This window comes from Pinus tabuliformis, chromosome 3_1, assembly GCF_031772625.1.
Source record: "Pinus tabuliformis cultivar Carrire ecotype Pingquan chromosome 3_1, CPIR1, whole genome shotgun sequence".
Lineage (NCBI taxonomy): Eukaryota > Viridiplantae > Streptophyta > Pinopsida > Pinales > Pinaceae > Pinus > Pinus tabuliformis.
This window is the reverse complement of record NC_142301.1, coordinates 160,112,543-160,184,631: the sequence shown is the minus strand read 5'-3', so window position 1 is coordinate 160,184,631 and position 72,089 is coordinate 160,112,543. Positions and strand designations below refer to the sequence as shown.

Below are 72,089 nucleotides of genomic sequence, written 5' to 3'. Positions count from 1 at the left end.
GGTGTTCTAGAAGAAGACAAATGCGGAAGGAAAGGTGGAGAAATACAAAACTCGGATGGTAGAAAAAGGTTATTCCCAGGTGCCATAAATTGATTTTGGTGATATTTTTTCTCCTGTTGCCAAGGTAGCTTCTATTAGATTACTTTTATCTGTTGCTACTGCTTTTGATTTTGAGGTAGAATAGATGGATATGAAGACAACATTTCTTCATGGGGATCTCGAAGAAGAGATCTACATGAAGCAACCTGAAGGATTTGTGGTGAAGGGTAATAAAGAACTAGGATGCAAGTTAAAAATCTCTATGTATGGGTTAAAACAGTCACCAAGGATGTGGTATCAGAAATTTTATACATTTATACGGGGACTTGGCTTCACTAGAAGCAAAGAAGATCACTATGTGTATTTTAAATTAATTGGTGACTGTGTTATTTATCTTGTTTTGTATGTGGATGATATGTTGCTGGTTGGAAATGACAAAGAAATTATCCAGGATTTTAAGACCCAATTGTCCTCCAAATTCAACATGAAAGATCTTGGTGCTGCAAACTATATTTTGGGCATGGAAATTAAAAGAGATTGGGCAAAGAGGAAGCTCTAGTTAAACTAGAGGAAGTATGTCGAGACAATACTACAGAGGTTTAATATGCAGGATAGTAAACCGGTGAAGGTTCCTATTCCTGTTGGTGTAAATTTATCTGCTGAACAATGTCCCAAGACACAAGAAGAGGAAGAGGAAATGTCTCGTGTTCCATATGCAAGTGTAGTCGGTAGCTTAATGTATGTGATGCTCTGTACTAGACCAGACATTGCACATGCAGTGGGAGTATTGAGCAAGTTTATGTCAAAACCAGGAAAAGAGCATTGGACAATAGTGAAGCGGGTTTTCAGGTATTTGCGTGGCACTAGTGATTATGGTTTGTGCTACCAAGGAAGACTAGGATTGGACAGAGTTTTGGATAGCCGTGGCTTTGTTGATGCAAACTGGGCTGGATATCTGGATCAGAGAATATCTACAAGTGGGTATGTGTTTAACCTATTTGGAGGTGCAGTCAATTGGATGAGTAAGAAATAATCTCTATTTGTATTATCAACTACAGAGATAGAATACATGGCAACCACTCATGCACACAAGGAAGAAGTTTGGTTGCAGAGATTGTGTTCAAGTATGGGGTTACTATAGGAAGCTATAAGGATAGACTATGGCAACCAAAGTGCAATTTTCTTGGAAAATAACCTTGCTAATCATTCAAATACAAAGCACATTGATGTTCAATATCAATTTGTGAGGGATAATATAGAAAACAAAAAGGTGTTGCTGGTAAAGGTGGACACTTTGAAGAATACTGCAGATGAATTGAAAATATTTGTGAGCTCTGAGAAGTTCTCTTGGTGTAGAGAAACAATAGGCATTTCAGGGCTAGACAAAATGACTAAGCTCTCCTGTGGTCCTCTGTGGAAAGAAAACAACAAGTGGGAGAATGTTGGGTTGTGTTATATTCTTTCCATGACTATCCCACATAGTTGACGGGGGGGCAATTAGTCCCCATCTATGGGGTCTGGGGCAGTGTCTCAGAGAATATTTTTTTGGACCGTATATTAGGTTGGGTGAACCTACCTATGATTTTGTGCATGGTTTTTGCACATGGTTTTGGACGCAATGGTTTTCGATCCATGGTATTGGATGCTTCGACATATATAAATATTTATTGTAACATTAAATGGAATATGATGAAAAATCAAGCTGGTAGTCTCGGTTTTGGGATCTAGGGGAAAATATCTGTGTATATTTGTTTTATTTGTTATGCTCTCGCATTGTTTATTTTCTGTGTTTTAGAATTTGTATGCAGGTAATTTCTCTACGAGGTTAAAACCTACACCATCAAAATGGTGGTAATCAAGTAGTTACTATGCTTAGTGCATGATGGGTGTTTGTGGCTGGAGGAGCCAATACCCATCACTGATCGACTAATCCATAGGATCACGCGGTAGCCATACAAAGGGGAAAATATAGCCATGGTGTTTGGTGGAAATACTGGCGAACATGTCCTCATGGAGGCTGTGAAGGAAAAGTTCAAGTTAGTGAAGAAGCTGCACGACTATGCCATCTCAAGCATTTGTGACTCGGTGACCAAAGTAGCCACACAACTCTTCACAGGGAAGGTTATGCGGAAGTGTCATGCAGACGAAGTGCTGGCACTAGTCATAGCTTTGGCATCCTGATGCGTAAAGGGAGTTTAGTTTAATTGGGCGCACAAACTCTGCAGTGAGTTCCTCGCAAACTACCGCGAGGCGCATGATTTCAGCAAGACATTTTACTATGCATGGCTCTTGTTGTCCATAGTTTTGGTAGCATGGGATCTACCCAAAGACAATTAGTTCCCTTCGGTCATGCTAGACCTACCAGAGGCTACAAAGTATGCTTCACTGTGGGCAACCAAGGATCCTCAACGGATAAAGAACAACAAAATCTTTTGGACCTTGATGGAGATGAACGTGCACATGGCCATCAACCACAAGCTGTGGTTGTCGCCTACCAACTTTGATAGATTACAGGAGTATGTAGAATTCAAGGTTGATTTCCACCACTTCTCAATAAGGGTGCAGAAGGACCTCGAGCGGAAGTGGCACAACCTGCTTACTACCTACCGAAGGAAGATTACAACTAGTAAAATCCCTGACGAAGTTATGAACTGATGTACTTGTGATTCCTTGCTGAAGGCGAATTACAAGTAGTAAAATCAATGCCCAACTTCTTAAATGGATCGACAGTGACAACATGAAAAAGTGGAGCTGGATTCATGCGCATTTTACGAGTATAAACTTTACAAGGATGGAAACGTTTGATCGCTTCAACACAACCTTTGAAAATTGGAGGCCAAAAATAGCCTGCTCGCAAATTTTTTTGGGTTGTTGAAAGCCTTAATAGATGACCACCACAAGCTCCACTGTGGCAATCATTAAGTATTGACTTGGCTTCTTCCAAAGTTAAGCAACGCATAAGGATTGATTCAACCCCTCTGCAATATAATGTGTCACCAATAATAACATAGTTTTTGGCAAGGTGATGTAACTTTCGACACTCATCTTTGGAGAAAGTAGGTGGAAACTTCGAAGTCCGGAGATATATAATGATATCTTCGTACCAGGGATCCTGTAAAGAAATGAAGAATAAACGTTCGTCGGGAAAATTTTCCTCATAAACAATAGTTTCCTCACAAGGCAGCTCTGAAATCAATTCCGCAAAAACTAATGACTTCTTAGATTTAGCTAAGAAGAATTCGAGATCGAACTCTTGCAAAATAACAATCCATAGATTATACTTGCCCCCAATCACTCACCTACTGAGGAAAAACTGAAAAGGATTAACAACCACTAAGACGAATGTTTTGTGAAGCAGAATGTAATGACGAAGCCGCTGAATAGCATGGACAGTCGCCAAGGCCAATTTCTCGATGGAAGAATAGGGTATCTCAGGTCCCACTAAGCCTCGACTCAAGTAGTAGATTACATGCTCACTGAGAGCATCATCCTCTTGAACCAGAACCATACTAATGGTTGATTCTGCCGCAACGAGATACAAAATGAAATCTCTGCCATAATCTAGTGGACTCAATAATGGAGCAGAGGTTAATGCTTTTTTCAAAGCATCAAAATATCATTGCGCGAAATCGTCCCATAAAAATGGAACTCCTTTCTTAAGAAAATGCATAAATCATTTGGTAATCTCGATGTAATTTCCTATAAATCTCCTCAAGAAATTTTCCTTTCCTTGGAGACTTTGAAGTTGACGAATGGAAGACAGGGTAGGCAATTGAATTATTACCTCAACCTTGAAAGGATCAACTCGAATCCCTTCAGTTGATACAATGAATCCTAACAGATGACCGGATGTGGCCACAAAAACACACTTATTCGGATTCAACGAGATTTTATAAAAATGACATCTCTCAAAGAGTAACAGAAGGTGCATGGGATGATCCATTCTCTTGCAAGAATGAGCAACTAAGTCATCCAAGTATGCTTCGATAACATGTTTGATGTCATGGAAAGCATAAGACATGGCCTGCTGAAAAGTAGCTCCAACATTTTTAAGGCTAAAAGGAATCTTCTTGTATGCAAACGTGCCCCAAGGAAAAGTAAAGGTTGTCTTGTGCTAATCCTCTAGATGGATAGTAATTTGATTGTAAACAGAGAATCTGTCCATGAACGAAAAAATTTCATTACCCGCACATTCATCAACAATTTGATCAATAAAAGAAGTGGGGTAATTTCCTTTTGTACAAGCTTTATTTAAATCCCTAAAGTAGATAAATACTCGGATCATTCCTTGCTTCTTATATATGGGCACTGGGTGGGAAATCCACTTAGTTAGAGGAACGAGGTATATGAAACCCGCCTTAAGTAGCTTTTCAACTTCAGCTTTAATAGCTGTCACTTTCTGAGGATTGACCGGTCAAAGTTTTTGACAAATAGGTTTGCTATTTTCGTATGTCTTGATCTCATGCTGGACTATAAATGGATCAATTCCAGGCATTTCCTCATAAGAGAAAGCAAAAACATCTCGAAATTCTTTGAAGAGATCAGTTTAGATTTGAATTTATTCAGCAGAATAGTTAGATCCGATGAATACATATTCGATTACATTAGGATTCCTAGAGAATTTCACAGGCACAGTTCGTGAGATAACCGACATGTTGCCTTCGGCATAAAATTGTGCTAGATCCAAAGGGTTTGAAACTGTATAAACATCACTAGTAGATAGATTGGACAAACTGGATTCAAGTTCACGTAATAGAGGAAGAAAATATGAACGATGATGTAAATCATCCCATGGTGTATCCACACCCATCATTGCTTCCAAAATTGCTTCTTTAGATGGTAAGATTGTATCCAAGCAATCTAGAGCTGACGTAGAATCAAGGGTCCAAGATGGAGCCACATATCTATCTAACTCCTCTAGTGAAAAAGGAGTGGGACGGTTGTCTACAGAGTTAATGATAGATTGATAAGCGAGTTCCACTACAGACATGGGAAATTCCATTCCACCTACCTACCCTCCATATAATGTGGTGGTAGATGAAGGTAAGGGCCAAGGGTCCGAAAAATAACGAGTTTGAAAGAACTCTTTCCGAGAAGGTCCCCTAAAGGATGAAATGGCATTAACTATAGCTGTAGGAGTAGGGAGGTCGAATATACCCATTAACGAAGAGTACATCCCAACTCCTAAATTCTTAATAGGTTGACAGGGATTGTCCACCAATGGAATGGTAGAATCTGAAGTTGCATGAGAGTCACATGGAGAATAATCTAACTGATCAACTCTAACAATCCTCCCCTCATGAGGAAAACAGAGGATGCGGAATAATGATGAAACTATGGCATCCATATTGTAAATCCAATTCCTACCTAAGAGGAGGTTATAATCCAGGTTCGCATCGATGATTTCTACCTCAATATTCACTACCTTTCCCCCAACATAGATAGGAAAGGCCAAGATAATCCCGTGTGGCCTATGAGAATGTCCATCAAATGCCGTCAAAAGAGTCGGTGAAGGAACAACTAAAGTTGATCCAATGGCCTTCCAGCATGACATAGACACCACGCATGTGGAAGCTCCCTCATCTATAACAGTCTGAAAAATATTGGTCTTTCAGTATGTGTACTTTATCTAGAAAGCCATATGGTGAGGAAGTCTCTTTTTGACATTCAACATATACAAAATGAGCACTAAAGAATTCCTTAGGTCTACTGCACCAATTTCCAAAAGCAAAGCACTTCTTTGAGCAGGGCATGACTGGAGTACCTCCAATGTTGACATAGCATAAGGACTTTGAGCTAGATCTTCAACAATCGAGTAGTTCTAGGCTACCCTAGCATTAGGGTCAATAGTCAAGTGCTTTGTGGAGCCTTTCAGTATCCGAGGTATAGACTCAACAGAGGGTCGCTCAATATGAAGTGGTTCTGTGGCTTCGAGAACAGATTTAACCTTAGATGTTTTTGATTCACCATAATCGAATGCTTGCATAGCGATGTCAATATGAGAGCTCATCATATAAATATTTGACGAATTTTCCCCTTCCTAGTTTCCCCTGGCAGAGGTACCAACATTAGAATTCGTGGCAGCAAGTAACTATTTCCCTTGGGGAAAAGGGTTAGTCAGAACAGCTTGGGAGCTAGAGGACCCTTGCTATACTAATAAGCGCTGAGCATCTTGCATCTTAGGGTAGAGGTGAGTCAGTTGATCTCCATTGCATAACTTCCATGGAAATTTTATCTTTTTCTTGGACTCTTTCCTACCCTCTCCGGCATCATTTCCAGGTTTGTTTGCATTACCTTTTCCTTCTTGGTTCTTCTTCTTACCTCGTCCCTTCCTCTCCCCATCAGATTGTTGATTTCTTTTGGGGTTAGTGGTCTGGATAGTGTTTATAGAGGTAGGTTGGGAGAGTGTAGGTACAAATGGTGTTGCCTGGGTAGAAGAAGCAGTTTGTAGAGACAACTGCTGTAATTGATTCAATAGGTTCATTGTGTTAACATCAATTAATCCAACTATACCATCGACATGGGGACCTGGTTTTGGTTTGGATAAATCAACCTTAGATCTAGGAGCATCAGGTAGAATTTTCTAAAGAACCCCATATTGAGAATATATTAGTTCCAATTGCTGGGCTCTAAAAATGGCTTGCTCTTCCGTATAAACACCGGAGAGAGACACATCCTTTGAGATCTTAGGTTGTAATGATTTGAGAAACCGTTCAAGAAGGAAATTTGGTGGGATTTTAGCTTTGATAAGACTTTTCCTCCTCCTCCATTCCTGGATGTGATCTGAAATGTGAGTTTCAGTGTCTTGCTAAAAGTTAGCCAAAAGTTTAGTTCCAGCTTCATATCGGATAGGAAACAGAAAATGGTTCAAAAAGACATTAGCCAAATCAAAAAAAGAAGTATAGGTGCCCCTAGAAACTCTATATACCATTTCGACCCATTTCTGGTTAGGGTGCGCTGAAATAACCTCAACCTGATCGAATCATCTCTCAGGGAGTTGGATGAGCACCATAAGTGAAATGTGGTTATGTGGTCTCCCGGATCTTCACCACTCTTCCCTTCGGATTTTGGGATATTCAAGGGAAGTTTAGTTGGGACCAGAGACCAAGCTGGATTGTACCGAATTGGATCATTTGTCAATTTAGTTAAGCCTGGCAAGTTCAGTGTGGCCAGAAAAGGGAGTCGTGGTAGACCTTGGGAATTCCATCCAGTACGGGCAGGGTTCCCAAAGGTCTGAAAAGAATGACATGGATTTTGAAAAACACCAGGTTTCCCGAAGTAACTCATAGAACCTACGAAAACAAAAGGTTCTCCTTGTGGTCCAGCAAAATTTGGAGTTTGACCAACTCCCACCAAAAATCCTCCATAGCTAGCGAACTTACCCCCTAACGAAGTGTTAAAAGGAGCTGGTAGCCCTTGATAAGGATTCCATGCATTAGCAAAGGGTAGAAAATTCTGAAATGAATTAACTGAAGAATATGCCACATTCCCTTGTTGGCCAGAATAAAATTAATTCCCAGCTCCTATCCCACTAATCGCAGGGTTTGTTCAACTCTGGAATGGGTTATTACCTTGACCTGTAAAGGAAAAAGGCATTGACCCTACTGTTGGACTGGAGTGTGGTATATGACCACATCTAAATGGGAAATCCTAAAAAGAAGTTGATCCAATCATCATGGATGTGGAAGTGGTCGATGGTATTTTCAAAGGAATTGAATGTTGGCATTATGATACAGGTGTTGTCCTTGATGGCAACTCACTCATATGAAAGATCACAGTACAAAAGGTTAACAACAAAGAATTATAGATCAAGCTACACAGAATGAAGAAAGAGAGGTATACGTAGGTTCACCTTGACCAAGCTGCATATACACATAGGTTCACTGACCATAAGTAGCGTATACGTACACATGCACTTTCACAAATGAAAAGCGCGTATACCTTGGAAAACTAAGTTTTTGGTCTGAGGTATTTGGTCCATGGTATTTTGATCCATGGTATTGGTCCAAGGTATTTGGTTTGAGGTATTGACCCTAGGTATTTCGTCCAAGGTATTGGTCCTAAGTGGTTTTGGTCCATGGAATTGAGAAAGGCCTAAAACTACAAAAGGAGGAGAAGATCATTAGGCCAGGTGTGCAAGTATTGAATATCTGTTGAAGTGTGAGATCTAGTATGCATGTTATTGACTTATGGTGCTGTGCTTGATCTAAACCAAGGATGGACCTTAGCGGTTGATGAAGGATAAGATCTAATAATGGATCAGGATTGTCACGCGGAATGAGTCGTTAGTGCGGACACAACCGACCTTCCTAGAAGCCTAAGACTTTCTAATGACAAACAAGACAAATAAGAGCAATCCTTCCCTAAATATGCTTTTACAATATGAGAAATCAAGTGTTTAGATCCTACCTGTAATCCAACGCTATTGTAGTAGTCCAGCTTCGTTGATCCGTATGAGCTCCTCCTTCCCTTCGAAACCTGCATTCACTAACAATCAAACGATTAAATAGCACCTGAATATCACATAAAATAAAACATATTTAACATATAGACCAAGGAGTATATGAAACAACTCATAAATAACAAATTGTTGAGAAGAATGGACTAATTTGTATTAAAAGGTAACAAAAGGAACCATTACAACCTGAGCCTTGGTGTTGTGCAAGCTCCTCCCAGGGTCCACAAGAGTTCTCCTTTACTCTGATCAGCTCACCCACCTCCCAATGGAAACAAGCAAAGATGGTAATCTCTCCTCACAAGCTTCTACAAGGAAGTCCTAATTCCAGCAGCATCTACCCTTAGGAATGTTCAGCCTTCAACCTTTTTTCCCTTTGTCCCAATGCCTGTATTTATAGTGCTCTAGAGGAATTTATTCAGGTCCACCATCAATGGGATAAGCCCCTCTTTGGATGGGATAGCTCCCCTCTTGATGGGATAAGTTCCTCTTTGGTAGGGATACATGAACCATCTGGAGGCGCTTCATACACGTCAAATAAGCTTCTAGAAGACTCTAGAAATGACCACAAGTAACTTTTTTGGAGTGAAACTTGCGCCTTTTGACCTTTACAGGAGTACGCACCCACCCCTTTACATACAGAGCGTACAAGTACGCAGGTATTGTGAACTTGGGTTGCGTACACGCAGGTAAGGCTAAGAGAAACTGCGTACCCAGAGATATATAGATTTTTAATGACTTTCTCTCTTTCTTGAAGTTTGACATGAAGAGCAGAGGCATGAGACTTGCCAAGGAGGATAGTATGACAGTGGATGGAGCCATACTAACTGCAAATAGTCATGGTGACATTTTTTAGTGTAACAGATTGCCCCCTAAAGTGCGAAGCCTGTAGTAGATTAGGGTTTTATATGATCTAGGAAGGGTGAAGTACTTTATCATTTCAAGGAGTATCTTGCAGAGAACCCGGTCAGAACCTGCAAATATTCAACACAAAATACATATATAAGATGATATCATCGCTGAGGTAGGCATTCCCATACTCAGATTGAAAACTTTAACTAACAATCTAACTACTGCTCTGATACAAGAATGATTTTGCAGTACATCACAATCATAGACTTTTGTAGACACAGTATGGACGCAGCCATCTGTTTATGATTAGTCTATTGTATAATGAATACAAAACTCCTTGCAGCATGGATGGTGGAAACTAGATCCAGGGTCTTCATTTCTACCTCCCGAAATGGTACGATTCTATCCATGCGAATAAATGAGTTGATGTCGAGCATGGTAGAAACCACTTGATTACCGGTCAATGATGTAAACCGTTAACAAGTGTGAGAGAAACCACCAGTGATGTCAATGGTTCTCAAAGTACCCAGTACAATCCATGAAATGTGAATGAATGAGTTGATGTCGAACACGTCACGGAACCCTTTGATCGAAAGTCAATGATGTAAACTGTCGTCAAAGGCGAGAAACCTGCCATTGATGCATGCAGACTTCAAGGTACTAACGATTTCTAAGTCATCTTTCTAGATAATGTGCTGATGTCGATAGGAAGCGACCCGTTGCAGGCAAGCCCACAACACGAAATCATTGTTCAAGTTGAAGAAATGTTGCTGTAAGGACTGACTCAAGGATGGTCAAATGGATGACAAGTATTTTGCATATGAATGGTTTATTTGCAGAGACCTCTTGAACACATAACGACACAACAGATGGCTTGGTGACGATTGACCCAAAGTTAATACCCGGAAACGGTTGAAGGCTTTCAAAGTGGTTTGATCAACTTTAAGGCAAAGGATTTCCCAACCCAGGTGAATGAAACGTGTCATGTTCAAGAGTGGTGATAAGGTTCTTCTGTAACAAAGGATGACAAATAGGTTCATTCTTCTCTCTTTTCCCCCACCATTTCTGGCAAGTACCTCTTTATTTTTTACAAGCTTGAGGAGGATAACATATGCTTGATTATAAGCTCATCCTTCGGATGAGTCCAACTTAGTTTAGATTCGGACCCTAAGAAGGAGTGGTCCGTTCCTGTTTGTAATCGAACAGGTCCTTTACTGTGAAATTTTAACGAGTCCAGTATAGGAGAAACTCGACGTTTTTCAATTTTAGAGAGTCTGAAAAAACTAAAGAAGACTCCAAGGTGAACTTTTTCGTAAATTTGTGTCTCCCAAGCCCGAAAAAGTATAAAATAATACCTGAGAGAACCGCTTGATCTTGCGACCAAGGAGTACTTTCATGATTAATGCCTTTGACCTGAAAAGTAAAAAGCGATCAGAGGCATGTCGTTTTATTTCCAGTATCGAATTTGAAACGACAAAAATCCGGCAATCTTTTCGTGTTTTTACGATCAGAAAAGGGCTGTAAGAGGACTGTCTTTTAATTCTATTTTAACGAGTGTAAAAGAAACGCTTGGCAATCTTTTCATATTTTAGGAGTCAGAAAAGGGCTTAAAAGATGACTCTGATGTCTTGGTTTCGTAAAAAATGATGATTTTACCCTAAAGTCCTTTTGTCCTGCACAAAAACAACACATTACTCATACCTATTTAAGATGGGCAAAAATACATTGAAAAATATCTTTTCATGGTAAAAAATAAACAAACTTAGCATTCATTCATCCAAAAAACCTATAAAAAGACTTTTTACCATGTCATTTTTACCATTTTACTGTTGAGGTCGAGAAAAGGGCTTTTGGCAAGAAACTTCCCGTGGACTTTGCGGAGAATCCGACCATCAGAATCGAACGCCGTCTCTTTCAGGTATTTTACAACATCCTCCTCTTCAATTTCATCCGTTTAGAATTTCATTTCAAGTCTTAGTTTGATTTTTTAGAGGGTTTTGGGTTTTAGGGTCCGCTTTTCGGGGGACGCAGGTGCCCCATGGGTGACCTGCGTACCCCGACTTTTTCGTATATGGGAAAAAGGTCGGAGTACGCAGCCCACCTTCAGGAAAGCTACGTACCACCGCTCTATTTTCTGAATGCGGGGTGCGTACTCCGCGTAAAGCGGATTTTCAAACCCGAAACACAAAAATCAACCATCAAATTTTTATTTTATGAATTCTAATCAATGTTTTTTGGTGTGTAGATTGCCCACCATGCTAGATTGGCATGAAAGAGAATACGAAGATGTCGATTTGGCCGCAATAGGTCATCAACCTTCCATTGATGCTTTAAAGGCATGCGGTCTTTACAAGTACTGGGCCATACCTGGCATGAGGGCCCAGGTGCCATTCTTAGAGTGGCTGGTTGAAAGGTGGAATATTCAGGATCAATGTTTTTACATCGGAGAGCACCAGCTCGAGATAGAGCCCTCCGACATATATTTTCTCACTGGCTTGCCTAACAGGGGCGAGCAACTTTCTCTATTCGGGACTAGGCGGGGTGGCCAATCCCTTGCTAGTCTCCGGCTAGAGTGGTGCAACAATGAAAACCAGGATAAGGGGATAGAAATCAAATACATATCCCGACTTGAACTTATGGTAATTGCCTTTACAGTTACCAGACTTTGTGGCGCTGCCGCTTTGCACATAGACACTGGTTCCCAAATGTGGATGGCTATAGATTGCTTCCAAGGCACCATTTTCAACTGGTGCGATGCTGTGTTGGCCAATATGAAGGGCCAACTAACCAGGGCAAAGAACGGAAAACTGAAGACCTTTGGATATGGGCCTTTAGTTGTGAGATTTGCCCTAGAGAGAATTCCAATGCTGATCCCCCAGCATCTTACAGTTCCAGTTGGGTCTCCTCGGGAGCCTAAGTTGACGAGATGGGTTGCGGTAATGGCCCGACATCCTGATGAGGGAGCAGCAGTTGTTCGATTTCCCGATGGTTACTTTCACTAGCTGGAGAGCCAGGTCTTTGCGATTCAGGATTTTCCTTATGCCGGAATGGATTTTCGCAATGATCCAGACATGGTTCTTCCACAGGGAGAACAATGGGACGACAGAGGTATTTCATTTTTCACAAGTTTTTAAATTATCTATTTTTTTTTGTTTTTTATATATCGTCTCAAAACTGACAGTGACAAATTTTCAAAATGCAGATGTAGGTCCACAGCGTCCGGCCAATCTCCGGGCTTTTGAGAGAAGAGTACCAGCTGTACCAGCACCGGCCCCACAGGATGCGGCCGCAGAGACCTTAGCCGCGCTGGAATAGGATCTAGAGCGTCTGACGGCGGGTATACCAGAGACGACTATAGAGGACATTCCTATCCGACTTCAGCGCTATGTGGTCGCAGTCCCAGGACCTTTCAGGAGGTTCCTGTGTAGGGTAGCGCGGGCAGTGGTCTCGTATAGAGAGCACCACCAGTGATTGGCTAGTCACTTTTGTAGACACATGTGACATTTTTGGTTTTTTGTACTTATCATTTTTGCCGATCATAAGGTGTTTTTCAACCTATGATCGAAGACGATGTATATTTTTGACACACTCCTATCTATATATATCATTATTACCGGCTTATTTTGTTAAACATGTGTGATGAAATGTTTATAAATTTACATTTATGATTGTTACAAATGTCTATTTAACATTCGAGACGCCATTGCATCTGCTAATGTATTTAAAGACCTTGGAATATGCTGATATTCAATGTAATCAAATTCACGTTCCAAGAGACGCACCCTCAAAAACAATCTTAATAACACTGGATTTCTAATGTTATAGACTCTATTAAGTTGTAATACAACGAGTTCAGAATCTAACCTCACTATCAAACTCCGAATCCAAAATGAAATAGATTCAGATAATAGTTCAATCACTGCACTGTATTCTGCAATGTTGTTTGTTGTTTGACCGAGGCTCACCCCATGCATAGAAACTAACTCGTCAGAGGGCGAATAGATAACCCAAGCTGCGGAAGAGATATTCCGTGTACTACGACAAGCACCATCAGCAAATCCAATGTACGTTTGGAGAGGCGTCGACATCTGCAATATCAAGAGTAAAACCAAGATAAGCCAGAATAACGACGAAAAACACACTCTCTAAGCTAAGCACACTGTCTAAACTAAGCAAACATACCAGCTAGAAAGAAAAATTAACCTAACTAAAGTAACTGAATCTCCATACCCACCATTTAAGCATAATACCTCTTTAGGTAAAGCCCATTTCTGGGCTTACCCAAAGAGTCCCCATCAAAATCTACCAGCTCATAGGCCCCTTTTGCTAGCTTTCGTTTGACAATGTAGGGCCCATGCCACATGGGAACGAATTTTCCAGCACCTAATTTATCATTAGCTTGATCATATAATAGCACTAGGTCTCCTTCCGAAAAATTACGAGGGGTTATGTTACGATCATACTGATCTTTCATCCTTTTTGCGTGAGTCTCGATTGCCAAAGCAACGTCACGTCGAGTCTCATCTAATTTAGCTAAGTATAATAGACGCTTCTCCTCTTCGGAAGTAGCTGGGAGTAATTCGATAGCCATTTGAAGTGATGGGATTTCGCATTCAATGGGCAACACTACTTCCAAACCATAAACTAGTTGGAAAGGAGTGAACCTTGTTGATGTTTTTACTGAGGTTCGGTACGCCCAAAGCACTGAAAATAACATGTTATGCCAATTCGACCGATGAATACCAATGATTTGTCGGATCATGATAACTAGAACTTTGTTGATGGATTCAACCAAACCGTTTGCTTGAGGATAATAAGGAGTAGAACTATCATGGCGTAAACCAAGCTGGCTTGTAAGTTTTGTCATCATAATGTTTCGAAAATGGCGTGCATGGTCAGTGATTATAGCTTGTGGGACACCAAACCTAGCAATAATATGATTGAATACGAAAATCGCTGCTGTCTTGCCGCTTGCCTCGAATGTAGGCATCGCCTCGGCCCACTTAGTAAAATAATCAACCGCAAGGATGATATACGCATGCCCCCCGGCTGAGTGAGGGTTACATGTAATAAAATCGATACCCCATTTAGCAAAAGGACCAACGACAATTATAGGGTGGAGAGGAGCAGGTGGTGCGCGCATCTTGCGATCAAACACTTGACAGTTGTGGCATTTCCGGACCGCAATGATACAATCTTTAAACATGGACGGCCAGAAATAGCCAGCACGCAACACCTTCTGAGCTGTGGCATACCCAGACATATGACCGCCACATGCTCCAGAATGACAGTCATTCAAAACCCTTTCTGCCTCTTCATGAGTTAAGCAACGACGAAAAACTAAGTCCGCCCCACGGCGATAAAGAGTGTCTTCAATAATTCTGTACTGTTGGGACTGGAATCGAATTTTTTGACGTTCCGACTTTGAAGCTTCAGGCCGAAAGGATTGGGTTTGGAGATAGACGATTATATCCCCATACCACGGATCTAAAGTGCTGATAAGAAACAAAGATTCGTCTGCAATGGGCTCCTCTGCCACTGTTTCTGTGTCAGCACGCGGGAAGTCACACATTAACTCGGCAAAAACTAAGGATTTCTTAGACTTGGACTTTTCAAACTGCAAATCGAACTCCTGCAGGATAACAATCCATTTGGAGTACTTGCCCCCTAGCAATTTTTTAGTCAAAATATAGATCATAGGGTTGCAATCCGAAATCACTGTAGTTTTACGGAGAAGAATGTAATGACGAAAACGCTGGACAGCTTGAACGGCTGCCAATGCCAACTTTTCCACATGCGAGTACTTTAGCTCGGTTGGATTCAATGTTCGACTAAGGTAATATATCACATGTTCCATTCTGAATTCGTCTTCCTGAACTAAGACCATTCCAATGGTGGAGTGGGAGGCGGCGAGATACAAAAAGTAGTCCTGGTTGTAGTTGGGAGGATGCAGCAACGGTGCATGGGTCAACGCGTGCTTAAGCGCATCAAAAGATTTCTGAGCTATCTCATCCCAAGAAAATTGAGCGTTTTGTTTCAACAACCGGGTAAAACCCTTTGTAACCTCGGCGTAGTTAGGAATGAATCGACGTAAAAAGTTTGCTTTCCCCTGCAAACTTTGGAGTTGGCGCGAACTCGAAGGAGGAGGCAATTTGATGATGGCTTCGACCTTCGAGGGATCGACGCGGATACCGGCTTTTGAAACGACAAATCCTAGCAATCGTCCCACTTCTATGCAGAAGACACATTTGTGTGGGTTCAACCGAATTCGATAATGCCGACACCTCATAAAAATAGCGCGTAAGTGGATGAGGTGATCAGCTCGATGTAAAGAATGAGCAGGCAAATCATCGAGATACGGTTGCACAATGTGCTTGATGTCGTGAAACACGTAAGACATTGCCCGTTGGAAAGTGGCTCCGGCATTCTTAAGTCCAAAAGGTAATTTGCAGTAAGCAAATGTCCCCCAAGGACAAATGAAAGCCGTTTTTGGTTGGTCGGCAGGTAGAATATTGATTTGGTTGTAACCGGAAAAACCGTCCATAAAGGAAAATATTTCACTGCCAGCACAATCATCAATTATTTGATCGATATAGGGCGTGGTATAGTTGTCTTTTGGACAAGCACGATTTATATCCCTATAGTCGATGCATATTCTTATTGTTCCTTGCTTCTTGTTAACTGGAACAATATTCGATACCCAATCCTTTAACGGGATCGGATAAATGAAACCTGCTTTCAACAGCTTCTTGACTTTTGCTTTAATTGCAGCCGCTTTCCTAGGGTGTATCTGACGCAGACGTTGCCGAACGGGTTTAGCGTCCGGGTAGGTCTTAATTTCATGAACAACAATGGAGGGATCAATTCCTGGCATTTCCTCATAGGACCAGGCAAACACGTCGCGGAATTCTTGAAATAGGACCTTGTATGTTTGAATTTCGTTATCTGTACATGAGGCACCTATATGAATGTTTTCAATAACTCCGGTTTTAACTGAGATGTCAATGGCAATAGTTTGGGAGATGTTTCCCAAATTCAACTCTGAATCAGGGTGTTTCATGGGATTCTGAGCGTCCTTGACATATTCAGCTGTAAAAATTGATGAAAAATCATTTTCAAAGTCATCACCCTCAGGTAAAAACGAAGATCTATGATGAAGATCTTCCCATGGTAGATCGTCTACACTTAGGATTTCGCGAAGTTGTTCGTCAGATGACACGACTTCAGGAAATGTTATCCGTTCTGAGGTTGATGTGAAAAGTGATTCCTCACGGACCACATTCATTTGGTCGATTTGGGTTGAACGCGAGTCGGTAAAAGATTGCACGGCTTCATAAGCAATTTCATATGGACTCAAAGGCATGGCATCACCGAATGAGTCTATCTCAGATTCAGATGGGACAATCTAAGGATCATCGTAAATAATAGTGTCTGAAGTAATCATATGAATGGACGCGAATGAAGGGTCTGCATTGATCGAAGGAAAAGGAAAAGTTCCCAGTAAACCGGAATCTTTAACTAATCCTACACCAACATCCTTGTAAGGGATAGTCGTTTTACCGACATGCTGGATACTCTCTGAAGAGGCTGGGTCGGATGAAAAGTAAGCCAGCTGGTCTATTGTTACGATCTTACCATTGTGTGGAAACTTTATAACTCTGAAGACCGATGACACGACCGCTGTCATAGCGTAAGACCAACTGCGACCCAAAAGAAGGTTGTAGTCTAGAGGGGCATCAACCACCTCCACATCCAGACTAACGGTTTTTCCTTCAACCCCTATAGGCAAATCCTGTAGAATGCCAAACGGATGGAACCCACGGCCATCAAAGGCCTTAAGAATCGTCGGGGATTGGTTCAGTGAAGGAGAACCAAGCGATCTCCAACACTGAATCGACATAATACACGTAGAAGCTCCTTCATCAATTACAGTCCGATGAATAGGCCTGTTTTTGACTATCACTAGAATCTGGAAAGCCATTTTATGAGGGACACGCGGTGTACTATTTTCTAGATCAAAGATTATTAGGTTCGGGTCCTGAATATCAACAGCTCCTATAGCCGACAAGAGTAATTTTCGTTGTGCTGGGCATGATTGCAGCACTTCCAAAGCCGACATTGCTGAGGGTGAAACAGCTAAATCCTCAACAATGTTATAATTCTGAGCTGCTCTCGCATGTGGATTGAAAGCAGACTTTCGAAGTATACCCTTGGCGGGCGGTTTGATTACCAAGTCTGGGTTAGGTTTCTCGATCTGTAGTGGATTGGAACCGGGAGCTGAGGTTGATGGATTAGAATGAGAATATTCTGCTTCTTTGCCATCAACAGGATTCTTACTACCATAATCTTACGATCGAGTCGCAATCCGTACATGAGACATCATCAATATGGGTTCTTCACTGGCACTCGAGGAAGAACCTATCATTTTACTCTCCTGCTTCGGAAATGGATCTTTCAAAATAGCAGGAGTTGGGGAACCTTTAACGATTTTCACAACCTCTGCCCGATGAGGGCAATCTCTCGTGAAATGATCTTCTTCACAAATTAAACAAGGATAGCGAGGTTTGCGCTTTTCGTCGTTAGATTCCGACTTCTCTTTTTTCTCCTTTGGAGCCTTGTCTGCTTTATCCTTCTTCTTGCATTTCTTCTTACCACCGTTTTTTTATTTAGCCGTAGATGACTCTACAGCGTGAATGTCGGCGGTAATTTCAGGAGAAGACTCTCCTGTCGGGGAGTCTGGTAAGGTTATTATTGGAGAAGAATTCTTTGAGGATTTCTTCTTACTTTTAGTATTAACCGTACCAATCATGCCATCAGCAGCATGAGACCCCGAAGGAGCGGCAGCGATTTGATTCGACTTAGGAAGATCTGGGATCTTCTCGTGCAACGTACCCGACTGAGTGTAAACTAAGTCAAGGTACTGGGCTTGAGCAATGACTTGCTCCTCAGTAACTACTCCGGCCTTAGCTACATCTTCAGTAATCTTCGGTAATAATGATTTTACAAACCATTCAGCTAAGATTTGGTCCGGGATAAAAACTTTCACTAAACATCTTCGACGTCTCCATTCATGAATATGATCGGAAATATAAGTGGACGTCGATTGTTTTAATGAAGTTAATAACTCAGTACCATTATCGTATCTGACCGGCAACTGAAAATGAGTTAGGAACGAGGTAGCTAACTGGCTAAAATTGTAAAAAGAGGCCCGTGGTAACTTAATGTACCACTTGGCCACGAGACCAATGAGCGTACGCTGGAAAAGACGTAAGCGGATCAAATCATCCGAGATAGAATTTGAAGCACACCAGAGGTGGTAAGTCATCACGTGATTGGACGGATCCTCTCCAGACTTACCTTCGAACTTGGGTATATCACTGGGCAACTTATTTGGCATTGGCGGCCAAAACGGAAGATATTGTATTGGATCATTCGTTAGGCGCGTCAAGTCGGGTAAATCCAAAGTTGCGATAAACGGTAATTGTCGGTTAGGATCTCTAAAACTCTGGGTCACAATACCAGTTCTAGGAGGAGGATATCCAGGATAACTAGGAATAGGAATCGCGTTCGGGATATTATATCCTCCTGGAAAACCAGGATTAACCGGACCGTACTGGGGTTGTTGAGGTTGTTGATAAGTGTACCCAGGATACGGTTGATACTGGTAAACCGGTTGTTGGACAGTAGGACCGAATTGGTACTGTCCCTGGTACTGTTGATAGGTAAATTGAGGTTGACTTGTTACAACAGTACTTAAACCAGGCTGCCCTACAGGCATCTGGACCGTGGTTTGAATCGTAGATCCGGACGACGGTAAATATGTCTGAGGAGTGGTTGTAGAGACAGTAGAAACCGGAGCTATCGATACTCCAGAAGTAAGTGCGGTAGATGTTGCCGTAGTTGCAGCAGTCGTTTGAGATGGAGTACTAGGTGCAATTGGTGACTGAGTAACTACCGAAGTTACAGAAGTTTGAACATTTGACTGGACAGGTTGCGGTTGCTGGGGTGAACCAGAAACTACAGGTTGTCCAGTTTGAGGTAACAACTGTATACTTGGCTGCAACACCTGTTGACCTTGTGATGGATCCCACACTATCATTCCGGGGTATTGACCCGTAACGGGTTGAGGATACTGAGATCCATAACCGGATTGAGGATAGGATTGATAACTGAAAGGCACAGTTCCCATACCTTGAACATATGACTGACCTTGAGGTGGTTGATAACCTTGACTCAAGTATTGACCTTGAGGTTGATAACCTTGGGGTAAATACTGATACTGGGGTTGACCTTGACCTTGAGGTTGATACCCTTGAGGTTGATACCCTTGGGTTTGATACCCTTGAGGTAAATATTGATACTGAGGTTGACCCTGGGGTACATATTGAGGCTGGGGTTGACCTTGAGGCATGTATTGTACTATGGGTACATACTGGCCTTGAGGTTGCCCCCCAGACACAATTTGTGTACCTTGAGGTTGCCCCCCAGGCGTTAATTGAGGCTGCCCCCCAGGTGGTAATTGGCCACCTTGAGGTTGAGAAACGGGAACTGAACCTGAAATCATGTAAATGTCCCCTACACCCAACGGTTTATTACCATTGTTTCCAGCTAATAACCCATGATCAATGGGTTGAGGAGATGCCCCCGCAAAGGTACCAGAAAGTGATTGATACCCGGTGGGAACAGAAGGACCGCCGTGTAAGAAAGATTCAGGAGATTGAGTGAACACGGACGACTGACCAGACATATTTACAGGAGTATAAATACCTCCAGGTGGAAAAGGAGTACGAGGTGGAGAAAAACCTACCCCTGAGTTGTCTAAATAATTGGTTAACGAAAGGTACCAAGTAGTACTTCTAGGAGGACTGTAAAAGATAGATTCACGCTCCCTTAGATCAATAGTAGGTTGATCTTCAAGGATAGATACGCCTAATTCTTCCTCTGGAGCAAGTTCTTCAATAGCTATCAAACCAGTAGGAAGATTTTCGGTGATGACTCTTTCTACCCTAGGTGAATCTGGTACACTAGAAGTTGGAGTAACAGGTTCAGATACTTCAGGTTCTTCGCCTATATCACTAGTAGATGAAAAACTACCAGCAAGCTCGGAAACTGCAACTGCTTCAGGATTATAACCTGTTTCTAGACTTTGGTAATCTTGATGGACTACCAACGAAGACTCTCCTTCTTCAGGTGAACCTACTCTACTGCCACTAGGAGGAGTTACAAGGACTTTCAAACCTTCGTAATGACTCGGGACGTCTTGAGGAGGTTCACCCCGAAGTCTACGGGATTTCCTCAACAATTCGGTGACAGCAACAACCTCAGGAGACTTGCCCCGAAGTCGACGGGACTGTCTCGGTAATTCCGCCACAGTTAAAAACTTTTAACTACTGCACACGCAAACAAAGTAAAATCTCAAAGCAAACCTCCTAAAGTCTCTAAAGAACCAAACAAATTTGAATCATACGCCTAAAGAATTTAGGGCATCAAACCAAGCACAAACAGTAGCCTTCCAGACCGAAAACGCTAGTTGGAGATGAAACCCAACATCGCCGGATTCAGTACAGAAGTGGTGGGTGGAACAGTTACCCCGACAACCTGCTTAATGAATAGACCGGCACAAGTTCCTCCACTTTAACCGTCTCGAGTGAAGTGAACCCCCCAGAAAATCCAAGTGAGTCTAGCCGACGTCTGCTCCAGGTACAGTGGGATCTTCCCTCCACCGTCACCTCGGTAGAATCCGAAAGATAATGGTCACTAAGGTTACCAACCGCAAAAAATGCACCTGGGGGAACAGTCTACACTCCGACAGCACTCAAAGGCAGAGTATCAAGCTCAATCCCCTTGCCGGCTCCTTGACAATAATCCAAGGTTTACCGACAAGTGACCCCTGGCTCCTCGACAATGGTTAATCCGAGGTTTACCGTTTGTAATACCTGCGTGTCTGGCGTCGTTCCCAACGAGGGAGGATTGATCCCCTCACTGGTTCGGACACGAGCTCGTGCTTCTCCTTTAAGAGGAGCTTTCCCAGAGTACAAATGAAACAATTGGATTTATTCTATCACAAGATAAGCTACTTGTTTGGTTTTGTTGTCTTGGAGAGTTAATTGCTCTCCTACTCCAAGACACTAGCCTGATCTAAATTGGTGTTTCAGAGCCCTAGTAAATAAAAGTTACTAAGTTGATTTTACTTTAAGCGTTAATTTTATGGTTTTTCTTAAAGACAAAAGGTAGTGGAGATGAAACTGGTGGTGTGTAGACTCGACTCGCAACCACTACAAAGATGCACCTAAGATGATTTACACTACTTTCCTTTTTCAATGATTCTCCTAACTAAGAGAGTTGGAAAATGCAAATTTTATAAAAAACAACTTTCTTAGTAAAGACAATCAAAGAAACAATTCTCTTTATCTTTTCAAAACACACAACTCATGACCACTAATTACTCTATGAAATTTCCTTTTCTCCCAAAAGTCTACAAATTCTACCAAAGCAAACTTTTTTCCAAAAGAATTTTTGTGTTTTTTCTATATTAATAAGCATATAAAAACTATTTATCAAATGAAATTTAACAAATCTAAGACAATCAAATCAAATTCACTCAAAAGCAAATCAAAAGTAAATTTACCTAAAAGCAAAAAATAATGAGGACAAAAGCCTACAAGGATAATTCCCGGATGTTTTACTCAGTCAAAATGCAACTAAGGATCAGTTCATGCATAATCATAAACTAATCAAAAAACAAAATCGAAATCTTTTTGTTCTTTTTTCTCAAGAATGGAATTCAAGGCTTTAACAAACAAACTTTTCGAGATTCGCAAAGAGAAGACACAAAGGTAGGTCTCTCACAAGGGTGACTTCTATGACAGGCCCGACTCCTAAGAGGACTAACCAAAACCAAGGAGATCCAAAGTTTGACAACCTCTAACGCCAAAGTCACTACAGGACCAGTTAAAAATCAAACCCTAAGGCAAAATCCCTATGAATTCCACCAAAACCCTCGATACTAACGGGACAAGTTCAGGTGAAGATCTCTGATAGTAAACTAATGGATCTGGGCAGTAAAAACAAAGTAAAAACAAAATCTAAAGAGAAAAAAGAGGAAAAATGAAATTTTCTCAAATTTGACAAGGGTACGCAGGTTATCTGTTGACACAGGCGCGGGTACGCCCTGTGCACAAAGACGCAGTGTGTACAAGTACGCACTGTGTCAAACTCAGAGATTGTGTACTGCTAGCAAAGCTAAGAAAAATAAAAATCTAAATTGACTCTAAGCTAACCCACCCAAATACACAGTTAGACAGCCAAAAATCAGAAAACAAGCGGTTTTTCTCAGACCAAAATATCAAATCAGAAAGAACTCAAACACATTCATGGATTCCCCAGCAGAGTCGCCATTTTGTCACGCGGAATGAGTCGTTAGTGCGGACACAACCGACCTTCCTAGAAGCCTAAGACTTTCTAATGACAAACAAGACAAATAAGAGCAATCCTTCCCTAAATATGCTTTTACAATATGAGAAATCAAGTGTTTAGATCCTACCTGTAATCCAACGCTATTGTAGTAGTCCAGCTTCGTTGATCCGGATGAGCTCCTCCTTCCCTTCGAAACCTGCATTCACTAACAATCAAATGATTAAAGAGCACCTGAATATCACATAAAATAAAACATATTTAACATATAGACCAAGGAGTATATGAAACAACTCATAAATAACAAATTGTTGAGAAGAATGGACTAATTTGTATTAAAAGGTAACAAAAGGAACCATTACAACCTGAGCCTTGGTGTTGTGCAAGCTCCTCCCAGGGTCCACAAGAGTTCTCCTTTACTCTGATCAGCTCACCCACCTCCCAATGGAAACAAGCAAAGATGGTAATCTCTCCTCACAAGCTTCTACAAGGAAGTCCTAATTCCAGCAACATCTACCCTTAGGAATGTTCAGCCTTCAACCTTTTTTCCCTTTGGCCCAATGCCTGTATTTATAGTGCTCTAGAGGAAGTTATTCAGGTCCACCATCAATGGGATAAGCCCCTCTTTGGATGGGATAGCTCCCCTCTTGATGGGATAAGTTCCTCTTTGGTAGGGATACATGAACCATCTGGAGGCGCTTCATACACGTCAAACAAGCTTCTAGAAGACTCTAGAAATGACCATAAGTAACTTTTTTGGAGTGAAACTTGCGCCTTTTGACCTTTACAGGAGTACGCACCCACCCCTTTACATACAGAGCGTACAAGTACGCAGGTATTGTGAACTTGGGTTGCGTACACGCAGGTAAGGCTAAGAGAAACTGCGTACCCAGAGATATATAGATTTTTAATGACTTTCTCTCTTTCTTGAAGTTTGACATGAAGAGCAGAGGCATGAGACTTGCCAAGGAGGACAGTATGACAGTGGATGGAGCCATACTAACTGCAAATAGTCATGGTGACATTTTTTAGTGTAACAAGGATCTTAAGGCTTGAAATGAATTATCATTATGTGGTTTGATCATGTATAATCTAGATTTGAGTAATGACGCATGTGTTATTTTATAAATATTATGATCTGGGTATAACTGAAGTCTGGAATAGCTGCAAAATTAGGAATTAATATTTACAAATGTATACGCTGTTTGGATTTGAGAAATGCGCATATACACGTAGGTTCGACACATGGAAGTAGCGTATACCTTATAAAGTATGTTTCAGTTGTTTCTATTTGTTGTTGCAGAGTTCTGGGTTCTGGTTTTGGTTCTCGTTACTGTATTCTGGTGACAGTGTTATGAATGATCAGATTGATTGTGATTTAACTATGGGTAGTTAAGGTGATTGATTGATTTGGTTGTGGTTGATTCAGAAAGTGATGATTGAGCCTCATTGATTGGTTGATGCAAATGTATTTGATGATTGAATTGCAGTTATGACGTTGTTGATGGATTCATTCTGAAAATTTATGAAACGTGGTCCTTGGAGGAAGAAAGAAGGTCGTAGCCTTTTGTAGGTCACCGCCTATGTACTAGTAAACATATCGGCTAGTACAAGAGTTAGGGGGTTGTAGCTCCCTTCTAGTCGAATATGGAGAACGAGAAGGTTGTAACCTTCTCAGGTAGAATCCTACTTATTGGTATGAGTCTGCACCAATACAAGATTGTAAGCAGATTTTATTATTATTAAAAGAAGACAGAGACGACAACAGCAGGTGGTTTTCACCCACATTGGGTTTCCACCTTATATCTTGGTGTTCATGTGTGTTGCTTATGTGTGATGATTTATTATGCTTTTGCTGCACTGTCTAATAAATCTCTAATATACTAGTTTAAGTTCAATGCATGATAAATTGGGTAAATCAAAAGTTCTCTGCATATACGGTGGTTGCTTTAAGTACAGTCGCGTATACATGCTAGTTCACTTAGCTGAAGTAGCGTATACAAATCTGTTTGGGAAATTAAGTTATTGATATGATAATACTAATTCACCCCACTCTTAGTATTATTTCCAACAATTGGTATTAGAGAAGGTCCTTCAGAAGAAGCCTGATTGCTTGAAGGGAGATCCATCATCATGAGTAATCAAGAAAGCATGGGATCCATCAGACCGCCAATCTTTGATGGTTGTAACTTTGTTTATTGGGAGATAAGAACCACAACCTATCTACAATCACTTGGAATGGATGTTTGGGAAATCGTGGAAGGAGGATATACATTTCCATCGGCAATTCCTACATATACGACAGGTAAAAAGCAATATGAAACCAATGCCAGGGCTGCCAATATATTATTGGGAAGTCTGTCACAATTAGAGTTTGTCAAAGTTATGCAGCTTAAATCAACCAAAGAAATATGGGACAAAATTTTTCTAGGCTACGAAGGAGACTCTCAGGTAAAATGTGCTAAACTGCAAACTCTTAGAATTCAATATGAAACTCTTAAGATGCACAATGATGAAAGTATAGCTAGTTACTTCTTACTTGTAGATGAGGATGTTAATTGTATGAAGAATTTGGATGAAGAGATAAAGGAAGTTACCTTAGTTGAGAAAGTTCTAAGATCCTTGTCTGCTAAATTTGAATCAAAAGTATCTGCCATAGAAGAAAAATAGGATCTATAGACTGTCACTATGACACAGCTTCACGAAATCTTAACTGCCTTTGAGATGAGAAAAGTAGGCCCATCGGATATGAGAGAAGCCACATTTAAAGCTTCATCAAAAGGAAAGGAAGAACTCAATGAACCAGGAGATATTTCAGAAGAAGGAGATGAAGTGAACTTTGTCAAGAAGCATTAACGGGGTTCCAAAAGATTTAGAGGTAAACTACCCTTCAAATGTTTTTCCTGTGGTAGATTCAGTCATTATGCTACCAAATGTCCTCATAAAGATAAATATGATAAAGGGAAGGAATCTGCAAAATGGAATAGAAAACAAAGTGTAAGTAAAAAGAGTTACTATTCTCATGAAGATAGCGATGGTTTATCAAATAGTGATGAAGATTAAAATAGTAATGACTATGGACTTCTAATGGATTATGACGATGATAAATTTTGGGATGCTTTAGAAGAAGATGACCTTCATGAAGAAATATCTAAACTCAAAATCTGTTTAGAGGAAAAGAATATGATTATAGATATCTTGACATACCAACTTGCCGAAAGAGAAAAACACAATGAAAAACTAGAATGTGAAATTGTGGCTCTAAGAAAGGATCTTGAGAAAGAAAAATCTCTCAACCTTAGATTTGATAAAGGATCAGAAACCTTAAATGAAATTATGAAAGTGCAGCGTTCTCCTCTGATAAATACAGGTCTTGGATATACTAAAGAGGCGTCTCAATCATAGAAGCCATCAACCTCCACTAAAAGCTATCTTGATGCAGCAAATAACAGTGAATAGTATGACAATCATCAGCAAAGGCATAAAGCAGATCACCAGGTAAATCACGCTCAATTTGCTCCAAGGATGAACAGAAGCTAAAACCAACCTCAGGTAAATCATACTCAATTTGCTTCAAAGATGAATATCGATAGAAACTACAATCACTAGGTCAATAGATTTGATAATCGCAGGTACTTCTTTAATGGTCAATGTTTCTCATGTCATAATTTTGGACACAAAGCTACTCAATGTGTTGCTTACAAAACCATCATGACTAGAGAAGCACGAAATCAAAGGAATGTGACAGGGATCAGGAAAAGTTCCTATAATAACTTTTATCTTCTTGAAAATAAAATAGAATGCTCAATCTATAACAACGTTGGCCATGAAGAATCTGAATGCAGGAGCAAATTTCGGCAAACATCTCAAAAGGAGAAAACTCCATTAAATCCCAAGATATGGAGAAGGAAAGAACCTCAAACAGAAAGATGTGGTATAGCCTTGTATGCAGAAGGATAAGAAAATCAGTGGCACATCAACAGTGGATGCTCAAAACACATGACAGGTGACAAAGAAAAACTTCACTCATATAATGCCTTATAAAAGGAAAATAATGTCTCATTTGGAAATGACACTCCTACTGTCATAAAAGGTAAAGGCTCTATTTTCTTGAAAGAAAAGGTTAAATCCAGGAATTTTATGTATGTAGACGGTCTAAAGCATAACCTATTGAGTGTCAGTCAAATGTGTGATCAAGGAAATGAAGTGGTGTTTCGATCAAACAGATGTGTTGTTCATGAGCTTGATACAGGAGAAATTGTGATCAAAGGCACAAGAACTCCAAACAACTTATACATACTCAAGGGAGGAAAACAACAATGCTATCTAAGAAATAATGATGAAAACTGGCTATGGCATAGAAGATTGGTGTTGGGTTGTGTTATATTCTTTCCATGACTAGCCCACGTAGTTAACTAGGGGGTAGAAGGGGGGCGAAGCCCACCCTTCATTGTGCCGATTACGTAGCGGGGGGAGTCACAGTGGCTTTGAGGGTTGCAAGTAACCCCACTCTATGGGGCCCAGGGCAGCGCCTCGGAAAATTTTTGTTTTGGAGCCTATGTTAGGTTGGGCAGACATACCTATGGTTTTGTGCATGATTTTCGCACATGGTTTTGGATGCGATGGATTTCAGTCCATGGTTTTGGACATGATGGTTTTTGATCCATGCTATTGGATGCTTCAGCATGTATAAATATGTATTGTAAAATTGAAAGGAACATAATGAAAAATCAAGTTGGTAGTCCCGGTTTTGGGATCTAGGGGAAATCTCCATGTATATGTGTTTTATGTGTTATGCTCTCAGATTGTTTATTTTCTGTGTTTTAGAATTCGTATGTAGGTAATTTCTGTACGGGGTTAAAACCTACATTTGGTATCAGAGCTGTTTTGGCTTCAAGGGGATGCCTTTGTTGCTGAGGGGTTTTGCTCGAGCTTGTGGTAGACCTCGTTTAGAGGGGATCTACGCGACTGATTCTAGTGGGGAAAGAAGATGGCGAGCAATGGAAAGATAGAGATCGAGAAATTTAATGGTCAGTGTTTTGAGTTGTGGAAACTCAAGATGGAGGATCTATTGGTGGATAAATATTAGTGGATTGTAGTAGATCTAGGTACTAAACCAATGGGAGTGTTTGATGAAGAATGGAAGAAGTTGGATCGGAAGGCAAAGAGCACAATACGATTGTGTGTCTCAGATTCAGTAGCACTGAATGTATCAGGGAAGCTACAACGAAGGCTTTGTGGGACAAGTTAGGGACTTTGTACCAATCTAAGTCTTTAGTGAATAAACTTTTCCTGCGGAAAAAGCTGTATAACCTGAGGATGAAAGATGGAGACTTAGTGACAAAGCATCTAAACGCATTTAATACTGTAGTAAGGCAATTAGCATCTATTGATATTAAAATTTTAGATCTAGATAAGTGCATCAATTTGTTGTGTTATCTACTAGATTCATGGGATAGTTTGGTTATTGCAATAGGTAGAAATGCAACTGTCTCGCAGTTTGATGAAATAGTCTCATCCTTGCTGACGGAGGAGATGAGACGAAAAAATATGGAGAGCCAGAATGGTGATTCCTTATCTATATGAGGACGATCCCATAACAGAAACAAAAATAAGTTGTCGAGTGGGAGATCTAAATCTAGAGGGAGATCTAAATCTCCAAGAAAACATGTAAAGGTGGTGTGTTGGAAATGCGGAAAGGAAGGGCACTACAAAAGGGACTCTAAATCTGAAGCACCTGATAAAGGAAAGGGATCTGATGATGCTCCTTCTGCAGAGGTGAAAACCACCTCAGATGAAGGTGGGGATGTGTAGTTGGATTCTTCAAGTACACATGTAAATCATGAGGCATGGTTGATTGACTCAGGTGCATCCTTCCACTTCACTCCCCATAGAGAGTGGTTCTGTGAATATGACAAATATGATGGTGGTGATGTCTGCTTGGGGGATGACAGGAAGGCTAGAATCATTGGTCGCAGAAAAGTAAAGTTGAATTTGCAAGGTGGAAGGGTTATAACACTTCCGGGTGTTCTGCATATTCCTGCATTAGCCAGAAATATGATTTCTGTAAGCAAGCTGGATGATGCAGGTCTAAAAACGGTGTTCGAGAAGGATACCTGCAAAATGGTTTGGGGAGCACTAGTATTGATGCGGGGAGTTCAGATTGGAACTCTATACAAGCTGCAAGGAGGTATCAAAGGCTTGGAATACTTCCTAGTAAGGGTATGGTAGAAGGTATTGTTGTGGGGAAAAGTATCCAACACGGAATGACCCTATCCCACTCTAAGGGTGATAGTTCCTTAGCAACAGCTGAAGCAAAGCTATCTAAAGTTACTTCTTTATGACATGCAAGAGATGAAAGGAAGAGATCGACTTACCGATGTCTTGCGCAAATGGTCGATCCAATCTCCTCTATTTGCCGCTCGCTCCCAGCTCCAAGTCTTCTCACGGGCCCAGCTACACGAGATCCTGCGAACAAGACAAGAAAAGGAAACTACAAGAAGCATGCATTCATAATTGATTCAAGGATTAGCATAAATCAAATACGCAAGTAAGACAATACACCATTGAAACACATGCGAATAGAAGAACCTCAAATGCTTTATTAATATAAGGAAGTAAGGTTCAGGCGGTGATACAACCGTAAGAGGTCCAATCCAGCATCACCTTCCCGACGGAAAGAAATCTCCTCTTCACCTCCCTCAAGCAATCACCCAATACTCACAACTGTAAACCAACAGCAATTCTTTGCACAAAATTCCGACCTCTAGATCCCATGGGATGAGATCCTTATATAGAGTTTTGGAGTGAAGATAAGTCAGCTTGATGTGTGACTTGTTGTCCTCTTCAACTCCAGTTGTTCTTCAGTCCTTGAGTCCACTAGGAGTTTCTACCTTCCACTTGGAGTTTTAGAACCTCTTTACTCATCATTAGGCGAATCTTCTGATCCAAGTGTCATTTTGGAAGCTTCCTGGGCACTGGCACATTGAGAAAAGATTCCTCCACATGTCAAAGTACGCCCAGCGCAGGTAGCCTTTGTTGCACTTGCTATGCAGCGCAGGTACACCATAGAGCTTTTGACATTCAGCGCAGATGCTTAGTGGAGCAGCTGCTTTGATCCAAAATTGACCTGTTTTTGAGTGTTTTTCAGTGGAGAACTGATTTGCAGTGCTGTGGTTTGCTGACCTTGTTCCTCTAAGGGTAAGAACAACATGTTTAGGGACTTTGGATCCCTCAGATTATTGACATTTCATGCTCCATGCTGTAAGGCACAAAAATTTTTATAACAGTTGCCCCCTAAAGTATGAGGTCGTTTATCAGGTGAAATGCTTTATTAAGAGGATCCGAAGTTCATTCAATCGTCGGGAGGTGACCTGTAACAAAATACAATACAATACATTATCTTTTCATACTTTCTTTTCATGATCTAGCTGATGCGGGCATTTCCCATGCTCAGCTTTATAAATACATTTGTTGTACATAAACAGACGATCGTCTGATAATAGACTGATAATTCTCTGCTTTTAATTATCATCCTTTTAGTAGGAGGATCATCTGCTGCACATGTCTATGTTTTTATCTCCTGAATATATATCGCAGCCCGGATGGATGAAACTAGATCCGGGGTCTTCAAACTTGTTCGATCTTCACTCTAGTACAAGTCGATCCATGTGAGGATTTCTTGAAGTCGAACATGGAAAGACATCGCTTGATTACCAGTCAATAATGTAAACTGTTAACAAGCGCGAGAGGAATCACCGATAATGATGATGACCCTCAAGGTACTGCAACACAATTCACGTGGCGTGAATATAGGATCTGACGTCGAACACCACGCAAAGTCTCCCGGTCGAAGGTCATTAATGTATACCTATCGCCAGAAGTGAGAAACTTGCCATTGAGGCATGCAAGCTTCAAAGTACTGAGGGGGTGTTCCTAGATCAACTTCTTGGGTAGTGAGCTGATGTCGACAAGAAGTGATCCGTCAAAGGAGGGCCTTAATGAATCCCACATCAGTGACACGGAATGGAGCTAGTGATGATGGTGAAAACGATCTGTGAAATATGATTCAGGGTGGCGGTCATGGAAGGACGAAAGATGATGTATGGTAGTGGATGGGACCCGGTTGACACTTTCTGAATGACATCTCTTGAACATATAACGACACTGATGTGATGGATCGGTAGCATTACCCCATGTATGGATGGTATGGCGAGACCATGGTGAAGGGACCGGTGAATGATAATAACCCAACCCGATATTTACGGAGGCAAAAGTGTCATGTTCAAGAGCGACTTGCTACCATTAAGCTTTGAGGTTCTTCCCAATTTTTCCCCAGTCATTTCTGACCAGTACCTCTTTATTTTTGTCAAGCTTGAGGAGGATAACATATGCTTGTTCTATAACCTGCCCTTCGGGCAAGGCCATCGCTATGTTTTAACGAGCTTAACGATAGGGAAACTCGTTCTCGTCTAAAGACAAGTTTGTCGCTATCTAATATTTTTAACGAGCCCAGCGACAAAGACAACTCGGTCCTTTTCATCTTTAGAGAGTCTGAAAAGGGTACATAAAGTGGACTCCAGGGGTCCTTTTTCGTCATCTAATCCCTTAAGTCCGAAAAAGTATAAAACAATACAGAAGGGATGAATGTTCGATATCTTTATCGAGCCGAACTAGACAAGCGCTCGATCGTTTTGTGCAATAATCGCTCAGGTCCAAAAAGATTAAAATCTAGAGGAGGGATAGCTCTTCCGGTCCTTTTAACGAGCTGGAAGGCCAAAACTCGGCAAACTTTTCATATTTTACGAGTCAGTGAAAAGAGCTCAAAGAAGACTCGTATTTTGAGGAACGAGTGATAAACAGGGATAGCAGCAGATTCCAGGTACAGGTTGGAATTTTCCAATCACGGCAGTGTCACAAGGATGGCTAGGTGAAATCACTCTTCGTAGCTGTTCCTCAAAATAGGTAAACAATCAAGTGGATGTGAATGATCGGCCAAATGAAAAGTGGAGGTGACGGCGCACAAACACGACCAAGGCTTTTATGGCTGATGAATCTATGGTCTCAAATGGTTATTTACCGGTTCATTTTTTCTGGATGAGCTTGAACTCTGGGGGGGGAAGCCTGCTCACATGCTTATGTTTATTTTTTAACGAGCATGAAGTCCGCGTTAAAACTGCTCGGATCTTGCGTTTATTTTTTAACGAGCATGAACTTTGCCAAAACTGCTCGTTTTTACCAGTCATAAAGTAGGAAGGTCTCCTGGTAGATTGCTCGCTATTTTTTAAGGAGCTTCATCTCGCTATGCTTTGCTCCATATAATCTCTTTATGCAAGCTGGGTATCGACTTATCCTACAGGTTAGAGGGGTTAGTCCAACCTAAAACTAAAAAGCCGCCCATGCTTGCATTCCAAGAGGTTTGCATGCCCCCAGGTGTAAGTCTAATTTCAAGGTCGCCCCTACTCATCCGTCAAAACCTTTGTTTTTAACGGGTGAGGCCTACCTCTTTCAGGTTACCCAAAGATTGTTCCGCTAATCCTTTCAAACAGAACTTTCTTCGGCGACGCCGACTAGGCGACGCCGACTAGGCGACGGTGAATGACGATGCTCCGCCACACACTTAACTTTAACAAAAGAATCTTTTTCCAGAACAACCCCACTTCCTAACAGCCCCTTCTTCCTCATGAGAGCCGGACTCTTGCCGGCTCTTACTCTTACGAAGATGAAGGAGGGGACGGGGTACGGACTAGTCATATTCTCCCGCGGAAATTCTACTTTACACCCAAGGTTTTCTCTGACCCCAGCAGACCAGGATGCATGCCCCCTGGGTTCCGGCCCTACTTTCCCGAATCACTCGCACTCATCAGGAAGAAGAACTGGAGGTAGAGACCTTTCTTGATCAAAAAGACCATTCAGGATAGGTATGTGACTATTTGCGATGCGTGATCCCGGAAATGAAAGTTGGTCTACGAGCTTGACCATTCTTCCTTCGTATGGAAAACACATTATTCGAAAGAGTGAGGAGACTATTGCTTCCATGCAATATATGTAGTCTCGTCCAAGGAGTAGGTTATAATCCAAGGGTCCTTGGACCACCATCAAATTCATCTTGACAGCCTTCCCTTTCAATGTAATAGGCACATTAGGTAGAATCCCTAATGGTCGACTGGTTCCTTTGTCAAAACCCGAGAGATTCCTTATCTCAGGCAAAAGCGCTGGGCAACCCAGTGCTTTCCAAGAAATAGAGGACAGGATACTCACAGATGCCCCTTCATCAATGATAGTATCAGCCATCACCATTTTGTATATTTGGACTATAATTCTAAATGGTATACTGGCTGGTAACCGGGGTCTGCCTAGTTGGTTCCAATCGAAGGACACAACCAGGTTGCTTGGTGGTGGGACCGAATACACGGCCGGGTATGATCCTGACGATGCTCCTTCCTGCGATAAAGGAGTGGGCACATTGCCCTGATGTTCATCAGAATCGGTGTTGATGAAAAGAATCTGGACGGTGTCATCCTTACTCTCTTCGGTAGGGGTGTCAGCTGAAGATGAATCCTCAGTGACTGTGGTATTTGAAGATGAAACTTCTGAAGGGAGAACCGGGTCAACTGCCGTCTCGACCTTTGGACTTTCGTCCGGTCCGGATTTAGTAGGTTCATTTTCAGTGACTGACACTTCAGCTGGCCCTATGAGCGGGGCAGCCGTATTTTCGACCAACGAAGGACTTGGCGCGAGTTTTTGGTATCCAGGAGGAAGTAGCAACGGTGCAACCGGTTGATCTTCCAAAACTCTCTTTGCTTCGTCTAAAAAGGGACAATGGCGGAGGGTGTGATTGCCTTCACACAGTTCGCAGGGGAATCTCATTCCCCTTCGTTGTCTAGAACCTTCACTTTCGTTGGTCGACGGTAAGCATTCCACCTGGTTGTCAGAGGTTGACGCTTCCGAACTGTGCAAACGAGGGGACCAGTCCCTTAGTATCCGGGGAATACCGGGACAATCACGGTGGAGGTGGTCCCCTCTACATATGACACATGGCGATTTGGGCCCGGTCCGTGCTGTGTGTGGATTTTTGTTAGATGCCTTTTGCTTGCCCCCAGGCGCCTTTGGCTCCTTCTGCTTCTTTTCTTTCTTCTTCTTTTCCTTCTTCTTTTCTATGGGAGCTCCGCTTTCGGCGGCTTGACCTTTCGAAGAAGAAGGATCGGAGGAAGGCTTATAAGAAGTGGAAGGCTGGAGGGTAGCTCTAGACTGGTCTAACTGTTGACTCGACTGTTCAGGAACCGTGGTGTTCTGAACTACAGTGGTTGAGAATAGCCAAACTGGCAGGCCAATTGTCAGTCCTGGAAGCGACAACGTGGCCATGTGGGGCGCACCAACTTCTCCCCAAGAGGAGAAAGGGCTAGGGTTCCCATCATGTGGAATCCCTTGGTTGGCGTGTTCCATGTTCCCAACCTCAAGATCAACGCAGGAATAAGGGGTGATTATGTTCCGTTTAGAATGAATTTTATATGACGACGCTTTAGACACAACTTGCTTTTTCAATTTTTAAGAGTCGAGAAAAAGCTAAAGATGACTCTAGTCTCCTTCGATGTATTAACGAGCCCGAAGTGACAAATGCTCGGATGGACTTTTTCAGTTATAGAGTTTGAAAAAGGCCAAAAGAAACTACTCTGGAGTTCTAGGCAGAGGGTGTGCCAAACCTTTCGCGAAACCACAGAATACGTTTTACGGTACGAGTGGTCGATCTTCGTGAATGCTGTGTTCACTGCATCACGATCAGTAGGGCGGCCGACACGGCTTCCTATGGATAAAGGCTTTGTTCCTATAGGGGTCCCCCAATATACGCGACGGTACGCGGGGGCACAAGTCCGTATTAGTGCTATCGTCCCTCAGGAGGAATCACCCACCTTCGTAGAGATCGACGGTCACTATGTTTAACGACGCCGGAACACGTCTCTACCTAGACCTCTACTGTGTTTCGTTATGTTTCAAAGCGTTGTTAGATAAATTCAGTTCTTTTTAGGTTGATCTTGCTTAGCAGTTCGCCTTTATGGATCACCACGTGATGTGTGATACAACTCCTAAATGCAGTCTAAGAATGATAAGCAAGCTTTTTCAATTCTCTCAACTTATGAAAATCTTAACTACTGAGGGAAAAGAAAGACATCATCTTTTCAAACAGATCATAGAGCACACACTGATGCACTTTTCCTAAATCGACATGCAAACTGTCAAAATGCACATGCACAATGCAAGTATTTCTTTTCTCCTTCCTTAATGTTGATGTATTACAAAAAGAAAGATGTTGTACAATTTCGAATTCAATTTCAAGTGAACGAAAACAAGTTTTTGTCCAATAATCAAAAGAACACCTTAAGATTCACTCGTTTCAACACAAGAAATACTGAAATTCGAACCATATAACGAAAGCAAATGTTCAAGCAGCTATGAACAGTAATAAACTAGCTCTTAGAATCACAACGACACTTTATCACAGGCCTAGATCCAAGAGGTCACAGCAAGACTAGTTCACTTTCGCTACGGGAAACTGTGAATGAAAGCAAGAAATACAATAAGAACAATCACGGTTTCTTCATACAACTGAGGCGGAATGAAGGCAAAGAAAGGTAGTTTCAGCTGGGTATACAGGTTGACAACAGGCTGCAAAAACAATATTGAAAACTGGGCAACAGACAGTAGGGAACCCCAGTTGCACAAGGCAAAACTGGATCAGCGCAGGTACTGCACTGTCAATCTGACATGCAGCGCAGGTAGCCCCTTCGGGACCTGCGTTGCAGCGCAGGTAGCCTTTGCTGCAGCTGCACTGAAGAGACAACTCTCGTCTCTCTCAGATTCCGGGTCACAGTTTGCTCAAAAATCAATGGTTTTTGGCCAAATCAGAGGCTATCAGCCAAGTATACACTAGAGGATGATTAAGGAAGATGAACACTATCACAAAGAGCTAAAAAGAGTCCTTGTGGATCAGCTCTTCAAATCATAAACATGCCCAGCACTGAGCTAGAGTAGCTGCCCTCTACTTTGCATTCAAAGGATTCGAATGCAGTTCGATTCGGTACTCCCTTTGTTTAGGAAATGAATAGCAAGAAACACAAGCTACCAACAAGACACGATTCCCCAGCAGAGTCGCCAGTCTGTTGTGGGGAAAAGTATCCAACACGGAATGACCCTATCCCACTCTAAGGGTGATAGTTCCTTAGCAACAGCTGAAGCAAAGCTATCTAAAGTTACTTCTTTATGACATGCAAGAGATGAAAGGAAGAGATCGACTTACCGATGTCTTGCGCAAATGGTCGATCCAATCTCCTCTATTTGCCGCTCGCTCCCAGCTCCAAGTCTTCTCACGGGCCCAGCTACATGAGATCCTGCGAACAAGACAAGAAAAGGAAACTACAAGAAGCATGCATTCATAATTGATTCAAGGATTAGCATAAATCAAATACGCAAGTAAGACAATACACCATTGAAACACATGCGAATAGAAGAACCTCAAATGCTTTATTAATATAAGGAAGTAAGGTTCAGGCGGTGATACAACCGTAAGAGGTCCAATCCAGCATCACCTTCCCGACGGAAAGAAATCTCCTCTTCACCTCCCTCAAGCAATCACCCAATACTCACAACTGTAAACCAACAGCAATTCTTTGCACAAAATTCCGGCCTCTAGATCCCATGGGATGAGATCCTTATATAGAGTTTTGGAGTGAAGATAAGTCAGCTTGATGTGTGACTTGTTGTCCTCTTCAACTCCAGTTGTTCTTCAGTCCTTGAGTCCACTCGGAGTTTCTACCTTCCACTTGGAGTTTTAGAACCTCTTTACTCATCATTAGGTGAATCTTCTGATCCAAGTGTCATTTTGGAAGCTTCCTGGGCACTGGCACATTGAGAAAAGATTCCTCCACATGTCAAAGTACGCCCAGCGCAGGTAGCCTTTGTTGCACTTGCTATGCAGCGCAGGTACACCATAGAGCTTTTGACATTCAGCGCAGATGCTTAGTGGAGCAGCTGCTTTGATCCAAAATTGACCTGTTTTTGAGTGTTTTTCAGTGGAGAACTGATTTGCAGTGCTGTGGTTTGCTGACCTTGTTCCTCTAAGGGTAAGAACAACATGTTTAGGGACTTTGGATCCCTCAGATTATTGACATTTCATGCTCCATGCTGTAAGGCACAAAAATGTCTATAACAGGTATGAGTAATAGCTCTCTGGATTTTGATTTCTATGAAAATTGTGTATATGGGAAGCATAATCGGGTGAGTTTCCCCTCTGGTAGTAAGAGGGCGAAATAGATATTAGAGCTTGTGCACAGTGATGTGTTTGGACCTGTGAAGGTTCCATCAGTGGGTAAGTCTGTGTACTATGTATCATTTATAGATGACTTCTTAAGGAATACATGGATATATTTCCTTAAGAAGAAATCTAAAGTCTTTGATAGGTTTAACGAATTTAAGGCTCTGGTAGAAAACCAGACAGAGAAGAAGATAAAGGTGTTGAGGATAGACAATGGTGGAGAGTTTTGTAGTAAGGAATTTTGAAGAATTATTGCAGTGTGGTATAGCATGACAGAAGACTAATCCATATACACCTCAGCAAAATGGAGTTGTAGAGAGAATGAACAAGATGTTGATGGAAAGGGCAAGAAGCATGCTTAGTGGTGCCGGGTTAGGACAAGAATTCTGGGCAGAGGTGGTGGAGACAACATGTTACATGGTCAATAGGTCACCTTCATCAGCGTTGGAGGATAAGACCCCACAAGAGGTATGGACTGGTAAGAAACCCTCTCTTTCACATCTGAGTGTATTTGGATGTGATGCATATGTACATGTTCCAAAGGAGAAACGAACCAAGTTGGATAGTAAATCTGAAAAGTGCATCTTTATTGGGTATAAGGATAGTTTAAAGGGTTATAAGCTTTGGAACCCAGTAACAAGGAAGGTTGTGTATAGTCGAGATGTGGTGTTCAGAGAGGTGAAAGCTGTTATTAAACATGAATTCCAACCAAAGGAACCTGAGAAGATAGAGTTTGAGCTAAAGGAGGAAGAATTAGACTCTACAGTAGAGGAGGAATCAGAAGATGAAGAGCCACAAACTCTGGGTGTGATAAGATCAGTTCGAGAAAGAAGGCAACCAGAAAGGTATAGTCCATTTACTTTCTATTCAAATTTTGCTTTATCTATTACTGATGATGCTCTCAGAACTGTGAAGGAAGCAGTAGATTCAGAGGATGGATAACTTTGGAAAGGGGCCATGGTTGATGAAATGGCATCTTTGCACAAAAATGAGGTTTGGGATTTGGTAGAGTTGCCATCTGGAAGGAAACCCATTGGCAGCAAATGGGTGTTCAAGAAGAAGACAAATGCAGAAGGGAAGGTGGAGAAATATAGAGCTCAGTTGGTAGCAAAAGGTTATTCCCAGGTGCCGGGAATTGATTTTGGTGATAGTTTTTCTCTTGTTGCCAAGGTAGCTTCTATTAGATTACTGTTATCTGTTGCTGCTGCTTTTGATTATGAGCTATAACAGATGGATGTGAGGATAGCATTTCTTCATGGGGATCTAGAAGAGGAGATCTACATGAAGCATCTTGAAGGTTTTGTAGTGAAGGGTAAGAAAGAACTGGTATGCAACTTAAAGAAGTCTCTGTATGTGTTAAAACAGTCACTAAGGATGTGGTATCGGAAATTTGGTACATTTATATGAGGACTTGGCTTCACCAGAAGCAAAGCATATCACTATGTGTATTTTAAATTAATTGGTGACCGTGTTATTTATCTAGTCTTGTATGTGGATGATATGTTGCTAGTTGGCAATGACAAAGAAATTATCCAGGATTTGAAGATCCAATTGTCCTCCAAATTCGACATGAAAGATCTTGGGGCTGTAAACTATATTTTCGGCATGGAAGTTAAAAGAGATCTGACAAAGAGGAAGCTCTGGTTAAACTAGAGGAATGTCGAGACACTATCGCAGAGGTTTAATATGCAAGATAGTAAATCGGTGAAGGTTCCTATTCCTGTAGGTTTAAATTTATCTGCTGAACAGTGTCCCAAGACACAAGAAGAGGAAGAGGACATGTCCCGTGTTCCATATGCAAGTGTACTCGGTAGCCTAATGTATGTTATGGTCTGTACTATACCAGACTTTGCACATGCAATGGGAGTATTGAGCAGGTTTATGTCAAAACTAGGGAAGGAGCATTGGACAATAGTGAAGCGGGTTTTCTGGTATTTGCGTGGCACTAGTGATTATGGTTTGTGCTACCAAGGAAGACCAAGATTGGACAGAGTTTTGGATATCCATGGATTTGTTGATGCGGACTGGGCTGGAGATCTAGATCAGAGAAGATATACAAGTGGGTATGTGTTTAAGCTATTTGGAGGTGCATTCAGTTGGATGAGTAAGAAACAATCTGTAGTGGCACTATCAACTATAGAGGTAGAATACATGGCAAACACTCATGCAAGCAAGGAAGCAGTTTGGTTGCAGAGATTGTGTTCAAGTATGGGGTTAGTATAGGGAGCTATAAGGATAGACTATGACAGCCAAAGTGCAATTTTCTTGGCAAATAACCCTGCTTACCATTCAAAGACAAAGCACATTTATGTTTAGTATCACTTTGTGAGGTATATGATAGAAGACAAAAAGGTGTTGCTGGTAAAGGTGGACACTTTGAAGAATACTGCAGATGCATTGACAAAATCTGTGAGCTCTGAGAAGTTCTCTTGGTGTAGAGAAACAATGTGCAATGCAGGGCTAGATAAATGACTAAGCTCTCTTGTGGCCTCCTGTGGAAAGAAAACAACAAGTGGGAGAATGTTGGGTTGTGTTATATTCTTTCCACAACTAGCCCACGTAGTTAACTGGGGGGTTAGAAGGGGGGTAGAGCGCCCCCTTCGTTGCGCCGATTGCATAGTGGGTGGAGTCATAGGGGGTTTGAGGGTTGCAAGTAAACCTACTTTATGGGGTCCTGGACAACGCCCTGGAAAATTTTGGTTTTGGACCCTATGTTAGGTTGGGTGGGCCTACCTATGGTTTTGTGCACGATTTTCTCAAACGGTTTTGGACACGATAGTTTTCGGTCCATGGTTTTGAATGCGATGGTTTTTGGTCCATGGTATTGGATGCTTTGGCATGTATAAATATGTATTGTAACATTGAAAGGAACATAATGAAAAATCAAGCTGGTAGTCCCGGTTTTAGGATCCAGGGGAAATCTCTGTGTATAAGTGTTTTATGTGTTATGTTCTCTCATTGTTTATTTTCTGTGTTTTAGAATTCGTATGAAGGTAATTATTGTATGGGGTTAAAACCCACAATTGGGACATATAAGCTTTTCTCAAATAAGAAAAGCACGTAGATTCCAGGTTGTTCCTGATCTTCCATATATCAGCATTCTTGAAAATACAATATTCAAACCATGTCAATTCGGTAAGAAAACTAGATCTCACTTCATTGAAAAACAAGATTCAACTAGTAAGCCTCTTGAACTTGTTCATACTGATTTATGTGGACCATCAAGGAAAAAGTCACCTCGTGGAGAAGAATACTTTATTTTGTTCATTGATGATTTTTCTAGAATGTGTTGGATAGGTCTTCTAAAGCATAGAGATGAAGCATTTGAAAAGTTCAAAGCCTTCAAAGCCTTGGTTGAAAATGAATCAGATCAAAAAATCAAATTCCTCAGATCTGATTGAGGGGAATTTACCTTGGATGAATTCTTTGACTTTTGTGAATAACATGGATTAAAAAGGCAGTTCTCCATCGCAAGGACTCCACAGCAAAATGGAGTGGTAGAATGAATGAACATAACTGTTCAACAAATTGCTCGAGCTATGCTAGATGAATCTAGAACTCCTGCAACCTTCTGGGGCGAAGCTACATTTGCTGCGATAACTATTCTCAACCAAGAAAATGTTCGAGTAAACAACACTCAAACTCCACATGAACTTTGGTATGGTAAGACTCCTAGTGTAAAATACTTTAAAGTTTTTGGAAGCAAATGTTATATCAAAAGGATTGATGAAAAACTTGGTAAGTTTGAGCCCAGAGCAGATGAAGGTATTCTTCTTGGTTACTCTTCCTAATTTAAAGGATATAAATGTTATAATAAAAGACTGGGGAAAATTGTTGAACGCATTGATGTTGTAGTTGATGAAGCATGCAAAAATCCAAAACAGATAAAATACGAAGATTATGACAATGAAGAAGATGGGGATTATTTCCCCCCATCAAATCACAATGATTTTGAAGAAGAAACCAATGAAGCACCAGAAGAAGAGATAACGGTAAAAGAAAAGACTCCTTCCAGGTATGTTAAAAAAAATCATCCAGAAACTCAAATTTTAAGGGAAAAAGAGGTAGGTGTACAAACAAGAAGAACTATTACAGAAACCTCAAGCTATCTAGCATTACTATCCTCCACTGTACCTCAAAATGTAAATCAAGAATGAAAGATGAATGTTGGGTCAAGGCCATGAATGAAGAACTTGAGAAAATTGAAAAGAATAATACTTTGGAATTAGTTCCTAGACCTCATGGTAAAATTATCATAGGAACTAAATGGATATTCAAAAACAAGCTGAATGAAAATGGAGAAGTTATTAGAAACAAGGCCAGACTTGTTTGTAAAGGGTATGCTCAACAAGAAGGTATAGATTTTGAAGAAATTTTTGCACCTGTTGCTAGACTTGAAGCCATAAGGATGTTTCTTGCTCTTTCTAGCTTTCAAAAATTCAAAGTATACCAAATGGATGTAAAATCTGCTTTCCTTAATTGAGATTTAGAAGAAGAAGTCTATATTGAACAACCAGAAGGATTCATTCTTAGAAATGATGCAAAACTTGTATGCAGACTAAGAAAGGCTCTCTATGGTCTAAAATAGGTTCCAAGGGCCTGGTATTAAGGCTCTCTATGGTCTAAAATAGGTTCCAAGGGCCTGGTATTACTGCCTTGACAAATATCAACACCCATAGGGTTTTTCAAAAGGGTTAGCAGATAGCAATCGATATACAAAGATTGACACTGATAAATTGCTAATAATTGTTGTTTATGTTGATGATGTCATTTCTGGTAGCAATGAAGAATCCATGAGTCAGAATTTTTCTTCAGTAATGCAACAAGAATTTGAAATGTCCTTGCTTGGTGAACTTACTTATTTTTTTGGTCTACAAGTTCAACAAAATAAAGATGGTATTATAATTTCACAAACCAAATATCTCAAACAGATTTTGAAAAAATACGGCATGGAAGATTATAAACCTGTATGTACCCCAATGGTAACAATATGTAGTCTCAGTTGAAATGATGAATCAACAGTGGTACATCAACCAACTTATAGATCCATGATTGGCAGTCTACTTTATCTAACAGGTATCTAACCTGACATCATGCATGTAGTAGGAATAATTGGAAGATTCCAAGCAAATCCAAAGGAATCACACCTTCAGGCGATCAAAAGGATTTTCAAATATCTTCAAGGAACATAGAACTTTGGTTTATAGTATCCTAGAGATACAGATCTTACTCTTCATGCATATACAGATGCAGATTGGGCAGGAAGTGTTGATGACAGAAAAAGCACTAGTGGTGATGCATTCTATATGGGTTCCAGGTTAGTGTCTTGGTTTAGTAAGAAACAATTTTCAATTGCATTATCTACAACTGAAGCAGAATATGTAGCTACTACATCTTGCTGCACACAACTACTTTGGATGATGCAAACATTGCAAGACATTCAGATCACATGCACTCCACCCATATCCATTCTATGTGATAATACAAGTGCCATTAGTATTTCAAAGAATCCAGTCATGCACTTCAAGACCAAGCACATACCCATCAAATACCATTTTCTACATGAAAAAGTGCTTGAAAAAAGGTCAAATTGGAATATGTTCCCTCCAAAGAACAGGTTGTTGATGTATTCACTAAACCACTGCCCAGAGAAACATTTAAATATCTCAGACAAAAGCTGGGAATATTTGCTGCATCATCCTACTGTTAAATCAAAATTTTTAGAGAAAGGTGATTATACGCATGTTTCCTAAAGTGAAGTTGTGTACACACGTGGGTTTCTGTGGGTCGAGGACCGTATATGTTTTTCAGGCAAGAAAAACAGTGGGGCAGGCTCTAATATGGGTGCTCTGACTGATATTGATGATATGCTATGTTCATTCATTTTATCTGACTAAAAAAGATGCCTTGATATTTGATCTATTAACAATGCACAGGAAGCACTAGTTCAGGGGGAGCATTAGCCTTCACTTACATTCAACATTGTTGGCATTATGGTTGTTGAGTACAACTATGGCTTTAGATATTTATACCATTGGCTGCTCAAGTCATGTAAAAGTCTAGGGTGTGATATGTCTTCTCATACATTTGAATGGGTCCTTTGGATAAATGATATAATTTATATCCCCACTTTACATGGGATGGATGATGTAATATTTCTTGTCTTTGTCATGTATAAACAATTGTTAGGTGGATGAGTCAAATTTGGTATATCCCCACTTGGTTGTGAGATGGATGTATGTATGAGTTATTGGTGATAGGAAGGTCATTGGTGATGTATGTATAAAGTCATGTTATTCTTTTAGAAAATCTTTTGCAGACTTTGCTTGTGCTCAGGGGGAGCATGGACTCAATCATGGGAGCTCAACCAATACATTTCAGCATAGCAGAGAATTCGGCATGTACTCAAGGGGAGCATGACCAACATAATGTACGTCAAAGGGGGAGCATGATCCTTTGCCCTTGATTTCAAAGGGGGAGAGTGACTTGGTGTTGTTGTCGCCATCAAGTCCAAAGGTGGAGATTGCTTTCATTATGATATAGGTGTTGTCCTTGATGGCAACTCACTTAGATGAAAGATCATAGTACAACAGGTTAACAACAAAGGATTACAGATCAGACTACATAGAATGAAGAAAGAGAGGTATATGCAGGTTCACCTTGACCAAGCTGCGTATACATGCAGGTTCACTAACCACAAGTAGCGTATACATACACACACACTTTCACGGAAAGAAAAGCGCGTATACCTTGGAAAACTAAGTTTTTGGTCCGAGGTACTTGGTCCATGGTATTTTGATCCATGGTATTGACCCTAGGTATTTGGTCCTAAGTGGTTTTGGTCCATGGTATTGAGAAAGGCCTAAAACTATAAAAGGAGGAGAATATCAGTAGGCTAGGTGTGTAAGTATCAAATATCTGATGAAGTGTGAGATCTAGTATGTAAGTTATTCGCTTATGGTGCTGTGCTTGATCTGAACCAAGGATGAACCTTAGCAGTTGATGAAAGATAAGATGTAATGATGGATCATGATCTTAAGGCTTGAAATGAATTATCATTATGTGGTTTGATCATGTATAGTCTAGATTTTAATACTAACACATGTGTTATTCTGTAAATATTATGATCTGAGGATAACTGAAGTCTGGAATAGTTGCTGAATTATGAATTAATATTTACAGATGTATACGTTGGTTGGCTTTGAGAAAAGCACGCATACACGCAGGTTAGACACATGGAAGTAGCGTATACCTTAGAAAGTATGTTTCAGTTGTTTTTGTTTGCTTTTGTAGAGTTCTAGGTTTTAGTTTTGGTTATGGTTATTATATTCTGGTGACAGTGTTCTGAATGATTAAATTGATTGTGATTTAACTATGGGTAGTCAAGGTGATTGGTTGATTTGGTTGTGGTTGATTCAGAAAGTGATGATTGACCCTCATTGATTGGTTGATGTAGATGTATTTGATGATTTAATTACAGTTATGATGTTATTGATGGATCCAGTCTGAAAAATTATGAAACGTGGTCCTTGGAGGAAGAAAGAAGGTCGTAGCCTTCTGTAGGTCACCGCCTACATACTAGTAAACATATAAGCTAGTACAAGAGTTAGGGGGTTGTAGCTCCCTTCAAGTATAAGCTGGAGAACGAGAGAAGGTTGTAACCTTCTACAGGTAGAAGCCTACGTACTGTAATGAGTCTACACCAGTACAAGATTGTAAACAGATTTTCTTATTATTAAAAGAAGATAGAGATGACAGCAGCAGGTGGTTTTCACCCACATTGGGTTTCCACCTTATATCTTGGTGTTCATGTGTGTTTCTTATGTGTGATGCTTTATTCCGCTTTTATTGCATTGTCTAATAGATCTCTAATATATTGGTTTAAGTTCAATGCATGATAAATTGGGTAAATCAAAAGTTCTCTGCATATACACTAGTTGCTTTAAGTATAGCCGCATATACACACTAGTTCACTTAGCTGAAGTAGTATATACAAATTTGTTTGGGAAATTAAGTTATTGACCTGATAATACTAATTCACACCCCTTCCCAGTATTATTTCCAACACTGAGGGAATCTCGTGAGACGACATTCCATAAGGGATAAATCCAAAGCTGGATGCAGTAGCCTGAGAACTTCCACTCATTGACGGAATGGAAGTAGACCCAAATATAGCCGTGCTAGGAGTAATAGAAGGGATGGAAATAGTTCCTCCTTGTACAGATATGGGAGTCTGCACACTCTCAACACTCATCATAGATTCCATGCTTCCAGCAGTGGTCTTCGAAGGAAATGGATGGGTGTAAACCTGAGCTCGAAGGCCTATGAGTCGGGGTTCCGACATACAATGGAACATCAAGATGATTAGGAGGAAGAGGAGAATTCAAAGCCGCAATCGACTCTGAAATCTCTTCAACTTTGATATTATCTTCCAGCTGAAAAAGTACTCGAGAAAGAACTGGTGTGTTCCTCTCTAACTCTCTACTGGTGCCAGGTATATCTTGTGAATTAATGACCCCAAGCAGAGGATCAATCTTCAATGCTCCTGCTGCCACTAGATGAAAACCACTGGCAGAATTTCTCCTACGCCTTCTAGGAGAAGAGTCAGGACTTGTAGGTGATAGCCCACAAAGTCTCCTAGACCGTCGAGATGGTTGATCAACCACTTTGAATTATTTAAACGATCTACTTAAAGACTCAAAAAATTATAAAGATAGGCTGACTAGGAGCAAAGAACACTCACTAAAAAGTCCCTAAAGATATCAGAAATCAAACAACTCTCGAGTATTTCCACTGCGAATGATTAGGACCAGACACCAAAATACAAGAAAGTTAATAACATGAGCCTTCTGAAAAATATATTTGGGTAATTACTCCCTAGGCCTACTAGTGAAGGTATCGGAGGTAGTTATGCTGACCTCCATACAACAAATTTTTCCAGTGCAAGCACCCAAGCTTCGCAAGGGTACCCTCCAGAAGTACTACTGAACATGAAACCATGTCAGCCTCAGGTGCCACAGGGTTCCCCTTTGCAGCCACCTGTGTGATCCCTAGGATAGGAAATTATGGTCACCAACTCGTATTAGAAGTCGAGTGGAACAGTCGTGAGGTGGGATCTGACAAGTAATAGAGGGGGTGTCACTCATCCTTATCTTCACTCTTCCTCGTGCTTTACTCCCAGTTATGGAGCTTTCCCGGTCTCCCTAACGCTATTGGATTTCGCTCATTAATTAAACTTATATGTTTTGTATTTTTGAGCGGCCTTGGAGAGTTAATTCTCCTCTCACCGAATCCAAGGCCCTAATAAACCTTAACTTGTTGGTGTATTCTGATGACAACATAAAAGTTCTAGTTTATTTTAATTAATCACTTGATTTTAATGGCTGTTCTTTAAGTCAAGGGTAAATATGGGAGTGAAAACAATGATGTTTGTATGATGGAACAAAAATCAATGAAAAAATAACTACATGAATGCAGTCATTTTTTCTTCGATGAAAAGAGATCTCTATATGGGTTCTGTTATCACTGAAAATTCTGTGCCAAAATTTTCAGTCTTGCTTAAGGACAAAGTGTTTTCGCAGCGCATAAATCTTTTAGCAGTTTCGCAGCGCTACCTGTTTAGGTGATTTTGTAGCGTGCTACGAAATTGGGGATTTGTTCGAGTTTTCAGCGGAGGCCAAAATCCTAGCATGCCTATTGTACAGAGTTCTGCAGATGAGAGCAGCGACAGTGATTTCAAGGAAGCGGTGGTCTCTGCAATGTCTAAACTTTTGCACTCAAATCTTTTGCAGGCATTAAGCTCGTTTGTAGATAAAGACAGGAGTAGTGCTGTCTGGTGACAGAATTGATGCATAAGGATCTTCATAGCTTCATCAACGAATGGATGCAAAGTTAAACATTGTGGGATGGGATGGTTAGAAATTATATACTGCTAAAACAACTGCTGAGGTGTATCTCATCTATAGGTGCTCGGCACTATGTATGGAGGTGATGAAGTCGCAGCTATAGTTCTTAATCTGGGGTCTCATACGTGTAAAGCTGGTTATGCAGGTGAAGATGCCCCAAAGGCAGTTTTTCCTTCTGTTGTGGGATTTATTGAGCAAACAGGGATGGCTGATGCAGTCAAAGTTGAAGGAGATTTAGAATCTTCAGATGCCAAAATGAATGTCAAGCTAGACTCTGAGAAGTCCAAATCCAAGCGGAAATTGTATGTTGGTTCTCAAGCTCTGGGCTACCGACGTGATTTTATGGAGGTGATTCCAGCTCTGAAGGATGGTATTGTTGCTGATTGGGATGTTGTGGATAGCATATGGGACCATGCTTTTCGGGAGCGCTTGCTAATTGACCCAAAGGAGCATCCTATATTGTTAGCTGAACCATCCTCCAATTCACAACAACAAAGGGAGAGAGCAGCAGAGCTTATGTTTGAAAGTCACAAGGTGCCAGCCCTATTTTTAGCAAAGAATGCGGTATTAACTTCCTTTGCTTCAGGACGTCCCACTTCTTTAGTTGTTGACTGTGGTGGTGGATCGACAACTGTTGCTGCAGTCCATGATGGTTATGTTCTTCAAAAGGCTGTGGTGTCTTCTCCCATTGGCGGGGAGGTTTTAACTGACTGCCTTATGAGGTTTTTGGAGAGTAAAGGGATTTTGGTCAAGCCTCGATATTCATTCAAGAGAAAGGAGGCTCGACCGGGAGAATTTCAAATTGTAGATCTTGATTTTCCTAATACAACTGCAAGTTATAAAAGATACTCACAGATGTTTATTGTAAATGATTTCAAGGAAGCTGTCTGCCGTGTACCAGACACAGTCTTTGATGAATCTTCTTATTCTAACATTCCAACAACATCTTATGAACTCCCAGATGGACAGATATTAGAATTTGGAGCTGATAGATTCAAATTTCCTGATCTTATATTCAACCCGCCCCTACTTCAAACACTGCCTCATATGGAAAAGCTTGATAATTTAGGGCATTCACTTCGCGGGCTTCCCCAGATGGTTATCGAGAGTATAAATAAGTGTGACGTGGATATACGCTGAGAATTGTTTAGCAGTATTCTGCTTGCTGGTAGCACAACATCAATGCAAATCGCAGATGAAGAGAACCGACTTCGATTTTAAAAAAGGAAAAGGATAAGAATGAGGCTGAGGATAAGGATAGATTTAGTTTTTGAAATTCCTTTAGTTATGGGACATTGGCGGCAGCTAATCGTGTTGAAGGAGCTCTCTACTTGGACTTTAGAGAAGATGGAGTTGATGACAATTGGATCATCAATCATAAAGTAAATTTCAGCAGGCGGTGGGCATTATACTTGAACGCAGAAGGCTTGATGAGCCCGGAAGTGTTGCAGGGAATATGAAGGGAGCTAAAGCAAAAAACGAAGCGTCTAGCACGCTGGAGAAATTAAAGACGAGCGATGGCAGATAATGTCAAAGGGGTGCTTCCGTTATATTTGTTGTAGGTTATTCATGCCTGCAATTGTCATGTGTTATGTTGAAGTTTTAGTGTTGGAGGTCCATGTGATAGGGCGAGCTGCAGTTGGGGATTGTGTTTCATTTTGCGTGTGGAACATGTGCATCACCAAAGGAATAGCTGTTAAAGCTTCAGATGTGTGCTCACATTGCAGCTTTTGACTTCTGGGTTTGTTCTGTTCTCCATTATGACAGTACATCTGCAAAACACTCACTGTCAATGCCGTAATGGGCATGTCCATGGTTAGATTGAAAACTGGATTTTTGAACTTATGCGCACAGGTGTTATGTATAAAATGGATCAACATTCAGTACAACTGAGACATATTCTAATGGAGACATTGCTATATGATAACACGAGACATGATGTCCTTTTTCAGGTTTTATGCATAAAGAGCAGGGTCCCTGGAGGAATTCTATCTTAACCGAATGCTTCATCCAAGAGAAAATGAGTGGCCATTGAGAAAATAAAAGCTCAAGACAGTCAGAGTTTAATACAGGAAACTGTGATTTTCGGGAACAACTCAACAGTTTCGTAGTGCGCTACGAAACTGCTGAAGCTGCATAATTAATGATCAGTGAACCAAATTTTGAAGACTTTCCCATCAGCATTAAAAAGGTTTTTGTGTCGTCACACAGGTACATGGAAAGGGGTGTCCAGCATATCAGGAGCATGGTGTTGCCCTATTTTCTTGGGTTATTAAGGACTTAAAGTATCCACTGCTGCATACTCGGTGATGGGGGACCAGAACCGAAAATTTAGGGATATTTTCAGCCAATATAGAACAGATCAAAGCCTTCGGTATTCAAAGCCAGCATGGGACATTAATTGCCCATCTCATGCCATCTCATGCCATCTCAGCTGAACGAAGAGAAAGACAGGTGTCAAGAATCAAGAAGGAATCATGCTACGAGGAGGACAGAATTTGAGTTTTGATTAAATTAGGACTCTTTGTAATTACAGTTCAGCACTTGATGTATTTAATGAATTAGTTAAACAGTAGATAGGAGTAGTTAATAGCAACCTTCGAGCTCCCCTCATGCTGGAGGAGGAAGCTCAAGGTGGTTAAGAATGTATTCCTATATATAGATCAGACTTGGATGTAATTGGGGTTGGATGTTTTGATAAAAGACAAGACTATTTTGGTTTATGTATAGCAGATTTCAGTAATACAAATGTCTGTTGTTTCTTCTCAGGATTCACAATAGATCTAATGGTTCAAATGTATGGTGGTTTATTCTCTTTGGTTTTCTTTTACAGTTTTGTTACTGCATAATCACTCAGAACTCATGTTTCATGCTCTGACTTCCTGTATGCCTTGGCAAACTGTGTTTTATGTAAGTTATGTTTGAACATTAGATGTAAAGTGCCCTGATTTCTATGAAAGGATAGTGTTTTTTGTTTGCTGATATGTGTGAGACTCCATAAGCCCAATGGGAATCACTTTGATATTTGTCCAGCCAGCTTATTTTTCATGTGTTTTAAGAGTTAGCCATCTTTCCTTGTCATTAGTCAATATTCATAGTCTGTGAGAGAGCCCTCTCTGACTAGGGAGGCTAAGCCTTAGTCTAAAGCCTGGTTTGAAATAGTTACACAGAATCTTGCTGATTGGCAGCCTTCAGTACCTGATTTTGTGATAACATTTTGGTGCGTCTGCCGGGAGTCTGAAGATTACTCATTCCCGAAATTATGAAACTGAACTTCTGAAGGTAGCAGGAGCTCAGAAGGTTTTTGAGGCTGCAAATCTACCTTGGCGACTCCATTGTTGAAGAATTCGAAATTCATAGGTTCATGGTGATTTCACTGGAGTTATGAAGGACCCAAAAGCTACCATTCTTAGTTCAAGGTATGCATGCATAGATTTTTCAGGAATTGATGGTTTCCCAAATCATTTTCCCAAGGATGCATATTTTCTAAGGAATGGTCCCAAATTTAATGGAGAAGATTTGAGTTTAACTCTGAAGCATATCTCAGATTTCTGTCATTTTGCTGAGCTTCTTAGAGTTAAACATGAGGATGTTTGCATTATGTTATTTTATGATTCACTTCAATGGAAATGTAAACAATGGATTGAAAGTTTTCCTACCAAATCCATTAAGTCATTTCAGGACTTTTGGCTTATGTTTTTGGAGGAATGGATAGATAGGTCAGAGGTGGTGGCAAACTCTCTTTCAGTTCAAGGTTTCAAACAATGGAATAATGATCATAGTAATGGAGAAACAAATGAATATTTTTCTTTGTCCTTGTCCTCATATCTAAAATCCTTTGACTGCAAGGCAGAGGATAAGATGAGATTTTTGGATGAAGTTGCTGAGGACATTGAGAAAGAAATTGAAGGTTTAGAAGGTCAAATTCAGGCATATAGTTTTCATAATCATGATCATTATTTTCAGAAGTTTTCTATGGCAGAACGCAAGGAGAGAATGCTGGTTCCTTTCTCTTTCACGATTGAGGAACTGAACACTGTTGTTGAAGATCAGTTTGCACAGCCGGAAAGTTACAAGAAAAATCAAGCTGATCATGTATTCTGGGATCCTATAGCTGATTACATGGAAGAGTTTTATTCTCCAGTGTTTCAGTTTTTCTATGAAGGTCAGAGGCAATTTCAGTGGCAGTGGTCATCGCCATATCATAATGGCTCTGAACTCCGATGCAGTCAAAGAAATCAGACATCAGATAAGACAAATGATTGGCTACATTGGAAATTTCACATTGATTGAGCTGAAAGAAGTTTAAATTGTTGGGGTAGGTAGGTAGGTAAATGCAAATAAGCTCAAGGTCAACTGAGCATTTTTCAGTAGATGTAGCTTTCTTTCTCCTACAGTCATGCTTGTCGAGCAAATTTCTGTTTGTCATAAATGAATAAGGCACTAGACCTGCGAGTTCTTAGTGTACCACAAGGGCACACTATCCCAAGTGGAGCCACTGTTATCACTGAAAATTCTGTTGCCAAAATTTTCAGTCTTGCTTAAGGACAAAGTGTTTTCGCAGCGCATAAATCTTTTAGCAGTTTCGCAGCGCTACCTGTTTAGGTGATTTCGTAGCGTGCTACGAAATTGGGGATTTGTTCGAGTTTTCAGTGGAGGCCAAAATCCTAGCATGCCTATTGTACAGAGTTCTGCAGATGAGAGCAGCGACAGTGATTTCAAGGAAGCGGTGGTCTCTGCAATGTCTAAACTTTTGCACTCAAATATTTTGCAGGCATTAAGCTCGTTTGTAGATAAAGACAGGAGTAGTGCTGTCTGGTGACAGAATTGATGCATAAGGATCTTCATAGCTTCATCAACGAATGGATGCAAAGTTAAACATTGTGGGATGGGATGTTTAGAAATTATATACTGCTGAAACAACTACTGAGGTGTATCTCATCTATAGGCGCTCGGCACTATGTATGGAGGTGATGAAGTCGTAGCTATAGTTCTTGATCTGGGGTCTCATACGTGTAAAGCTGGTTATGCAGGCGAAGATGCCCCAAAGGCAGTTTTTCCTTCTGCTGTGGGATCTATTGAGCAAACAGGGATGGCTGATGCAGTCAAAGTTGAAGGAGATTTAGAATCTTCAGATGCCAAAATGAATGTCAAGCTAGACTCTGAGAAGTCCAAATCCAAGCGGAAATTGTATGTTGGTTCTCAAGCTCTGGGCTATCGACGTGATTTTATGGAGGTGATTCCAGCTCTGAAGGATGGTATTGTTGCTGATTGGGATGTTGTGGATAGCATATGGGACCATGCTTTTCGGGAGCGCTTGCTAATTGACCCAAAGGAGCATCCTATATTGTTAGCTGAACCATCCTCCAATTCACAACAACAAAGGGAGAGAGCAGCAGAGCTTATGTTTGAAAGTCACAAGGTGCCAGCCCTATTTTTAGCAAAGAATGCGGTATTAACTTCCTTTGTTTCAGGACGTCCCACTTCTTTCGTTGTTGACTGTGGTGGTGGATCGAAAACTGTTGCTGCAGTTCATGATGGTTATGTTCTTCAAAAGGCTGTGGTGTCTTCTCCCATTGGCGGGGAGGTTTTAACTGACTGCCTTATGAGGTTTTTGGAGAGTAAAGGGATTTTGGTCAAGCCTCGATATTCATTCAAGAGAAAGGAGGCTCGACCGGGAGAATTTCAAACTATAGATCTTGATTTTCCTAATACAACTGCAAGTTATAAAAGATACTCACAGATGTTTATTGTAAATGATTTCAAGGAAGCTGTCTGCCGTGTACCAGACACAGTCTTTGATGAATCTTCTTATTCTAACATTCCAACAACATCTTATGAACTCCCAGATGGACAGATATTAGAATTTGGAACTGATAGATTCAAATTTCCTGATCTTATATTCAACCGCCCCTATTTCAGACACTACCTCATATGGAAAAGCTTGATAATTTAGGGCATTCACTTCGCGGGCTTCCCCAGATGGTTATCGAGAGTATAAATAGGTGTGACGTGGATATACGCCGAGAATTGTTTAGCAGTATTCTGCTTGCTGGTAGCACGGCATCAATGCAAATCGCAGATGAAGAGAACCGACTTCGATTTTTAAAAAAAGGAAAAGGATAAGAATGAGGCTGAGGATAAGGATAGATTTAGTTTTCGAAATTCCTTTAGTTATGGGACATTGGCGGCAACTAATCGTGTTGAAGGAGCTCTCTACTTGGACTTTAGAGAAGATGGAGTTGATGACAATTGGATCATCAATCATAAAGTAAATTTCAGCAGGCGGTGGGCATTATACTTGAACGCAGAAGGCTTGATGAGCCCGGAAGTGTTGCAGGGAATATGAAGGGAGCTAAAGCAAAAAATGAAGCGTCTAGCACGCTGGAGAAATTAAAGACGAGCGATGGCAGATAATGTCAAAGGGGTGCTTCCGTTATATTTGCTGTAGGTTATTCATGCCTGCAATTGTCATGTGTTATGTTGAAGTTTTAGTGCTGGAGGTCCATGTGATAGGGCGAGCTGCAGTTGGGGATTGTGTTTCATTCTGCGTGTGGAACATGTGCATCACCAAAGGAATAGCTGTTAAAGCTTCAGATGTGTGCTCACATTGCAGCTTTTGACTTCTGGGTTTGTTCTGTTCTCCATTATGACAGTACATCTGCAAAACACTCACTGTCAATGCCGTAATGGGCATGTCCATGGTTAGATTGAAAACTGGATTTTTGAACTTATGCGCACAGGTGTTATGTATAAAATGGATCAACATTCAGTACAGCTGAGACATATTCTAATGGAGACATTGCTATATGATAACAGGAGACATGATGTCCTTTTTCAGGTTTTATGCATAAAGAGCAGGGTCCCTGGAGGAATTATATCTTAACCGAATGCTTCATCCAAGAGAAAATGAGTGGCCATTGAGAAAATAAAAGCTCAAGACAGTCAGAGTTTAATACAGGAAACTGTGATTTTCGGGAACAACTCAGCAGTTTCGTAGCGCGCTACGAAACTGCTGAAGCTGCATAATTAATGATCAATGAACCAAATTTTGAAGACTTTCCCATCAGCATTAAAAAGGTTTTTGTGTCGTCACACAGGTACATGGAAAGGGGTGTCCAGCATATCAGGAGCATGGTGTTGCCCTATTTTCTTGGGTTATTAAGGACTTAAAGTATCCACTGCTGCATACTCGGTGATGGGGGACCAGAACCGAAAATTTAGGGATATTTTCAGCCAATACAGAACAGATCAAAGCCTTCAGTATTCAAAGCCAGCATGGGACATTAATTGCCCATCTCATGCCATCTCATGCCATCTTAGCTGAACGAAGAGAAAGACAGGTGTCAAGAATCAAGAAGGAATCATGCTACGAGGAGGACAGAATTTGAGTTTTGATTAAATTAGGACTCTTTGTAATTACAGTTCAGCACTTGATGTATTTAATGAATTAGTTAAATAGTAGATAGGAGTAGTTAATAGCAACCTTCGAGCTCCCCTCATGCTGGAGGAGGAAGCTCAAGGTGGTTAAGAATGTATTCCTATATATAGATTAGACTTGGATGTAATTGGGGTTGGATGTTTTGATAAAAGACAAGACTATTTTGGTTTATGTATAGCAGATTTCAGTAATACAAATGTCTGTTGTTTCTTCTCAGGATTCACAATAGATCTAATGGTTCAAATGTATGATGGTTTATTCTCTTTAGTGTTCTTTTACAGTTTTGTTATTGCATAATCACTCAGAACTCATGTGTCATGCTCTGACTTCCCGTATGCCTTGGAAAACTGTGTTTTATGTAAGTTATGTTTGAACATTAGATGTAAAGTGCCCTAATTTCTATGAAAGGATGGTGTTTTTTGTTTGTTGATATGTGTGAGACTCCATAAGCCCAATGGGAATCACTTTGATATTTGTCCAGCCAGCTTATTTTTCATGTGTTTTAAGAGTTAGCCATCTTTCCTTGTCATTAGTCAATATTCATAGTCTGTGAGAGAGCCCTCTCTGACTAGGGAGGCTAAGCCTTAGTCTAAAGCCTGGTTTGAAATAGTTACACAGAATCTTGCTGATTGGCAGCCTTCAGTACCTGATTTTGTGATAACAGGTTCTACGAAACTTCTACAAAGAAAAGTACTTTTTTCTCTTTTCTTGAAACACACTTCACACACCCAAAAACTAAAAGACTACGAAAGATTTAACAATGCAAACTACCCTAATGCAAGATATAATGGAGATGCAAGATCCTAAATAACACTCAAAAAGCTAAAACAATTGTCTATAACTAACAATGAGCCAACTTAAGTACTGAAGAGGATACCAATTTTGAACACAAAATTCTCTCCAAACAAGAAGGAAAAATTGTAAAAGATCACAATTCATTTTCAACAACAAAAAGAAAACATAAACCAAACTTGGCAAAAGAAAAAAAAACAAAGTTTTTCGAGATATTTTCTTTTTTAAAGAAGCAACCAAAACAACTTTTTGAAATTACCAAAATGCTACTAAAACTCAAAAGATCGAAAAAAGAGCACAAGTAGTCTTTGCAAGTTACAAACTCAAAAATGAATGAAAACCTGAGCAAAAAGACTTCAACTTGTACAAAATGACCCAAATAGCAGCAAAGAGTTTGACAAACTGTCCAAGAATCCAGGAAAGAAATACTTCCAAATTCGTCAAAAAGAATTTCAAAAAGCAAGAAAAGATATGAGGCCACAAAACAAAGGAGAGAAAAGCAAGTAGATTTGAAATTCAGGCTTGACACTGAAACTGAAAACAATCTCTTGTTTTGGAGGACCAGAACAATCAAGAACTTCAGGACGAAGTCTTGTGTGCCAAAACACAAATTACAAACTCGCTAAAGAAGTAAACCTAGGCCAAATGATTTCAATGAAGAAGAGACTTCAAAACAGTAAGCTTGCATAATAATTAAATTCTTTAGACAACAATTGACCACACAGAGATTGAAAAGACGAGGCAACAAATCTATCTGGGCTGAAATATTTGAAAAAATAATGCAAAAATTTGCATACATGACTGTGTGCAAACACAGAGGTGTGCACATGTGCTCCTGACATAGGAAACTCGCGTATATGCGAGTTCACTTTACAGAAATAAGCATGTGTATATGATTGTAGAGAAAGTAAAGAGCATATACAAAGCTTTGCAAGAAAAAATAAAAAAACAAAGTCTGATCCAAAAGATCAAACTTGAGGCCTGGGACTCTAGTAGACCAAATAAGATTGTAATCGCAAGAAAAAAAAATACTGATCCCTTATTGAGAATGAACAACCCAAACTAGGAATAACAAGATTGTTATCCCAAGTGGAGTTGCCAATTCTGTTTCAAGTGAAAGCACCCTAGGGCTTTGGGTTAGAACCCCAACAGAGCAAAAGCAAACTACAACAAGAAATACTCAAACAACTCAAGAAAGATGCTTATATTATCAAACTACATAAGAGTGATTGTACCTGGATTTCCTTCGTTCGAGTAGGTCCCACAGGGTTCAGACCCTCTGCATCTCCCGATGTTATTCAAACATAAAAATCATTCAATTTGAGCATACATAGAAGTATATAAGTAAAGCATATTCACGAAATTGACTTTATGTCATATAAACAAATGATTGATGATACATCAAAATGACATTCCTATATGAATTAAAACATAATTTGATGCATAAACATAGTTAATTTTGGAAACAAGAAACATTTCTTTTATTGTAGTAAGCTATAAATAACATGGAGAGAATTCACCTAAGTCTTTCTCTGGCTCCAAGTGGAATCGTCCTCTGGATTCGTCCTATCCCAACCTTCAACAATCTTCTTCCATCACCAACACCATGATATGTAAAGCAAAAGGAAGTATATCTATAATCAAGGAAACAAGGGTTTATTGAAGCTTGGGGAAGTGCATGAGGCACAGGGATTCATCAGACTCAGCCAGGTATAATCTTAGTATAATAGCTCTATCTCTTCTCCCCCCCTAAGGCCTTCACATAGAGGTCTATTTATACCTCTCCCAATTACTTTTTTAGATGGGAAACAGTTGGGCCATAGGCACTAGGAGGTAATCAACAGGTAAAACCCGTGAACTCTGCCCAAAATTAAGGAAATTTAATTTTTTAGGTGTTTTAATACATATACATGGGTTGTGTATTGATTAACCACCGTGTACACGCTTCTATATCAAGGAAAAGTATCATATGGGGAATAAACCACTGTTTTTTATATATTTGGACCAAGTCTGGAAGGAGGGGTTGCCCTAGGCCATAAACAAAGCATCATATATACCAAGAGTGGTAAATGGTGCTATAACACTTGGCAACACATGATTTGATTGACGTTGTCCTTGATAGCTGGTCGACAGAATGGCGCACTACCTTAGACTTGACTGCGGGATCTAGCAAGACTGCCACACAACAGAATTAGGAAGAAGCCAAGCTGAAGATGGAGTAGCTGGTTGCGAAAAGAAGAAAGGAGGCCGACACTAAGACTAAACTAAAAATTTTTGACGTGCATTGTTATAGCTCCAAATATCACTCTTGGGGTTTGTTATGCTGCACTCATGGCCCAGGGCAACCCCTCCTTCCAGACCCGGTCCAAAATTTAAAAAACAGTGTTTTATTCCCTATACTCGACATTACCCTGAGCTAAACATGTGTATACGTGGGTCTGTGTATACCCAACCCGCATATATGTCTTGAAACACTTAAAAAAATTAAATCTCCTTAATTTTGGGCAGAGATCGCGGGTTTTACCTGCTGATCACCTGTTAGTGCCTGTGGCCCAACTGTTCCCAACGAATTCCCAAATAAAAAACTACTTTGGGAGAAGTATAAAAAGGCTTCAATGTGAAGGCCTAGAGGAGGAGAGAAGAGAGAGGAAGGTTATTATGCTGAGACTTCCCTGACCAGGTCTGAAGACCGTAGTGCCTCTTGCACTTCCCCCATTTACAGGAAACCCTTGTTTCCTTGTGTGATGATGTCCATCTACTACTTGACATATCATGGAGTAAGTCATGGAAGGAGTTTGTTAAGGGTCTGAGACTGGATGAATCCGAACGACGGTTCCGCTTGGAGCCTGCAAAAGGACGAATCAGGTGAAATTATTCCTTTCTGTACTTTATTTGTCTATAATAAAGGAAACAGTTGTCTTTGTTCCTGATATAAATCTTCTTCATGTTTATGATATCCATGTTATGATTCATATATGAAAGGTTGTTTAATTGTATAACTAACTACTTTTCAATATACTATGAAGATGATTTCTTTATAATGTTTAGTCCATATATTGTTGTACTTTCTGGAATTGATTGTTTTTCAGGTTGAAGGAGCAAAAGGAACTTCAAGAAGGGTTTGGACCGTGGAAGGCTCTTCCGAAACATAGGACCCCCAAGTACGCCCCTTATCATCTAGTTTGCTTATATTAGCATTATGGCTGTATGGAAAGTGTGTTTCTCTGTATAGACAACCTCTGCTCTACTAGGGTTTCAACCCAAAGACCCTAGGGGAATTTGTCCCTTAACAGAATTGGCGACTCCACTGGGGACAACAGTATTGTTGTTCCTAGTTTAGGTTTAATCAAGGGAATGAGGGCTCAGCTGTCTGTTTTCTTGCTGTTGCTGTGTAGTCTGTTCCTGTAGGAATTGTAAGTTTGGTCAGTTTCTTCAGGCTGTTTTTTTTTCTTGAAATCTTTTATATACACTATTTTTCTTGTTTACAGAAGTGTATATACGCATGTTTCCTTAAGTAAAACCGCGTATACGCAGGTTTCCTTAGGCTCAGTCGCGTATACACGCAACTGTACATCAATACAGTCACGTATATCTTGCAATTTTCAAGATTTTTTAAATCTTTTGTTTCTGAAGGTCTATCTGCTGGTTTGATTCAGTCCTGAATAGTTACTTTCTAGTGTCAGTTGTTAGTTTTACAGCAAGTATCTGATTTCAAATTCTCTCTAATTTTGGAAAGTGATGGTCATATTGGTTTTATTTGCAAGCGTCATCGTTTTGTCAAGCATACAAGATTTCTTGTTAGGAATCTTGGCTGCTCTGTTTTGTCAGAGCGGAAAGGCTGATCTCAGTCTTTGTGTCAAATCTTGTTTTGGTGACCTTTTGTGTTTGCACGTCAAAAATACATTTTTGTGACCATTTACTTTTCTTGTTTTAGAAAGTTGTTGATTGACACTTTCTTGAAAATTGTCTTTTTGATCTTTTGGTCCTTGTTGCCAAACCTCTCATTGTTGCTTTTGATTGTTAAAAGCATCTCAAAACACATCTTTTTTGTTGAGTTTTCATCCATTTTGTGTTGTCAGCTTGCAAAGTGTTTGGTACCGATTTTTCAATCATAAAGTTTCAGTTTTGTTGAGAGCACTTTTGAAAAGACATTTTTGTTTTTCTTTTGAAAAAAACTTTTTGAAAAACTTGGTTTTGATTCCTTGAACTTTGTTTTGATTTAGTTTCCTGTTAATGAATGAAAGTGCACTTTTGTTTGTGATGAAGCTTGTTTTAAGTGTTTAGACGAAATGAATGATAGTAACTCATATTCTATTAAACATTTTAAGTGACAGATTAGAAATTGATAAACAAGTAACTTTCATTTCTTGATTTAGAGTAGTCTTAAGTCTTGCATCAGCATGTACTCATTACATTAGGATAGATTTGCACATATTTTTAGGCATCCATAGTTTTGTTAACTTTTGTGAGTGTGAAGCGTGAATAAAAGAAAAGAAAAAAAAAATTGTTTTTTTTTTTTTGAAGTTCCTTTGAACCCTGTAGAAATTTCTTTTCATCAAAAAACGAAAACAAGTGCATTTGCATGTAGTTTGGTTTTTAATAATTTCTTTTGCGTCAAAACACCACTAGTTTCACTTCCGCTTATCCCTTGACTTAAAGAACAACCCATTTAAAAACAAGCGCTAACTAAAATATACTAGAACTTTTTATAATTGTCAAGTTAGACACACCAACAAGTTTTAGGATATTTTAGGGCCTTGGATTAGGCGAGTGGAGAGATAACTTGTTAGAAAATTATATATTACGGAGCAATGGAACACATAAAATATTGCAGAAATATAAACACAGAAAACGCACAAAACAAGAGAGACACAAATATACGTGGTTCACCCAGTTTGGGCTACGTCCACCCCGAACAGCCAGTCCTTCCTTTCTATTATCCAGCAAAATGAAGAGACACAACCTACAGCAAATCCGCTGTAATATCCTCTGTTTTCTCTCACAGTCTCACCTCTCTATTTCTCACTCACAGAATACACATGTATCACACACCTCAAATACAATACCCTCATACAAAGAGAGGGGTTGCCTTCTAGGGTAAAAACCCTAAACTAAACATAAGTTCTACCATCAGATCATCTGCCTAATGAACAACCTAGATTGACTAGAAATTACTATACTTTTACAGGGCAATTTTACAGCTGTTTTTAGCTTCGGGGGCGCTGCCCCCGAAACCCCCCGCCAAGGGGGGGCTCCCAAAGGTCGTAGCCCCCCCCCATGGACCCCCCTACAGCGAATATTTTACGGGCGGCGTTGCTGCCCCCATTTCGAACTGGGGTCCTATGTGGCGATGCCTTTGAATATAGAAGATAATCAGGCTCCACACCCAACAATCTCCCACTTGGAGACTGATTGTAGCAACTCCACCGCTGCTCCATTTGCTGGACAATGACTCCTCTTTGGACCTGGCTGTTTCTCATCTTCATCGTCATCCTTGAAGACCAACTGAAACTGAGCATATTCTCAGTTTCTCCCTGGTTACAACTTTTGTTAGCATATCTACAGGATTCTGGCTAGTGTGTATCTTTTCCAACTTCAACTCTCCATCTTCCAACACTGATCGTATGAAATGGTACTTGAGCTGTATGTGTTTAGTCCTGGAATGAAATGCTGAGTTCTTTGCAAGATGAATGGCACTTTGACTATCACTATATAACGTGCCCATATCATGCTCCTTACCCAATTCACCCATAAACCTTTGTAACCAAATCATTTCTTTACTAGCCTCTGTAGCAGCAACATACTTTGCTTCTGTTGTTGAAAGTGCAACAACACTTTGGATTTTTGAAACCCAACTGACAGTTGTTCCTCCAACAGTAAATACATATCCTGTAGTGCTCCTCCTATTATCTCTGTCACCTGCCATATCTGCATCAACATATCCTTGTAGGGAGATGTTTGAAAGACCAAAGCATAATGCTTGATTTGTGGTACCTTTCAAATATCTGAGAATCCATTTCACTGCCATCCAATGTTCCTTTCCTGGATTGTTCATGTACCTGCTTACAACTCCCACTGCATGTGCAATATCAGGCCTTGTGCAGACCATTGCATACATTAAGCTTCCAACTGCTGATGCATATGGAACTTTAGACATATAATCCATGTCTTCTTGGGTCTTTGGGCACATTTCCTTGCTAAGTTTGAAATGGCTAGCGAAAGGTGTACTAACTGGTTTTGCAATGTGCATGTTAAATCTTTTCAACACCTTTTGTATGTACTCATTCCGAGACAATGTTAATTTACGGTTTTTCCTGTCTCTAGTTATTTTCATACCAAGGATTTGTTTTGCAGCTCCCAAATCCTTCATTGAAAATGAATTTGCCAATTTTCTTTTGAGCACATTTATTTCCTGCATGTTAGATCCTGCAACAAGCATGTCATCTACATACAATAACAATATAATATAGCTGCCATCATTTTGCTTTTTCAAATAAACACAATGATCAGAGTGACATCTAGTATAACCTTGTTCAGACATAAACTTGTCAAATTTTAGATACCACTGCCTTGGAGCCTGTTTTAAGCCATACAAGCTTTTCTTCAACCTGCACACTAGTTTCTCCTTCCCTTTCACCTCATATCCTTGTGGCTGCTGCATATATATCTCTTCCTCTAAATCCCCATGGAGAAAGGTTGTCTTTAAATCTAACTGCTCAAGATGCAAATCTTCAGCTGCTACAAGACTTAAAATGGTTCTGATTGAAGTCATTTTAACAACAGGAGAAAATATTTTATCAAAATCAATACCTTTCTTCTGTGCAAACCCCTTTACCACAAGTCTAGCTTTATACCTCTGTTTTCCTCCATCTTCTTCCTTCAGCCTGTAAACCCATTTATTCTTCAATGTAGTTTTTCCTACAAGCAACCTAACTAAATCCCAAGTCTGGTTATGCATTAAGGAGTCCATCTCTTTTTCCATGGCTACCTCCCACTTCTTCCTGCTTTCAACCTGCATTGCTTCTTCATAACATTCGGGTTCACCGGAATCAGTCAACAATAAATAATATAATGAAGGAGAGTATCGTTCAGGGGGTCTACCTATCCTGGTAGATCTTCTAACACCACTTTCAGGTGTTTGGGATGCCTGTTGTTGTTGTGGTGGTTGCTGTTGTTGTGGTTGTTGATTATTATTATTTTCAGGCACCTTTCCTTTTTCAGTGATTTCATCAAGAACTGCGTATTCCTTGTTTTCCTTTTCCTATTTCTTTTCCTGCAACTGATTCTTATACAAAACCTTTTCATTGAATATTACATCTCTGCTCCTAATGATTTTGTGATTTTCGTAATCATATAAGCGATAACCAAAATCATTAACACCATATCCAATAAAGGTACATTTCTTTGACTTTGCCTCAAGCTTTGTTCTATTTTCTTTATCAATATGGAAAAAGGCCTCACAACCAAAAGGCTTTAAAATAGAGTAGTTTACCTTTTTACCTGTCCATGCTTCCTCTGGAACACCACCATCCAAGGAACTTGAAGGCCCTCTATTTATTAGATAAACAACAGTATCTATAGCATCTGCCCAAAACTGTAAAGGCAATCCTGCATGCAATCTCATGCACCTTGCACGCTCCATGATTGTTCTGTTCATCCTTTCTGACACACCATTTTCTTGTGGTGTTCTTGGAACTGTCTTCTCTCTGCGAATTCCATGCTCTGAACAGTACCTGTCAAACTCTTTGCTGCAATATTCACCTCAATTATCTGATCTAAGACACTTCAATTTCTTTCCTATCTCAATCTCAACCAAAGCTTTCCATTTCTTGAAAGTATCAAATACATCAGATTTATTCTTAATACAATAAATCCAAGTTTTTCTAGTTGCATCATCAATAAAAGTAACATAATAACGAGAGCCACCGAGAGAGGATACCTGAGCAGGTCCCCATACATATGTATGCACAAGCTCTAATTTTTCATTCTTCTTTTCTTTCCCAACTCTGAGAAATCTGACTCTCTTCTGTTTTCCATAAATGCAATTCTCACAGAAGTCCAAATCAACATTCTTCAAACCCGACAACAAATTCCTTGAGTGAAGAATCTTCATCCCCTTTTCACTCATGTGTCCGAGCCTATGATGCCATAATGCTGCATTTGCTCCTTTGGAAGTTAAAGCATTAACAGAGTTAGAAATACCATTGCATAAATACAATGTACCAACCTTTTCGCCTTTTTCTATTACCAGGGCTCCTTTGGTGACCTTCCAAGCTTTATCTGTGAAAGTTGTCACACAACCTTCACCGCCTAACTGCCCTGTTGAAATCAGATTTTTCTTTAGATCTGGAACATGCCTTACCTCCTTTAATAGCCATTGGTTTCCATTCTGATGTTTTACAATAACCTTACCCATTCCAACGATTTTACAGGGTTTATCATCACCCAGACGAACTTGTCCAAAATCTCCTTGAACATAGTCATGAAAGTATTTCTTATCAGGTGTGGTATGGAATGAAGCCCCTGAATCTACCACCCAGGAATCAGTAATATTTTCGAAAGAAAGAATCAAAGCATCTTGTAACACCTCACTTGTCACATTTGCTTCATGATTGTTTTCTTGTTGTGCATCTCCTTCTTTTCCCTTCCGAGATCTACAGTCTTTCTTTAGGTGTCCTTTCTTTCCACATTTCCAGCACACTATCCCCGATCTGGACTTGGATCTGCCTTTCCTTGATTTACTGCAATATCTTGAGCTCTTTCCTCTTTCCATTTTTCTTCCTCTAGACTCTGCACTCAAAGCATTTCCCGATGTCTCACCGGAGCTTTTCTGTCGCATTTCCTCGCTAAGGATAGCAACGACAACATCATCAAACTTTAAAGTACTAGATCCAGAAACGGAGTTACTAATGGCCATTACCAAACCATTCCAACTTTCTGGTAATGAGCACAAGAATAATAGAGCTCTAACTTCATCATCAAAGTTTACCCCTACAGAACTTAACTGACTTGTAACTGTATTAAAATCATTTAAATGGTTTGCAACAGATCCACCTTCCGACATATTCATATTAAATAACCGTTTCATGAGAAATACCTTGTTTGAGGCCGAGGGTTTTTCATATAGTTTCGACAACGTTTGCATCAAACCCTCTGTCATGGTTTCCTTCGAAATGTTGAAGGCGACTGATGCAGCAAGGCACAACCGTATTGTTCCGAGTGCATTTCTATCGAGAATGTTCCATTCTTCATCTTTCATACCTGTCGGCATCTTTGTTTTTCCGCCCAATGGTAGGTATAGATCTTTCTGATACAGATAATCTTCCATCTGCATCTTCCACAGCGAGAAGTTTTGGCCGTTAAATTTCTCAACCCTAAACTTACCATCTTCCGCCATTTCTCCCACTCGAACTAGGAACCCTTCTTTCCTGCGAGTTTATCAACCAAATAGACCTTCAGCTTTGATACCAGTTGTTAGAAAATTATATATTACAGAGCAATGGAACACATAAAATATTGTAGAAATATAAACACAGAAAACGCACAAAACAAGAGAGACACAAATATACGTGGTTCACCCAGTTTGGGCTACGTCCACCTGAACAGCCAGTCCTTCCTTTCTATTATCTAGCAAAATGAAGAGACACAACCTACAGCAAATCCACTGTAATATCCTCTGTTTTCTCTCACAGTCTCACCTCTCTATTTCTCGCTCACAGAATACACATGTATCACACACCTCAAATACAATACCCTCATACAAAGAGAGGGGTTGCCTTCTAGGGCAAAAAACCCTAAACTAAACATAAGTTCTACCGTCAGATCATCCGCCTAATGAACGGCCTATATTGACTAGAAATTACTATACTTTTACAAGGCAATTTTACAGCTGTTTTTAGCTTCGGTGGCGCTGCCCCCGAAACCCCCCGCCAAGGGGAGGCTCCCAAAGGTCGCAGCCACCCCCCCTAGACCCCCCCTACAGTGAATATTTTACGGGCGGCGTTGCGCCCCCATTTCGAACTGGGGTCCTATGTGGCGATAACTTTGAATATAGAAGATAATCAGGCTCCACACCCAACATAACTCTCCAAGGCTATTTAAATTGCCAAACATAGGAGTCTGAATAGTGAGTGAAAATCCAATAGCATTTAGGAGACCAGGCAAGCTCCGGATCTGGGAGTTAAGCATGAGGGTTATTGAAGATAGGGAAGAGAGATACCCCCTCTCCTACTTGTTGGATCTAACCTCAAGACTGTTCCGCGTGGCTTCTGATACGATTTGGTAACCTTAGTTGCTACTCCTAGGGATCTATGCAGGTGGCTGCGAAGGGGAATCCTGTGGTACCTAAGGTCGATGTTGGATCACTCTCAACGGTACTACTGGAGGGCACGCTTGTGAAGATTGGGGGCTTGCACTGGCGCAGGCTATTGTTAGGAGGTCAGCGTAACTTCCTCTGTTACCTTCACTGATAGGACTGGGCCGTCATTATCCCAGACTATCTTTGGAAGGCCCCTTACTTCACTTTCTTGTATTTTGGTGTCTGGTCCTCATCACCCAGAGCGGAAATACTTGAAATTTTTTTGACTGGCTGATATATTTTAGGGACTTTTTAGTGTGTGCTCTGTGCTCCTAGTTGGCCTAGCTTTCAATTTTTTGAGTCTTTAGCTAGATCTTAATAAAAAATTCAAAGTGGCTGACCGATCACCTAGACGGTCTTGAAGACTTCGTGGTCTTTCACCACAAAGTTTAGAACCTTCTCCCAAAAGGTGCAGAGGTAATACTGCTGGTGGGTTTCAACCCGTGGCAGCTGACGCATCGGGGATTGATCCTCCTCTCACGGGCATTAGTGTTTAGAATAGGCCTGGTACTTCTACAAAACAAGAGAGGAACACTCCAGTTCTTTCTCGAGTTCTCTTTCAGACGGAAGATAACATAGAAGTAGAAGAAGTTCAATAGTCATTAGCGGCTCTAAATTCTCCCTTACCTTCTAGTTATCCAGAAGTATTATGATATGTTGGGACTCCGATGCATAGACTGTCAAGTCCAGGTCACACTACGCACTTACCATCGATGACCACTACTGGAAGCATGGCTTCTACTACAAGTGCTACAACTATGCAGACTCCAACATCAGTACAAGGGGGAGGAACCATTTCCATCCCCTCTGCATCTTTATTTGGGTCTTTTGCTAGCACATCTTTTGTTGGGTCTACTTCCATTCCTTCTACAAGTGGAAATTCCGAAGCCAATGCTTTTAGTACTGGATTCTTCCCATTTGGCACCCATTCACAGGATATTCCATCAGTTCTGTTTAGTGCCTCCACATCCATGATGGGTGGATCAGATTCATTCCAGGGTTTTCCTTTCGAAAGTGGTCATATACCACATTCCAACCCAACAGTAGGATCTATGCCTTTTTCTTCTATAGGACAAAGCAAAAATCCTTTCCAAGGTTGGACTAACCCTGCGGTTAGCGGCATAGGAACTGGAAATCCGTTTTTCAGCCAACAAGGGAGTGGGCTGCACTCCACAGTTAGTTCATTTCGAAGTATTCCTCCCTTAGCTACTGCTTGGAATCCTTATCAAGGGTTATCCACTCCTTATAATCCTTTAGGAGGAAGCTTCGCCGGTCATGGAGGTTTTGCGGCCAGAGTTGGTCAAACTCTGAGTTTTTCTGGATCAAAAGGTCTGCCTTTTGGTTTAGCTGGTTCTATGGGTTACTTTGGGTAGCCTGGTGCCTTCCAAAATCCAGGCCAATCTTTTCAAAACTTTGGGAGCTCCGCCCAGATAGGGTGGAACCCCTAAGGTCCTCCTAGGCTTCCTTTTCTGGCAACTTTGAACTTGCTAGATCTCATGAAATTAACAAATGATATAATCAAGTACGACCCGGCTTGGCCTCCGGTACCAACCAAAATCTCTTCGGAAATTCCAAAATTCAAAGGGAAGGGCAGTGAAGACCCTGGCGACCATGTAACCACATTCCATTTGTGCTGCTCATCAAACTCCCTTATTGATGACTCGATTAGGTTGAGACTTTTTCAACGCACCTTTCCTGGTAATGTGGCCAAATGGTATATAGAGTTTCCAGGGGGTAGCTTTACATCTTTCGCTAACTTAGCTAATACTTTCTTAAACCATTTCTAGTTGCCCGTCCGTTATGATGTCGGAACTTAACTTCTGGCCAATTTTCGTCAGGACACGACAACTCACATTCTGACCATATTCAGGAATGGAGACAAAGAAAGAGGCTCATCAAAGCCGAGATTCCTCCAGAATACCGTCTTGAATGGTTTTTGAAATCTTTACAACCTAAAATCTCTAAGGATGTCTCCATGTCTGGAGTCTATTTTGAGGAGCAAGCTATTTTTAGGGCCCAACAATTAGAATTGATTTACTCTTAGTCTGGGATCCTTCAATCTTGCCATATGCTCCTGGGTCTAAGGTTGATATAGCCAAGTCGAAGCCAGGCCCCCATGCGGATGGTATCGTTGGATCGGTAGGCACAAATGCAGTGAACTTATTGAGTCAATTGCAGCAGTTGTCTTTACAAACTGCTTCTAACAACCAAGTCACATCGTCTAACCCTTCATCTTCCCAACCCTCTTCAGTCAATGCTGTCCAATCAACCAACCCCAAAGGAAATCAAAATTCCAATGGGAAGAAGAAAGGACGAGGTAAGAAAAAGAGTCAAGATGGGAAGACTGATGCAAATAATCCTGGTAATAATGTTGGTGGTGGTAGAAATGAGTCTAAAAACAAAGTCAACTTTCCATGAAATTTATGCGGTGGAGACCATTTAACTCACCTCTGCCCCAAGATTGAAGATGCTCAGTGCTTGTTAGGGCAGCAAGGGACTTCTAGTTCTCAAGTTGTGTTAACCAACCCTTTTCCCCAAGGGCAACAACTTCTTGCTGGCGTGAGTTCAAACCCTGGAACCTTTGCAGGGGGCAACCAGGAAGGGGAAAAGTCATCAAATGTTTTCATGATGGGTTCCAATGTCCATGTGGCCACTCAGTCACGTGATTAAGGTGAAGCCGAAACTTCCAAGGACAAAACTACTCCCGGAAATACCGACCTTCATATTGAGCGACCCCCTGTCGAGACTATACCACAGATACCGAAAGGTTCCGCTAAACACGTGACTATCAACCCTAATCTTAGGGTAGCCTAGAATTACTCCATTCTTGAGGATCTGGCTTAGAGTCCATGTGCTATGTTCGTTTTAGAGGTTCTCCAGTCATGTCCTGCTCGAAGAAGTTCCTTGCTATCGGCAATGGGGGCAGCGGATCTAAACAATTCCTTAGCTCTCACTTTTGATATGAATAATTTCAAAAATAGACTTCCTCATCATATCGCTTTCCAGATAAAGTCTACCTACCGAAAATCTAATATTTTTCGAACACTTATAGATGAGGGAGCTTCCATGTGTGTCATGTCTATGTCATGTTGGAAGGCCATTGGATCACCTGCGGTTTCACCTACCCTCTTGACAGCGTTTGATGGTCATTCTCATAGGCCATATGGGATTATCCCAGCCTTTCCTATATGTGTTGGAGGGAAGGTCATTGATATCGAAGTAGAAATCATTGATGCTAACCTAGACTACAATCTCCTCCTAGGAAGGAACTGGGTATATGAAATGGACGTCGTCGTTTTGACTCTGTTTCATGTCATTTGCTTTCCTCATGAAGGGAAAATCGTTAAGGTTGATCAATTGGATTATTCTTCAGTTGATCCTCGAGCAACTTCAAACTCTACTGTTCCATTAGTGGATAACCCCTGTCCGCCTACTGAGAATCTAGGAGTCGGGATGTACTCTTCATTGATGGGTATGTTTGATCTCCCCCCTCCTACGGCAAGAATAGATACAATTTCATCCTCCAGGGACCCTTCACGGAAAGAGTTTGTTCAAGCTCATTATTTTTCGGATCTTGGACCCTTATCTTCATCTGTGACGACATCATATGACGGCGAGGTGGGTGAAATAGAATCTTCTACATTTGTAGCAGAGCTTAGATGTGAATCTACTGATGACCCTGTAAACGATCATCCTACTCCTTCCTCAGAGAATGAGTTAGATGGTGATGTGGCTCATATTCAGACCCTCAATTCCACTTCTACATTGGATTGCTTGGATATTGTTTTTCCATCTGACGAAGTGATATTCGAAGCAATGACGGCTGTAGATCGACCTTTGGAAGATTTACATCATCGTTCACATTTTCGTCCTCCCTTACATGAAGTCGAATCTAGGTCCTCCAGTTTGACTAGCGATGTTTGTACGGTTCCTTTGGCTCCAACACAGTCATTCATCAAAGGAATTATATTGATTGGTTCGATAATTGTACCAATAAACATCCCCAGGAGCAAGCAAGTGGAGCCTCCTAACGGGCTCTACTTGAAGAAGTACTTTGCTTAGCAACTAGGCATTGGCTTCTTTGTACATTATGTATATTTGTACATATCTCATAGAGGATTTTTGATATCGACACTTTTTGGTCTAATGTGGCAGGTGTTGATGGATGACTTTGTCTATTTTGGATTCGCCGATGGTGCTAGTCGGCACACTCGGAATCTCGCTTCCATAGCTTGGGTACTCTACTATCCAACTGGTCAATTGATGGTATCAAGGGGTGTATGCATCAGTCCCACTTCAAATAATATGGCTGAGTATACTACCGTCATTAATTTACTATCTGAGGCAATTTCTTATGGAATCGACTCGTTGGTAGTTTATCTTGATTCACAATTGATAGTGTCGCAATTGAATAACATTTATCGGGTAAGGGATCCATGTTTATATCGCCAGTATTTAAGGGTGAGGTTGTTGTAAAGATAATTTACTTATATTAATTATTTGCACATTCCAAGATCTCATAATCGGTTAGCTGATTCTATCGCTAATCAGGCATTAGACTGGCACATTAATCATTCATCACAATAAAATCAAGCATCAAAAAGTCGAACTGTGTATATATATATATATATCATAAAACATCTCGAGTGTATATAAGTCTGTCCAAAAAAATATACGAAATTTGGACTCAAATGCCCATAATCATGTCTAGTACATCTAGTGTCCCGACTCAGGATGAGCGGCTAAGGAGGTAGCTATCGCATTGGCCACACGCCGAAAAGTGTGAACCCAGTCACGTGGCATGCCAACAACATGATGCTACATATCCTCAGGAAGATCCTCTACCGCCGCCATCGGTACCCCGTGAGTGAGTCTCACCAAGTGCCGTTGGACGGTGTGAAGTAGTCGCTCTGTGTCTATAGTTGCCTCTTCAGCCCTTCGACCGCGACACCTGTGCCGTGGGAAATCATCTGGTCGTAGCAACCCAATATTTGGAACATGATCATCATATTAGTCATTTGAATCCTATCAAATTTGTTTTTCAAAATTCATTATTATATTTTAAAAATCCAAAAAAAATCATAAAATCAAAAAATACTTACCAAGGTCGCCCCATGTTGCGGTCGGTGGTAATGCTAGATTAGGATCTCCTCGGAAATCCAACCCAGCATAAGGGTAGTCATCTATGGCGATGATCTGCTGAACCCACCATGAAAAAAATTCATCATCAAATGCAGTCTGTGGGACGCCTCCACCCGCTAGACATTTCATCAGGTCGGCCCACTTGCCCATGCGTGGATCTCGTGGGTGCTGATGGAAATCGCTACCCTAGGGCAGAGTGCAGGGACCCTCTCAAAAACGAAAGAACACAAAATAGTTCCATATCCAAAGTTTTTGGTCTATCCTCTCTTGATGGAAGTAAGCTGGCTTTCCAAGCTGGCCAGAAGAGGAGTACACTAGTCAAACACGGTGGTGAGACAGTCCACCGCTAAGCTCATGGTTAGCTGTGATGCCTGGTGCAGAGAATCTGATCCGTTCACTCTAGCTATGGTGAACAGGATTATCCTCAGCAATAGACTCTCCACATGTGTGATGGAAATCTGACTTCCAACCCTTTTTGGATGTCTTAGGCAATAGATATGTACGTAGTCTTCGATCGAGACACTGCCTTGTGTCCTGCCCCTGGAATGTACTACCTCTCCCCTTCGAAAAAGGCCCGTGATGAAGTAAATGTCATCCACTTCCATCTTGAGTGGCATCTGGTCAACCATGAATGCATCATCATTGATACTCCAGTAATCAATGAGCATCTCAAGCAGACGTGTGTTTGCTTTCATATTTGGCAATTTGAAGAATTTTAGCGAACCACATCCCCATAGGGCATCCAAAGCATCAGTATCATTCATGACCTCATCATCCATTGTGGTATGCTCTCTTTCTCGCCAAGTGACTGACATCTTGAAGAAAAAATGATTTTCAACCATTATTTTTTTTGTTTAAAATGTTCACGGCGTATACGCGGGTCCCTTTGCACACAGTCACGTGTAGGGCCCGTGTGTACGCGGGTTTCATATTTCCAACCCACGTATACGTTGTGGTGAAATTTTTGACAAAGAATCCAATGGTAAAACATAAATTAAAAATTCTAAAACTAGTCACAATTGATTGCAAGTCAAGTATAAGAGTTACCTGGGGATTTTGGAAGAATCTGAATGGTTGAATTTGGCATATGGAAAACTTGCTTCTTTTGCTCCACTTCTATACTCTCAAACTCAAATGGTGAAAATGGTGAGTCCAAAAACTCTTTTATAGGTTTTGAAAGTGCAAAATTTTTTCAAAATTTTAGTTTGTTTGGCCTCATGTAACTTTTAACTTGGGAGCTTGGAATGTCGAGAATGGTTTGATTTTCAGGACATTTTGGACGTTTTTCGATAGTTTCGAGACGGTTCCATGACTGCTGACTCGTGATGGCAGGTATCATTTTCTGACTGGCATATAAGTTAGGGAAGCAATTTTTTCCATTGCAT

At 40.7% G+C, this 72,089-nt stretch overlaps 2 pseudogenes; both read left to right on the top strand.

Moving 5' to 3' along the window:
- The first annotated feature begins 47,044 nt into the window (after positions 1–47,044).
- Positions 47,045–48,154, top strand: LOC149186287 (actin-related protein 4 pseudogene; annotated as a pseudogene).
- Positions 48,155–51,932: 3,778 nt separating this feature from the next.
- LOC149186286 (actin-related protein 4 pseudogene) lies at positions 51,933–53,098 on the top strand (annotated as a pseudogene).
- Positions 53,099–72,089: the final 18,991 nt, after the last annotated feature.